At 43.5% G+C, this 60,082-nt stretch overlaps 2 protein-coding genes across 6 annotated transcripts; one reads left to right on the top strand and one right to left on the bottom strand.

The window, feature by feature from the left end:
- Positions 1-10,391: 10,391 nt before the first annotated feature.
- LOC115601043 (sperm-associated antigen 4 protein-like) lies at positions 10,392-23,203 on the bottom strand. Its single transcript, XM_030470566.1, has 11 exons — positions 23,113-23,203; positions 20,239-20,323; positions 19,717-19,798; positions 19,525-19,595; positions 19,115-19,176; positions 18,465-18,595; positions 18,204-18,273; positions 17,583-17,683; positions 16,843-17,010; positions 16,415-16,504; positions 10,392-15,946 (listed from the first exon to the last, which is right to left on the bottom strand). The coding sequence occupies exons 1-11, from the start codon at positions 23,201-23,203 to the stop codon at positions 15,785-15,787; spliced, it is 1,113 nt and encodes a 370-aa protein (XP_030326426.1). The 3' UTR covers positions 10,392-15,784.
- A 49-nt stretch (positions 23,204-23,252) lies between these two features.
- RCL1 (RNA terminal phosphate cyclase like 1) lies at positions 23,253-59,334 on the top strand. 5 transcript variants are annotated; one of them, XR_003995094.1, is made up of 12 exons: positions 23,254-23,426; positions 25,523-25,594; positions 26,485-26,660; positions 32,668-32,742; positions 33,827-33,951; positions 36,536-36,661; positions 39,448-39,604; positions 45,230-45,333; positions 50,751-51,020; positions 52,378-53,298; positions 54,116-54,238; positions 57,804-59,334. XR_003995094.1 is itself a non-coding variant. In XM_030512443.1 (9 exons), the coding sequence occupies exons 1-9, from the start codon at positions 23,291-23,293 to the stop codon at positions 50,899-50,901; spliced, it is 1,122 nt and encodes a 373-aa protein (XP_030368303.1). In that variant the 5' UTR covers positions 23,254-23,290; the 3' UTR covers positions 50,902-52,083. The 5 variants fall into 5 exon arrangements, 2 of the variants coding, with proteins under 2 accessions (XP_030368303.1, XP_030368304.1); XR_003995095.1 differs by lacking the exons at positions 52,378-53,298; positions 54,116-54,238; positions 57,804-59,334 and adding an exon at positions 46,471-46,694 and having other exon boundaries at positions 23,253-23,426; positions 50,751-50,826; XR_003995096.1 differs by lacking the exons at positions 52,378-53,298; positions 54,116-54,238; positions 57,804-59,334 and adding an exon at positions 46,467-46,694 and having other exon boundaries at positions 23,253-23,426; positions 50,751-50,826.
- Positions 59,335-60,082: the final 748 nt, after the last annotated feature.

Below are 60,082 nucleotides of genomic sequence, written 5' to 3'. Positions count from 1 at the left end.
TATGTTCTCCCACGTATACTGGGAATCTGAGATGTTACTTTCAGTAAGTAAAAACTCTGATTTGTCCCAGGAAGTGGTGCCTCTAGACAGTAGCAACAAAATTAGTTGCAAGACAGCTTCAGAATTTAGGCCTTTAATTTTCTGTCTATTCACTTTCTCATGTATCCCTTCTTACAACTTACTGAGTTTCTTTTGAGCTCTTTCGGTGAGCTAGAGGAAATAACTGCAATATAATGTTTCCTGAAAACTAGCGAAGATTAAGTTAGAGTTTACTTCTTTCTCTGTGGAGTTTCCATGGTTTGTGTATTTCTCTTAATGCTTTGAGTATCCTTCTTTTTTTTTTTCCCTCTACATGAAGTATTTCTTAGTATCTTCTGGGGAGAACTAGAATTGTCTGCAGCACTCTTATCACAAAAAAATGCCCTCCTACTGGTATAAAGCAATGTGATTGTAGCTGATATATGCCTTCCTGGAGTTTGCAATATTTTAAAGGAGTTGTGCAACCTTAGAAAAATCATGAAACAATTACGCTATATAACTTGTGAAGGCTAGAGACATATTTTCATGTTCTTCAGCAGTAGAACAATGTGTATTGAATTGTACCAAAGATCTCCACATACTTTTTGTTTCCTGTCTGTACAATGCTTGTGTTCTTTTCTGCTAGTGCTTTGTCCCTAAAAATATTTTTTAAAAAAGCATGCAAAAAATTCTTGTCTTTTTTCTTAATAATTTGTCTCTCTTTTTTTCACTTCATCAAATATAATTCCATGGATATGACCTTGAAAAAATGAAGTTGGTAACTTACAGCATCCATAGAAACTTAAACAAGCATTTTTAAAAGTACTTAGGCAGGTGAAATAGAGATGTTTTAAACATCCTGATGAGCAAGCTGGTTTTAATTTGATCTTCCTATTATAGTGTGACAGACATTGGCTTTGATCTTGGATGGAGAATCAAGCTGGCAGTTTCTGTATGGAGAGGTATATGTATGTGTATATATATATATTAAAAAAAAAAAAAAAAAGTAATAAAAGTGTCCCAATAAAATTAGAAAAATTAAAGATAGCCCAAGCCCATGGATCATTCTTGAAATGTTGAAGTTATTTTAAAAATTAACTCAGCTATGGAAAAAGACCAGAAGAACTATTACTTTGGGAGGCTAGCTGCTTGTACAGCCATGAAGCACAGCTGCCGAGCAAACAAAAAACACAGAATCATAGAATCATAGAATCTAAATTCTATTGAAACCATTTTTAGCTTTGTGTGATTTCAAGACACCTGGAATAACTATAAAATGAATAGGATGTATGTGTGAAAAAATGCCAATGAATTTAATATGTGCAGAGGATAGGAATACATTCTTTGTCTATATTGCTCACTGTTACAAAGTTCTCACAGTAGATCATGGATAAGATTGTATGCATGACAATATGGGGCGGGGGGTTGTGTTTATTTATTTATTTATTTAATGTTAGTGAAACATACAGAGGAATTAGTCTTGAAAGCTGAACATTTGCCTAGGAAGAAGTGACATGCATTTACATGGATAATCTTTTTCTGGAAGGCTAAGCTGATCCCAATTACTTTGTTGTTGGCCTGGGATCATATATAAATACATGAATAACTATTATATTGATGAGTTATTACTGCATGGTGACCTGATATGTATGTAGCCCTGTGTGTCAGCATTCATTTCCAATATGCAGAGCTGTCTTAACAGCATTTTAAGTAAATTACTTCGGAACATAGCAAGTAATGTCATAGGCTAGGAATGTTTTCAGCTTTTTGAGGCATTTGAGTGTTTCAGTGCTGGGAGAGGCAGTACACAGTACAGTGTGGTCCACAGTGTACCAAGAGAAGACTTTTGGCTTCATACTCCTTAAAAAAATTATCTTCAGAGATTGTAGTTGCGAGAAAAGCAATTGAGTTTTGCTTATTTAGTCTACAACTTTTTCTACCTAGGTCAGCCTATTATTATAACTTATATAAGCTTTGATGACAGTTGATTTGATCCACAGAAAACTAATGAAGTGCCTTTTCTTCATAGTTTATGGTGACCACAGGAAATTGGTGAAATTGTGGGTATTGCATTGTTTCAAATGCTTTGATAAAGCAACAGGATTTTGCGAAGATTTCAAAAAACAGGTGCCAATACACTTCCTAGAACGCAGGTAGAGTCATGGAGTTTGCTTTTTTTTCATTTGACGCCAGTCCACCAGGTGGGAAGTTTGCAACTGTTTTTGAATGCATTAAGCCAGGGAGCATATACAAACATTCAAAACACAGAGTAATCAATTCCTGCCCAAATATCTCATTTTAATGAGAAAATAATCCAGTAAAAAGCATAGTATTTCTAAGCACTGTGAACATTTCCAGTTGTCAACATTTGCCATTGGATTATGTTGTTGCATTGGCTTCTTTTACCATTAAAGTAACTGAATCATAGAATCACAAAATGGTTTGGGTTGGAAAGGACCTTAAAACTCATCTAATTGCAGCCTCCTGCCATGGGGAGGGACACCTTCCACTAGACCAGGTTGCTCCAAGCCCCATCCAACCTGGCCTTGAACACTGCCAGGGATGGGGCAGCCACAGCTTCTCTGGGCAACCTGTGCCAGCACCTCAGCACCCTCACAGGGAAGAATTTTTTTCCTAATATCTGATCTAAATCTCTCCTCTGTCAGTTTAAAGCCATTCCCTCTTGTCCTGTCACTACAGGCCCTTGTAAAAAGTCCCTCTCCAGCTTTCTTGTAGGCCCCCTTTAGGCACTGGAAGCTGCTCTAAGGTCTCCCCTGAGCCTTCTCTTCTTCAGGCAGAACAAACCCAACTCTCTCAGCCTGTCTTCACAGGAGAGGTGCTCCAGCCCCCTGATCATCTTCATGGCACTTCTCTAGACTTGCTCGAGGAGGTTCAAGTTCCTGAAAGTCTTTGGAATACAGTAAGTTGGGAGGTAAAATCTTTATGGTTTTCACTAAGCATGAGCCATTGAGCACAATGCTTTTATCTCTGAATTCCAGAATTAGGCTGTTAGCAAAGTCAACTTGCTTTGGTTCTACTCTTTATAGCTATATAGGAAGGCTGAAATAAGAGGCAGAAGTGAAAAGTGTGATTCTAGATGGAGTTCAGTGAAGAGCCAGATGAGGCCCAAGGTAATGCACAAAGCTATGTCTTACGTATGTAAGAATACTTTACTGTAGTAAGCACCCAAAATTGCAGGATTTTTCCCTAAAGCTTGGAGCCTGGGCCTCCTAACATCTGACCTCAAAGTTTGACTACCACATACACTAAGTAATATAGCTGGGTAAGAAAAAAAATATAAATCTGGTCCTGAGCCAACCTATAAAATAAATCAACAGGACCTTCAGGATCTTTCTGACAGATGCTCTGACTGTCCCCAGGGGCAGAGCTGATGGGCTTCTGGTTTCTGTTTTTTGGAGGGATACTGGTTTCATAGCAGTAATGGAGATCCTCTTCGTCTTTAGTCCGATGTAGGTTAGATTTCAGCTACCAGATCCCATACTGGTGTATGTAACAAATCTGACTGACTCTTTTAGTTTTAAAGGTATTTGTATTCCAGTAGCTGGTTCTGAATATACAGAAGGATCCTTGTTATCTACTTCCAGTAGGATTGACAGTAGCTGCTTTATCTTCTGTTTGCATAGGTTTTTCTACTGTCTTACCAAAGACACTTTAAACCTTATCAAATCAGTCATTCTTCTCTGTATGTTCCTCAACCGAGTTTTTTCAGAATTATGGAGTTATTGGTCAAAATACATTATAGGGAAAATAGTCTGCATTTGGCCTAAAAGCAACAAGGAGAGGAGGGTTCCCTTTTCCTTTTTTCCCCTTTCCTTTCCCTTTCCTTTTGCCTTCCCTTCCCTTTTCTTGGAAATCCTGTGGCAGATCAGTGGGATTTTTTAATTATGTTGGAGCCAATGGGATCACAGCTAGGAGGAAGATGGCAGATGGGATTTTTATTTGCTAGTTTATAGGTCTCTAATGCTGGGTATCTTTTTTCTACCAAAACTCAGTTTTGTTCCATCTCAATGAAACATTGGTGTTTTATCAGCTATTTTTCACTGAGAGATCAGAAGAACCCACCTGTGTCCAACTAGCATAAAAGAGTAATGATGAAAACATATTAGAATTCCTTGATAATGGTGCACATTATACTTTTAAAACCTGGGATCTGGAACAGTAGTTCTAGATCACTTCTATTTTTCTCCAAGTTGTGTTCCTGGTCCCAGTATGAATACTGTGAATATTGTCACAGATTTTGATGGAAGCTGGAAAAGACCGTGCCCATGTGATCATTAAAGAAATTCCTATCAGTGAAAAATGCTTTGAATTTTTTCTTAAGTAGCATAAACATTTCATACAACATTTGTACATTTGCCTGTCTGAAGACATTTTATGTTGTAAGAAGATGCTATAAGGAGTCCCAAGCAGAGTGGGAAGGTGGCATGATAATAGGTTTCACAGGTTGAGATTTAAATGGTAGCGATGTACTCTTTACAGAAGGTTGAAGGAAAGCCATGCTCTGACAGGCATTAAGGGCAGATATGTTTTACAAAGTCCAGCAGCTCTCATTTGCCTAGAAAGTATGATGACATAGCTGTGAATTGATCTACACAGCCAGCAGGTGTATAAATCCATGTGCATATTGTGATAATGGTTTTAAAAATGGTTCTTTCATTTTTCTTAATTATTCAGCCATTTAGGTGTCCATGAAAAGAGCTAGACCAACATGACTGCAAACCGTTTTCCTTCATAATTACACAAATATCAAGGGTGAATACGAACAACACGTATTTCACTACACACTGTCAGCTCACATAGTTCACTAACAGGGAGGTCCAGATGTGAGAAAGATAGGATATTTTGAGAAGATAAATACATCAGATGTCTGGAGTGGAGGCCGACCTTTTGATTTTTGCAATAGCTTGTCACCTGCTGACTCAGAAATGTACATGATTTAAGGCAAATCACTAACAGGAATTTGAACTGGACCTGATACGTGTTTCCAAGGTCCTTGGACCATGAATTGGGCACTATTGTTTGCAGATGTGATTTGCTATTTGCTGTTGCAAAGGAAGAAAGGTATTTAATACTGCTTTTTGGCACACCACTATCTACAAGACATCTCTACCCCAGAGCAAGAGTTACTTCACAATAGCACTGACAGCTGACCACCAGGGCCATGTGGGAAGGCTGGATCCTCACTGCAATGCAATCAGCTCTTAGAATCTTGAAAAACTGAGAGGTAAAAGTATGTTAAACAAATACCATTTTATTAGTAGAATGATAAATTTTTCCCAAAATGAAGGTGATGGTATTGCCTTGCCATGTTGGAGTAACATTGTTTTATCTCCATAGTGTGCAAAGTGCATATGTATTAATATATGGTGACAGTGAACAAAGGGCAAAATACAGGATAATATTCTACTGCTTCTCCAGCATTTCTGCAGAATGACTCACTATGTGATATGTCATACATGTAGCTACTCTAATACACATGTAATTATAAAATTACTGATTCTTGCAGACAGTTGCTCTTTACCACTCTTCAAAAATGGCATAAATGGAATTGAAAGGCTTTGTTCACCTACACGCCATTTGGAGACTTATTTCAATGAAGACATAAGGAAGCAGAACACTTTCTTGATAGGAGATAATAATAGCAAATAACAAAATTATTTTAAAGCACAAGTCTCTTGGCAACACATTGAAATGTATGTGTGGGTGAACACTAATTTGGAGAACGTTGAACAAGTTCGAAGAAATAGGTTAAGTTACATTCCCAAAGATCTGGGGGGTGAAGTGGAAAAAGGAATTCCAAACTATTGGCTATGCAACCCTCAAAAATGAATTACAGGCACATGACCTGACCTTTTGGCTTATTTCAAGAACTTGAAAATACTCAGTGTCCTTGACATCCTTTCTAGCTAGATCTAAACAATCATCGCATTGCCAATTTGTCACTAGGAGCTTTATCACAAAACTCAGAGTGTTAGCAGGTTGTGCCTAAGCCTCAGCTTTTTTAGTTGCCTGCCTAGGATTCTACACCAACAAAGTGTGAAGAAGTTGAAAAATATAATGGTAATGCAATGTAAATGCTTTGGAGGCAAGCAGAATTCATCTTTTGTAATTGATTTGGTTTTTTTTTAAATCTCATGATGTTTAAATCAGTCTCAATATTTTTCAGGGAATGACTCATGATTTTTTAACACTATTGGTTGGCAATCCTGTTCTTCACACATCTGGGGAATTGTAGTTCTTGACAGTCTAGTTCTTGATAGTCTAATTTTGTAGACTGTAAAGTCTTTGTGATAGGGACATCACTTCAGACTGTATATAATTATTGCTTTTTCTAATAGAGTCCTGCTCCACATCTGGGTCTTGGAACGCTTGCAGAACCTATATAATAGTAATAATAATAGTAATAATAATAGTAACCTACATAATAATCAGGGGAAGGCCATTTGCAGTGGCCTTTATGCCCCAAATGCCTTACCTATTCAGTATTATCAGCATAAGACATCGGAGGGGAGGATAGGAAACGCTAATTCCTGAAATGATTTTGCAGATATTGTTTGTCTTTAAAAGGGCTGATAAAATTATTTTCAGGCAGGCAGTATGGTGGAAAATGTGCAACTTACATTGCTGTTTGGATAGACGAGTACTGACTAATGGCAGAGGTCAGGAAATCAGAACATGAAAATGTATAGGAGAAAAAAATTGAGGTCGGTAGAAGAAAAATTATGTGGATTTCATCCAGAAGTACTGAGATTCTAGCTTGTGCTAGGAAAATCATCTTGCAATTCAACACACATATTTAGTTTTGTCATCTGGGAGTGTATATACCTGTAATGGCCCAATTGCAACTGACAGAAGATTAGGAGATTTGAAAAAATACATGTAATTAGGTTCTGACTATTAACTTCTGCACCATACTCAGTAGTATGCTTGATGCTGGGGTTACTATGGATCTTCAAAATGTAAGATAAGCATAGGTGGAATGTAAGACGTTGCATTGTTGTTGAGTCCTACTTGTTTACATTTTTCAGAAAGACTGTGAAACAAAGAATGTCTAGAAGGATTAGTGAAACAGTGAAAAATTTTGAAATGTTACCTGGCAGTTAGGATCACATAGGAATTAGAAGCAGCCATCACATCTAATAGGGCTACATGACTGGAAAACAAAGAGGCTGTTTTTCTTTTCTTTTGTTACAAGGGCAAATATATAGGGGGGATCCAAAGCAGACTTTTTTCCTTTGACATTTCCTCATTAAAAATATTTTTCTGACCCTATGTTATCTGATGACTGATATTCACATATATTACACTTTCACTCCATACCATGGGGCTCCAGGGTATGGCTGTGACTGTGGAAGTGCCAGGGAACCACGCATGGCAGAAAGAAGGGAGGTGGACAAGAAGCAGCAGCAGATCAGCTTTACTGCCTTAAGAAAAGACCTCTTCCCTCCTCTGAAGAATTCTGAAACATAAGAGGGGTCCTTTCCATCCACCTTTCCATAATTATGAAGGACACTAATGGAAGATAAGCCTGACCCTTACAGCTTTCATCCTGTGTATCCATTCTCCATGCTTTTAAACTTCTTTCGAGAAAGGCAGAATTTCTTCAAGAGCTGGGGGACCAAGCTGACAAAGGATGTATCGCCTTAGGAAGAACAGGGTGACCACTATGTGTTAGCATGTCTCCACAAACTTAGTGAGCTTACAAATTACAGTCCACACTGAAATGCAGTGAGATGAACTCCAGCAGCTGTAGCTGTAAGGAAATAGCTGATATTTTAAAATTTCCCATGGTTTGGAGGCAATATTATTTTGAGACTTGAAGTTTAGCCATTGGGCTTTAGTTCAGCCACACTGGAAGTCATAGGCCAGATTTTTATGGTTGTAGGAATGCCTTAAATGGCAAAGCATTTGTCTCAGTGCACTAGCTACAGAAAGAGTCTGCTGGGAACAAGGAGGGGAAATGAATGAAGCAATGCAGAGGAGCTAGGTGAATGCTCAGTCAGTGTGGTAAGTAAATATTACACACAGCTGTTAGTTTACAAAAGACTATATTTCCGTGCCAGTTATTCAAGCAGTTTGTACAGTGGTACGGTCAGTGTTTCAGTATATCATGGGAGAGATATTGTTGATAGTAGTTGACAGCACATGTGGGACTTACGTCATTCTTAGTGTCTTCTTTCCTACCTTGTAACTATTTCAATCCTGTTTATGCCTTTAAGTACTTCAGTTCTTAGGCCTGTGAATTGAGGATGATGATGCTTGCTTCTCACCAGAGGTCCATCTAACACTGGTAAGGGAACACTACAGTACAGGAGGTAAGGATTTCTAGTTTACTAGTTGAAGTAGCCAAAGGAGAACTCTTGAGGCTTTGCCATAGGGCTTTATTCTGCTTGGTAATTAGCTTCTAAGAAGTCCTTTAGCTAGAGACCCATAAACTACAAAGTAGGAAATAGAAAGCAAAACATAATAAATTGCCTTTTTATTTTTTTTTAACTAGATGATCTTTAAGATCCCGTCCAACCCTAACCATTCTATGATTCTATGAAATTACGAGGTTTTTAACACCATGTTGTCATGAAAATGCTGCTGGGCCCAAAGCATCTGACTTTTGCAGCCAGAGACTTGAAGCCACCAGCACCAAGCAGGACTTCAACCTGTGCTTTTAGCAAGCTTTGTAATTAAGTTTATCCATGCCAGTTTAAGCATATTTTCACAGTTCTAGCAGAACTGTCCTGTGAGAACAAACAAATCTTTCTGAAAACAGTCTTTAGAGAGGTAAAGTTCTTCTGAGAAGTAGCAGTGGAAACTCTTTGTCATCCAAGAGGACATCAAGTCCCTCCATACATCAGGACTTAACTGCAGCACAGCAGATTTGCATGGTAAGGTTTTCAACTGACTGAAATACAAAAGTATTTTAACAAGAGAGCTGCTTATTTTGTCCTCTGCTAGCAAAAGGACTGCATGAAAGTGACCCCACACTGCTGCTCAGGTCAGCGCAGCTAGTTCAGAAGCCTGCAGAAAGCAGCCCCTTCCCAGGGCAGCAAGTATTCAAGAAGTTCTTTGCAGATTTTCCTTTTGTGTATATAAATTTCTGTATGTGTGTGTGCAGCATAGATACATACATACACACACACATACACATACATACACAGAAATTTCTACACACAGAGCTCAGCCCCCCTTTCCTCAGCCAAATGTGTGAGGAGACCTTTGTGCCAGCATGCCCCCCTACTTTTGTCCTCTTCTCACCTGCTAAAGAACGAAGGAGGACATGGGACCAAGTGTGTAGTAGAACATTATCTTTTGAGCTAATAGATTCAATTACAGTTTTGCTTCAGAATTTTCACAGAGGTGTCTCCAGCTCTCCAGGTTCTCTGGATCTGGTGACCACATGAAGATATGACCATGACAGTAGTCTTTCATACTCTCATGCAATCAACCAGCAGGATGGAGTAAAACATGTTTGTTGTCAAAACAGGATTCATATTGCAGGAATCATGCTGTACAGTCCTCACAACATAAGCTGATATTGGAGAACTTTTCATCTAAAGTGTCTGTGGGGTTGCATCAGTCTAAATAAATCCTGATTAACCTTAAATGCTGTTCTTTTCATACTGACACCAGCTGTTTTCATGACAATAAAAGTACATTCTGCACTGCAAATGAAAATTTAATGTCAGGGTGTCCTGGTTTCAGCTGTAACAGTTATTTTTCTTCTTAGTAGCTGGTGCAGTGCTGTGTTTTGGATTTAGCTGGAGAACAATGGTGATAACACACCAATGTTTTAGTTGTTGCTAAGTAATGCTTACCCCAGTCAAGAACTTTTCAGTCTCTTGTGCTCTGCCAGTCTCTTGTGCTCTGCACAAGAACCTGGGAGGAAGCAGAGACAGGACACCTGACCCAAACTAGCCAAAGGGGTATTTGATACCACAGCACGTCATGCCCAGCATATAAACTGGGGGGAGTTACCCGGAAGGCCCAGATCGCTGCTCGGGTCGGGCTGGGTATTAGTCAGCAAGTGGTGAGCAATTGTATTGTGCATCACTTGTGTTTTCTGACTTTTCATTTTTCTTTTTTTTGTTGTTGTTGTTTCCTATTTTTATTATCAGTGTTGTTATTGTTGGTATTCTTTCTATTATCACTATATTTTACTTTATTTTAGTTATTAAACTCTTCTTATCTCAGCCATGGGTTTCACATTCTTTGATTCTCCTCCTCATCCTGCCTGAGAAGGTGGGGGGTAAGCAAGTGACTGTGTGATACTGAGTTACCAGCTGGGTTTAAACTACAACACAGGGATAGAGCCTGCTGTAGCACTGCATTGCGTACTCTCAAATTTTAGGCAGGTCAACAATAGGATCTTGAAATAAAGTTTATTGTCAGCTCTACTGTGACACCATCCCAAGGACAAGCCAATGAATCATGTGCATAAGTTTGTTTGGAAGAGGCTGTATGTTGAAAATAACCATTTAACAATTTCTTACTTTGTAGTGAATGAATATGTGGATAATTCAGGGATGATAATCCTTTCTCTGTCTTGTTATGTCACCTTTACAGGAACGTAACTAGGAAATTCTGGTACATATGGGGAGATGTTTGTTAAGTAAAATGACTTTCAGTGGTGAGTTAGTCACTCAGTTTTCAGATCCTGTAGCACTACAAATTATCACAATTTGCAAGAAACAGCAAAGAATTCAACCTGAAAATCTTAGAACATGGGATTTCTGAGTGTACATGCTGAGAGAAAAAATGAATACACTGGACTAAAAGAACCAGTTAAGTTCTGAAGATCTATATGCCAGTATTACTAGTGAAATTATCCTAAACTGTCATAGTTTTTTTTTTTTTTTTGGTTGCCTAGGTTTTTCTGAGTTTGAAAAATAAAATATTAAATATTCAGTAGAGACCATTTTTCTTTTGCAAGAGGGCTTGCAATTCATTGTTTAAAGTGTTTTTCCAATTACTATTATATGTCACTTTAGGAGTGAGTTTGATTCTTGAAGTTTGTTATTTCAGTTTTTCTGAATTCTGAAGAGAAGGAACTGAACATTAAACTAAGGGAATTGAGGCAAACCAATGCATTCCTGTGAATCAAACAAGAAGAGGGGCACCAGGACTTGGGAGTGCACAGTCTGCATGTGTTATCCAAGAAACAGGAAGATTTATCTATGGCAGCTTGTCTGCAATTACATTGAACTCTTTTCTTCTCCATCTCTGCTACAGGACAGACTGTGTTATTCCTTCAGTACATGTAGCAAATGAGATAAACATTTTGTGTGGGAGTAAGTTAACATAAAAAGATAGGCAATGGGATCTTCTCTGGTGGAACGTGATAAGCTCTGTCTTGAGCCAGAGGAAAATTGCAAGTTCCTACAAATGTTTGCCATAATTTATAGCTGTAAATAGGGAAGATAATCTATGGATGATACCATTACAAGTAAAGTCAGTTTGGAACACATGGTCCTAATTTTCTTGGGGAAATCACATCTGGATCACAAGGGATCATCATGGCATAAACTTAACAGAGTTAGAAGACTTGTTGTGAAGAGATCTTTTCTAGACTTGCTTATTATAACTCTGCAGAAATTCTCCCATAAGCTAATTAGAAAAACCACAGCCTTCTTCAACTTACATACAAAAAGGCCTTGACAAATGACATGGCATTTACATGTAAAGCATGACATTTCTCTTCTTTGACGTTTAATATTTTCTGGTAGTGAAATGAGGAAATGCTTTGGTTGGCCTACTGTAGCAAATGTCAAATCTAAAAATATGCCAGGATCACTATTTTTCTCACTATTTTTCTTGTTGGTTGTAATTAAACACAGAATTTTTGTCTGAAGATGCCTTCTGGGTAATACCAGTAGAGCTGGCGTTATGGAAAGTCCTTAGCTGGGTTGTCTGCTTACTACCTTATCAGTAAATGTTTTATGAGTTTTGCAGGTCTGCTGCAGACTGACAAGTCAATTTCAGAGTTGTGGCTGTGTACGGCTATCAGTATGGTGCCTGTAAGTTGGCAGCCCTTTTGTTTTTCTAGTCTGTGGATTCAGCTGGCCTTCTGCCCTTGCACATGTCAAGATCTCAATGCCTTTTTCACATTTGCCCCTTTCATGCATCTAACAGGCTGCAGCAAAGCAATGTGATCCCTAATGAGATGGCAATTCAAGCTGATAAGGAATTTGCCAAGGAAGAGAAAACTAAAGAAATACAAATCTTAAACGAGAAGATTAGTAGACAGAAAAATATTTCACTGTGGTCCACCCACTGCAGGCAAACTGGTATTACTTTTTCCTTTGTTGTTTTCTTAGTGAGAATATATATGCACACTTAATAAAGTCAATTACTTGGAATTTTTATAATTTATTATTACAAGATGTATATCAATAGATATTAATATTCATTTTGTTCTGGTTTATTTTTTTAGATTTTATTTGGGTGTGCTTAGCAGCCAATCCTATTAATCTAATTTCCCGTTTTATCACAGAATTTATTTCATTGCAGTCAGTGGGATTACTGAAATTGTACTAGAGAAACTTCTATGTATATGTATTAGGCCCAGTATTTTTTTTATGGTTGAAATTACAATTGAAATTTAAACCTACCCAACAAAAGACTACAGCAAGAAAATCTCTTTATTTTTTCCTGCCCTAATTAATTACATAGCATTGTTTTGTTTGTATAATTTGTTTTGCTGAAATTGTAGTATAATAAACATCATCATAAAAATAACTCATAAAATTATTCCAATCCTTTTGTGCAAGAATAAGTTTTATATTATCATTTTTGTTAGGAGCTGTCATGTTAAAATAAGGTGACTGCTTCTGATTGCTTATATTACTCCATATCATTTAATAGACTCGTTATTGCTGAATGGGACTCTAAAAACTTAATTCCTTGGAACTGTATATAGTTGGAACATAGGGACTCAAGTAGAAATAGTTCAAAATTACTTAGGTTCTGTGTTTTCAGCAGTAGACTGGCTCATTTTGTTGTCATGCTATGCCTGCCTTTCACTTGATCATCATCAGCGCTTTGAAAACTAGCCTTCAATATCTCCAACTGGATGCTGCACGTCACTTCTTGCTTCAAAAATTCTAGCCTGATCTTTGTGTCTTGACTCCTTCCTGAGAGCAGAAAGGATGATCTTTAATGCTGTATTTTCCTCATTTTATCTGATTATGCATATCCATTGTGCTTTCATTTGTTGCATTTATTTGCATTTCTGGTAGGTTTTCAGCATGCTTTGCTTTGTGTACTTGAATCTGCAGGCTAAGCATGATGGATTTGCCTGTCTTTCTCTTTGTACCTAGTGAAAGTGTCCTTGTATCTTCAAGTACTTGTTTCACCTCACTGCCTTGCAACAGAGCTTACACAAGCAATCACAATACTAATGCTGTTCTAAGAGATAATTGCAGACGCATTCTACTTTTATAAAGTAAGAAAGAAGTATTTTCTTCTAATGTCTTTGAGATAAGGGAGTCCTACTCTTAATTTTGCCATGGACCTTTTGAAGTCTCTGACTTCAGCAAGCTGGATTGTGCTCTACTGTTCCTATTATTATACTGTTCCTATTATATAGAAGCCTTTAGTGCCTATAATGTAAAATTCGTTATTCAGGGAGACTCAAGAAGGATCTCTGCTGCTCCTCTGTATTATAAACCCGTCTACATTTATTTAATATGATATTGGGCAGATTGCATTTGGCAAAGTAGGAGCCTTTCAGAGAAACTGAATTACATAAGAGCTTATTTTCACAGAACAATGGTTTCTTGACTCTTTTTATTAATTTTTGATCCATGTTATTTGAGAAAGAGAGAGAATCTGATTGTGAATTATCTGTGCATTCAGTTACAAATTACTTAAAAATGCCACCTGATTTTGGTAGAAGACCTGGTATCATTTGTACCTGCTCCAGACTTGAAAGAGGAGGACAAATAAGAGAGAATACTGTTGTGACTAATGAGGCAGTCATGCTGCTGTTATCAGATATATGAACTGTCAGCCTTCTTACAAGACCTTGGCAATCACGCTGTCATTAACTGCAAAGTCATTACTGTATCTGTAATCTGTACATATTTCAATTGTGCTCATTGCAAACTCTTCTATATACCATTCATAAGAAACATATATCTGTATTTTTCCCATATGGGAATGTTGCCAGATTTCAAAAATAGGTCTTTTTGTAGAAGTACACAGTGCACACTTAAGAAGAAACAATGCTTTTTGCCTTATCCATGTTTTCCTGCCTACATTCCTCCACGCAGTGAAAAGACATCAGGTTCAGTCCAAGCTGTTTATTTGCCAAGTGCAAGTAATCTTATGCTGCCTTAAACTACACTTTCTCTTGAAGCTCTGTTCAGAGAGAGCGATAGTGAAGGTGTGCTCAGTGAGTAAGGTGAGTGAATGTGCTCAGAGTAAGGTGGAGGTTGTGAGCAGGTAGGCAGTCATTGCTCTACAAATTTCTCTGGAATTCTAAGCAGCTTCCCTGAAAAGAAGGCTGATGCTGTGCATGTGTGCAAACAGGATAAGTGAGCACAGCCTCGCAAAAGCAGTGAAAAGCATTTTTGTTGTTGTTCTCAGTCTACTCACTAACTCCCTCCTGTGGCTTACCCAAAACACTCGACATCTGTATTTTTGTATTGGTATGTCTGTTGAGACCCAAGTAGATAAGAAAAATGGTATTACCAGCTCCATTTTCACTAACTGGTTATATTTATTTGCAAAAATATCTATGACTTGCTATTTTTTTGCTTAGAGAAATCATCAGATGCTCTCAAAACAGGTATGAAAGAGCTATAATTAAAGGTAGGTTATGGTTAACAGAGTTGTCTTTATTCAACGTATATTTTCTCTTGGGCACTGAATACAGAGCCACACTGTATTATATATAGCCACACTTTAACACAAATGTTAAAGCATCGGGACTTTGTTATTTCGTAGAGATGGTGGGAAGGAAAAGAGAAGGGAATAATCATTAAAGAAGCATTTGGCATGCTCTCTAATAATATAAATGAACTGGAATCTATGTTGTTTTCTGACGACATCCAATGCTTGTTGTGAAGAAAAGGAACTGTTCTTGACGATATTAGCAGCACTCTAAATTGCTTTGCTTATGCTTATATTATGAAACAAGTAGTAGTTATTCTTTTTTTACCTATCACAGAATCACAGAATCATTTAGGTTGGAAAAGACCTTTAAGATCGAGTCCAACCTTTAACTTAGGACTGCCAAGTCTACCACGAAACAATCTCACTAGTGCCACATTCACACATCTTATATACCTACAGGGATGGTGACTGAACCCTTCCCTGGGCAGCCTGTTCCAATGCTTGACAACTCTTTTGGTGAAGACTTTTTTCCTAATACTCAATTTAAACCTCCCCTGGTGCAACTTGAGGCCATTTCTTCTTGTCCTATCGCTTGTAACTTGGGAGAAGAGACTGACACCCACCTCTCTAGAACCTCCTTTCAGGTCAATGTAGAAAGTGATAAAGATCTCCCCAAGCCTTGTTTTCTCCAGCCTAAACCCAGCTCCCTCAGCCGTAAGACTTGTGTTCCCCAGACCCTTTACCAGGTTCATTGCCCTTCTCTGGACCTGCTCCGGCACCTCAGCCTGCAAAAGGCAGAAAGAAGTTGGCTGCTTTGAGAGGGACACTGAAATGACATTGCTCTGCACCACATAAATCAGATTACTCTGATTGTGGAGGAACAGATCCCTCTGGTCTGTTCCTCCGTTTTCCTCTTTTAATTCTTATTAAGGGGAGTCTCCACGTCTGTCTTGTTGATGGCATTTGTCCCCACCATCTTCCCATGCACCTGCACTCGATAAATGCAGGTGTGTCTTGGGTTTCCCCAGTTGCTCTGTATGCCAAGTTTCAAAACCCGAAAGGCTCTGGGGATGCCATTCTGCAAAGAAACCACAGCAAAAAGCAGCATCACTCCTGGGATTCAAAGAGTGAGAGCAGGCTCCACGTGTCTTCCTCCTCCAGCCAGACCCCTGCTCTGGGACCAGCTCCTACCCTGGCTGAGGCAGCAGCTTCTCCCTCCTTCCCTTCTCCCAGCCAGGAGGCAAAGGACCCCTGTTCCCCTGCACGGCAAACACCCAGCCTCATGGAGAGAGCGTGGTGGGCAGCTGTGGGGACCTGGGGCTCGCGTGTGCCGGGAAGCAGGACCACGGGAAAGCCCTGCTACTGGGGCAAGGAGCTGAGCATGCTCCTTGCCACCGCCTGCCCTGCAGGGGCAGACAGGCAGCTCTGGGCACCACAAGGTTCAGGCCCCTGTCCTGGCAGGGACTGTCCACAATCCCCCTGCAAGTGACTTGCTGGCAAACTGGTGTTTGTGCCCTGGCCTCTTGTCCACACGCACCCACTGTACCTGCAGAGGGAAGCTCTGAGTCGGCTCTTTCTGCACGCTGTAGATGAACGACCCCAGCAGAGTTTCGTCCTGGCCTTCCTCATCCAGTCCCTTGGAGATAAAAGCACAGGAGAGCAGGTCAGGCTCAAGGTGACCATGAGCAAATGCTTATGCCAGATCCAGGCCCATGATCTGTACCCCACTCCTGCGGCTCTGGCGCAGTCTGGCACAGAGGGAGACCCATGGGGCTGAGTCTCCTCCTCGTGTGCTGCTCAGGGCCCTGGAGGTGCTGGGCCAAAATGTGCTGAGCAAGTCTGTGAAATGTCCCCTCGGGGAAGGGCAGTGGTTGGGAGCACACACACGTCTCCGCACATGCACAGAGAGCAGCAAGTCCTGGTTACAGCTTCACCCCTGGTCAGGTCCCAGCCCCGAGCCCAGCACAGACTTACAGAGACAGTGAAATTTTGGGGCGCGCTCCTGACAGTCCCCAGTGGAGTGGCTATCTTTGACGAGTGCTGTAAGGTGATGGCCGTTGGTTGTACTTCTGTGGGCAATCGGATTAGCACCTCGCTCCGAGACTGTTGCAAAGGCCAGCAGGATCCTGGGGAAGCATCCGGCTGAAAGCAGAGGGCAAGAGCAGTGAAGGTGAGGGCTTCGCTCCCCTGCTTGCAGAAGCACAGGCAGCCCTGTGCCTGGGGCTGTGCTTGTGCTGGAAATGCACGGTGTGCTGGGAAGCAGGCAGAAGCACCCGACCGTTTTCCCAGCCCAGGAAAGAGGAAAAGGTCCAGCAAGCGGGAAAAGTCTGATACCCTGCACCAGAGCCAGGGCTTTCCAGAAACCTCTCGTGTGGGCCAGCAGGTCTGCAGCCTCCTCCCACCCTCCACTGCCCCATCAGGAGTGGGACAATCAGAGCTGTGGCTGTGAAGTGGGGACCCGAAGGAGGAGCCCTTGCAGCCAGCAGCGACCAGCCACGGTGGTCAGGAAGCTCAGCTCAGCTCAGCCCCTTTCTGAGGGTAACTGCTTTTTTCCTAGGGAGCCAAGCCCTGTGTGAGACCCCGGCTGTCAGGCACCAGATCCTTGCTCTGGCCCTGGGCACGACCCCTGGCCTGAGGGGAGACAGCCCAGGGCTTAGCTTCAACTTGATCCAGAAAGGCAAGAGAAGCAGCACTGGTGGTTTCTGCTACTGTACCTGCACAAAGGTATCCTCAACGGGTGGAGCACACAGGAAGCAAAACACCCGTCTGAACCATGCAGAGGTGCTGGATGATCTCTGCAGGTCGATGGCAGTCCCTGAGGGCAGAAGAGAGCAGGTGACTGCAAGAGGCCCCAGGCGCAGAGGACCTGGTGGCTGCAGGCGACTGCTAAGCCATGCAGCGCTGGATGCTTGGAGGTGGCCCAGGAAACGCAGGGGATCCCTGTGCCCAGTGATGGCATCTCTCTCCCAGCCACACAAAGAGAAGACCTGTGGGTGCTGGGGGACAGTGAGCCCCCATGGGAAGGACAGCAGACCCAAGGCAAGGACCCACTGCATGGACAGCCGAGAATGATGCAGCCGTATGCTTTTGTTCCCCCGGAGAGCAACATGGAGTGGGAGAGGGCAGAAATGCTGTCAGGGGCATGGCCGGGGCACCAGTGAGGACTCTGGCAGCAGGGCTGGGGCGAGCTCAAGGGAGCCACACTGCTACAGTCATGCTTGTAGGCCCTGTGATTTCGCCTCAAAGAGCAGCGTCTGCAGCACAGCCTGCTTTCAGGAACACCAGGCACGAGCCCAGCACAACAGGAACTGCCTGGACCCAAGGGCTGTCCATACCTGCACTTTTGAGAGCCCAGTCAGACACCTCCATGGGGTCAGACATTGCCTCTCTCATTTGCTGAACTTCCTGGGGAAGACACCAAGGAACAGGGAAACAACCAAGTCAGAGCTGGCCATGAAAAGGGGCTCTACAGCAGAGAAGCTCAACCTGCAGACCCTGGCAAGGGAGGGATGGGCAGGAAAAGGCCATCAGCTGGCCTAGGAAGGGCCTGGTGCAGGTCCCTCCTTGTCCCAGCCCCCTTTCCAGTGCGGGATCACCTTCTTTATAGCGCCGATTTCTGCAGCCAGGCGTGCCACGTCACCCCTCAGCTGCTGCATCTCTCCAGCTTGTCCTTTCCACAGGTCAGGTGTGTTCCTGCAATGCCCAGCAATGCCCAGAGCCTCCAAGCCTGGGAGTAGCACAGACAGCAACACTTGAGCCCCTTTTCCAAGCCCAGGAGTAGCACAGACAGCGATGCTTGAGCCCCTTTTCCAAGCCCAGGAGTAGCACAGACAGTGATGCTCAAGCCCCTTTTCATTCCCTGGTTTGCAAGTGCTTCCTTCCCCCTCCAGGTTTAGCACAAGGCCCAGACAGGAGCAGAAGACACGAGCCCTGGGCACTGTGCAAGTGAGTGCAAGTAGCACGGGCTTATCTGCTGCTACCTGACCAAACACGCTGCCGGGCTGGAGAGAGGAGAGAGCTCTTACCGCTGGGATCTCAGCTCAGCTGCAGGCTGCCCCTGGAAGGGAAAGGCTCTCGTTGGAGTCCTGCAGCAGCCGGGGCTTCCCCAGGCTGGCAGCTCTAGGAAGGCACAGCAGAAGCTGCTGCCACCGCTTTGGGTCGCTGCCTGGCGCCGGAGGACCGGGTGATTCACCCACCCACCCATCGCCAGCCATGCTCCTTGGCAGGACTTTCCTGTCCCACTGACCTGTGGCGCATTCTTTCCACACAGCCCCCACGTGAGCAGCGAGGTCCCGCACCAGGCACCAGCTGTAACATCACCGAGAGAGAATCATTTTCCTGCGGTTTCTAAGGACCTCTGTAGTCACACGGTCTCCTACCACACCAGGGTGGCAAGAGGTTGGCCGAGGACACGGCAAAGGGGTGCAGAGAGTGGAGGTAGCTCCAAGCAGGGATTCTTGTCCTGGGTCTCGGGGTGTTCCACAGCCCTGGTTCCAGGCTTTGCACCCCACAGCTACGCCCCATTTCATCTGCATGCAGCGAGCATCTCGTGACCTCCCAGATCCACAAAGGTGAGATGTTGGATGGGCCCCATGGGCCTTCAGCACCTTCTCCCTCACACCTCAGTGCCTCCACTGGCAGCGGGTTAATACTAACCGAGAGCAGTGAGGCTCATCAAGCAGAAGATCATGAAGAGCCTCTCTCTTCTCAGGGCCTTCATCTCTTTCCTGAAATAGAGTGAGTCCTGGGGTTAGCAGTGCTCAAGGCAGAGACCTGCCCAGGCGAATTTCTCTTACAAGCTGAACAGCACCCCTTAGCTCCATGTCCACACAAGACACTTGTACTCACAGCATCGAGATTCCTGTGCTGAGGTGTCTCTGAAGGAAGATCACGGCCATTGCCACTCTGCAAGCAACGCTGAAGACCAGCCCTGGGTAAAGAAATGGGAGAAAAGCCTGAGGACGCTTCTTGAGAAGCCCTGTCTGGGGTTTGGCAGACCCCTGCAAGGAGGTGGGTGCTGGTCCTGCACACTCCCTTCCTGTGGGGCAGGGATAGGGCAGGGTTATGCCCTGGAGGGGGTTGCTTGTTTCTCCCTGGGGGCCAGGCAGGATCCCCTTGCAGGCAGGGCACTGACAGCAAGGCTGGGGAAGGACTGCGGACGAGGCTTTGGCCCCTCCACCTCTACCACACGGGGCTGCCCTGTGGTTATTACTGTAGCCCACAGACACAGTGGCCAGCTCCATCATGGTCACATCGACAAAGTGGTCCCAGGCCTCTTTCGGGGCAGGATGACGCTGACTCTTCAGGGCTGTCAGTCCTGGCTGAGCCAGGCAGGTTTGGTGCAACCATGGGATGAACGGCAGCGCTGACCTTATGCTCGGTGTCTGCAGCACTGCAGCCGCAGCATGCTGGCTCTTTGCAGCTGGTCTCCTGGTGCTCCTGAGAAGGGGGGCACCTATGGCAGGGAAGAGGCAGGATGCTGTTTGGCACTGCCTGCTTACCATGGGAGCCAAGGCCCTGGCCAGAAGACAGGCCTGTGGGCAGAGGGGAGCAGCTGCCCTCCTCCAAAGCCTCCTCTTCCTCCCAGGGCTTCTGCAGCTCCACAGCCAGAGCCCTCCAGCAGGACCATGGGGTTTGGCCCCAGGGGGCCGAGGGGCTTTCAGCTGAGCCCCTTCCCCATTCACAGCAGGTTTCCCAGGCCCTGGGACTGCTGCGCTGCCCACAGCGTTCGCTGCCTCCTCCATCATGTCCCCCCAGCCCCTGCTTTAGGCTCTGGGGGCCTGACCCTCCAGCTGATGGTCCCAGGGGGAACAAACCCTCGTACCTGTTCTTGAGGACCTGAGCGGGCCCAGCTGCACATCTTTCCCTGCTGCTGCTGGCTGTCCTCGCGAGGGCAGTGCCCTGCGCTCCTGGAGGAGCCTTTCTCCTCCTCATCTTGGGGCCAAACGAAGCTCCCCTGCAAGCCTGCGTGTCCTCCTCCCGATGCAGGAGTGTTGCCTGCCCGGGAGAGGCCACCTGGGCAAGAGCCCCAAACCGACTGCCAGGAGAAGAATGCCGGGCACGGGCACGCAGCCACCAGGACACAGCAAACTCCTACCGGGTGGGAGGTGGTGGCACAAGTGCTGTAGGAGCCATCTTGGCTTCAGAGGTTCCTGGCTCCACACGGTGTGCGGCCGTGGCTGTGACATCACAGGTGAGCCAGGGGCAGGGAGACAGCCCACTGCCCCCTTAGTGCTCTGCGTTGCGCTTGTGACTGGCCAGTGCTGAAAATACACCAGCATTCCTCTGGTGCTGACCTGCGCCTGCAGAGCCCAAGCCTCGCTCTGTTTCCCTCTGTGTGTCCCCTGTTGAGCAGGCTGTGTGCAGGGGCAAGAGGTTGTCCACAGGAGGGACAGCCCAGCCCAGCCAAACAGACTTGGCTCCATTCCATTTGAGGTCATGCTTTGAAATAAAGCCTCAGCCTTTGGCCAACCCTGCCAGCTGAGGGTCCCCATGGGGAAGCAAAGGGGTGCTGGCTCTGGGTGACACCAGGCTGGGGCTGGGGCTGCGGCTGCATGGGGAGTTGGCTTGCTCTGTCCCTCTGTCTCCACATTGTCATGGGGAGCTCCGGTCACCAAAGTGGCCCCAGGAATGTGCCAAGGGGCTGCTGCCTGCCACCATCCTCAGCGAGATGCATGAGCACCCAGGACACCGCAATGACTCCATATGGGCAGACCCATGCACCCCAGTGGCTCCTCTGGGACGAGCCACACAATTCCTGTAAATCCATGCGTCTCAAATTTAGGAATAGGCATGGATTTCATGGATGGACCGCTCGGTGGATAAGGAATTGGCTGGATGGCTGCACACAGAGAGTTGTGGTCAACGGCTCCATGTCCAACTGGAGATGGGTAATGATGGTGTCCCTCAGGGGTTAGTGTCGGGACCGATCCTGTTCAACATCTTTGTCAGCGACATGGACAGTGGGACTGATGCGCCATCAGCAAGTTTGCCGATGACACCAAGCTGTGTGGTGCAGTTGACACACTGGAGGGAAGGGATGCCATCCAGAGGGATCTGGACAGGCTGGAGAGATGGGCCTGTGCAAAATTCATGAAGTTAAACAAAGTGAAGTGTAAGGTCCTGCATGTGGGTCGTGGCAATCCCAGGCACAACTTTAGGCTGGGCAGAGGCTGTATTGAGAGCAGCCCTGAGGAGAAGGACTTGGGGGTGTTGGTTGATGAGAAGCTCAACATGACCCCGCAGTGAGTGCTTTGGCCCAGAAACCAACCGCATGCTGGGCTGCATCCAAAGGAGCATGACCAGCAGGTCAAAGGAGGTGATCCTGCCCCTCTGCTCTGCTGTCATGAGACCCCACCTGCAGTACTGCATCCAGCTCTGGGGCCCCCAACACAAGAGGTACGTGGACCTGACCAAGTGAGTCCAGAGGCGGCCATGAAGATGATTAAAGGGCTGGAGCCCCTCTGCTGTGAAGACAGGCTGAGAGAGCTGGGCTTGTTCGGCCTGGAGAAGGCTCAGGGAGACCTTAGAGCAGCCTTCCGTGCCTAAAGGAGGCGTACTAGAAATCTGGAGAGGGACTTTTTACAGGAGCCTCTAGCGACAGGACAAGAGAGAACAGCTTTAAACTGAAAGAGGGGAGATTTAGATTAGATATAAGGAAGAAGTTCTTCCCTGTGAGGGTGCGGAGGCGCTGGCACAGGTTGCCCAGAGCAGCTGTGGCTGCCCCATCCCTGGCAGTGTTCAAGGCCAGGTTGGACGGGGCTTGGAGCAACCTGGTCTAGTGGAAAGTGTCTTTGCCTGTGTCAGGGGCGTTGGAACAAGATGATCTTTAATGTCCTTTCCGACCCAAACCATTCCACAACTCTACGAATTGACACTAACACCTCCACTATAATCCACGTTTTCCTGCAAATACAGACTGGAAGCTTCCCTCAGTCTCTCTCTAAGGGACACGAGGCTGCGCCGCTGTCACGAAGGCTGCCAAACCGGCTGGCCCCAAGGCTGGCGATCCCGCCCATTCCCGAAAAGGGTGTCTGAAGGAACCCCCTCCTAGAGACCAACCCGCCGACGAGCGGGCGGCGCCCGGTGCGTCCGCCCCGTCCCGCTCCGCGGTGCAGCGACCGCGCCGCCAGACCGGCTCCGGGTACTGACATCGGAGCTTTCAAACGTTTTGATTTTCGGTTAAAGCTACGCAGGAACGGGGCGCAGGGGCAATGGCTGCCGCCCGGCTATCACCACACTCACCTCTCCACGCACGGCCCGCTCGCTGCCGGGTAACTTCGCCCCTTTCGGCCGCCGCCGCCGCGCCTGGCCCCGGCCCCGCCCCGCGCCTCATCCAGAGCCGGCCCCTGGCGGCCGTCACGGCGCCCTCTGACCGCAGCGCCTGCTACGTGCTTCCTGCGCGCCGCCGCGTGCGTGCGGCATGGCGGGCGAGGCGCAGTGCCTCAGCTACGCGGGCTGCAACTTCCTGCGGCAGCGCCTGGTGCTGGCCACGCTCAGCGGGCGGCCCATGAAGATCCGCAAGATCCGCGCCAGGGAGGAGGACCCCGGCCTCCGCGGTGAGCGGGGGCTCCGGCGGGCGCCAGGGGAGAGCCCGCGGGACGGCTGCGGGCGGCCCCGGCCCCTCACCGGCGGGGAGCACGGAGGCGGCGGAGGTGCCGGTGTCTGCCCCGGGCGGCCTGCGCACCCGCTGCGGGCCGCGAGGCGCCGGCGCCGTGTCGGACTGGGCTGTTCTCGCGGGTAGCGGGGCTGCGGGCGGGGGGAGGCGCGGGGCGGCGGAAGAGGCCGAGGTGAGGAGGGGGCGGCCCCGCCGTGTGTCGGGGGAAGGCTGGTGCGCGGCGGAGGCACAGACCTGGCGGCGGCGGCCCCGCGGCCGCGTCTTCACCCGGGGCCTCGCGTCTCCTGCGGCTTGCTGCGAGCCCCGGCGCTGTGCAGCTGGGCTCTTGTCCTGGATTCAGCTACAGCAGTCATTTTTCTCCGTCTTAGTAGCTGGTGCAGTGCTGTGTTTTTTAACTCTCAGCCTGGGAACAACGCTGATAACACCGATGTTTTTAGTTGTTGCTAAGTGATGTTTACTCAGACCAAGGACTTTCTCAGTCTCATGCTTTGCCAGGGAGGAGGGGAAGCCGGGAGGAAACAGAGACAGGACACCTGACCCAAACTAGCCAAAGGGGTATTCCATACCATGGCACATCATGCCCAGTATATAAACCAGGGGGGGTTACCCGGAAGGCCCAGATCACTGCTCGGGTCGGGCTGGGTATCGGTCGGCAGGTGGTGAGCAATTGTATCCTCTCCCCTTGTTATTTCACTAATCATTATTATCATTGGTGGTAGCAGTAGTGGTTTTGTATTATACCTTAGTTGTGGGACTGCTCTTATCTCAACCTGTGGGAGTTACATTCTTCCGATTCTCCTCCCCATCCCTCCGGGAGCAGGGAGAGGAAGAAGGGGGGGAGTGAGCGAGCGGCTACGTGGTTCTGAGTTACCGGCTGGGCTCAAACCACGACAGCTCTTCACTCGAAAGGTGCGGGCTCTGCTGGCTCGTTGGCTGCCATTCTCTGCTGCATGCCCAGTGTCATGCTCCCCGTCTCTCCGGGAGAGCCCAAGTTCCCACAGTTTCAGTGGATCTGGTTTTATGCTTCGATTTTTATGTGGGGTTTGCTCAAATAGCAGTGAAGGTGAAAGAAGTGAAGTCCCCTTAGTTCTCATTTTTGAAAGTTGCTGACACTGTGGACCTCTTTGAGGGGAAACCTTGTGTAGGGAGTACCCTCTTCTTTCCCACACAGGAGCTTTGGCACCCCAGAGCAGATGTGCTCATTAAACTGAAGTAAGGAGACAGTAGAACAGACATTGAGGAGGAAACATTATTGTGGTGCTCAGTTATTTTCTGGGCAAGGTATAAAATCAAGAACAGGAGTACTTCCACTACTCTGCCTCCTGAGGAGGCTTCAGTTTATAGACAGAAATTCCTCTGCAAAACTGTCGAAACATTCCTGTGTACTTTCCTTAACATCTACATGACCCAAAGTATTTATTATTACCATGGGATGTTTGGTGGTGGTAAAATACGTTGGTTTTGCCATGTGGTTTTTTTTAAAAAGGTGTTTGAATTGCCTTTTTCAAGTACGGATTAAAATGTAAACCGTAACAGAAGAATAATAACAGGCCCTGACCTGTGTTGGTGATTCAACATGCAGTTCTCTCCGCTTTTCGTGACTGTAATGTCTGCAGTGAAAACTCTTCTACAGGTTTGTTCTCCAAGGGGGAGAGATCTATTCACAAGGATGAGAAATGTGTATTCACGAGGATGCACATCAACAAACTGTAGTTTCTGCAGGTAGCTCTGTGGTCAGAACCGTCAGCTTGTGTCACTCGCTGCGTGCTGGGTAGAGGAGTGTCACACCTAGGGGCATCCCAGTTGATCTGAGATGCCTATAAGCATGGAGGCTCAAATTAACATATCTGATGTTATAGCTAATTGCCTTTTCTCATGTGGTAGAATTATACCACAGCAAGTTGAAGAGTGAGGGTAGCCTTACTGTCACAAAAGGCAGGAAAGGGAAAATGTACAAGTGTGGTGTTGATGTTTCTTGGTTTTTTCCAGGAATAAATTCAAGGCACTTTAAAATTCTGTCTTTGTTCTACTCCTTAGATTTTGAAGCCAGTTTTATTCGCCTGATTGACAAAGTGACCAATGGTTCTCGGATTGAAATAAACCAAACAGGTGAGATCTGTTGTCTTTTCTTCCGCTGTTCTGGTCTTCTGGGCTCTTATCAGTTGCTGCAGTGAAATCAAAGTTTCAGCTTGACAAACGTAGGTGTTCAGATGTCATTGACTGAAAAGATCAGAAATAACCAAGCTGAGAAGTTGTGTAGTGATTGATTGCATCCAAGAAGACCAGCGCTCGGCCATAATGCAGAGTTAAGGAAACTGTATTGACTACGAACAAAAATTAGTATTTTATTTGGTATGCAGGATTTTCTAGTGGGGGAAGGTCTCTCTGAACCAGAATGGATTTTTGTAGAAGGCAACATTCGATTTCTACAAAGGTAAACTTTGAAGCAAGACTGTTTGTCTAGTCGTGCTCAGAAAAGGGGTTGGTTTGTGTGAGAAGCATCCCACAGAAAAGCTCATCTGGTTCTTGTCCTTTTTTGGTTTGGTGGGCCTTTGGTTGGTTGGTTGGTTGGTGGTTTTTGGGTTTTGGTTTTGGTTTTTTTTTGTTGTAAGGATTTTAAGGATTGTGGTTGGTCAGTAAAGCAGATAACTACCACCAGGTATGCTGAGACCATGATGACCTGTTGGTCTGGTGAAGATTTAGCTGCTGTGGAGGATAACACCTGCTTGTATCAGCATTCTGGGGATTGCTAAGAGACCCTTGAGTTTTGGGGAGAAAGGGAAAGAAGACATGACGTGTGAGACAGCCAGACACACACACATTGGTCTGTTTATTAACTGCAGACAGAAATAGCCTACTGGAAGTGCTACCATCTGTCATAAGTTCTTCAGTCTTAAATTTGTTTGTATACATCATTGCAAATTGTCTTTATGCTGTAGTAATGGCAAGCATAAATGATGGTGCTGTCATTTGGTTTGCTCTCCTGGCATCTTCCCCAGGTACTACCTTGTACTATCAGCCTGGTCTTCTGTATGGCGGCTCATTGGAACATGACTGCAGCCCCACTCGTGGTATTGGCTACTATTTGGAAAGTCTGCTCTGCCTGGCACCTTTCATGAAGCATCCGTTGAAGATTGTCCTGAGGGGAGTAACAAATGACCAAGTAGATCCTTCGGTATGTAATAAAATTTAAGTACCAGAGGAGGACTTCTTCCTTAAAAAATATATTAGGGAGAAATATCTAAAATATGATGCATTTTTATCATCCCTCACACACAGAACTTTCCAGTGTTACTACATCTGCCAGCAAACTCTCTGAATCAAACAAGCATCTGCTAAATTGTTCCCTTTCTGCATCACCTCCACACTGCAGTTTGTAATCCACCTTTTGACTTGTAGTTCTGTACTCTTCTGTCGTCTCCCCTGGAAGGTCCCTTTAAATGCGATGTGAGGCCATGCTACTCATTTGCTTTTCCTTTTCTGTTAGAAATTAGATGGGTTGTTTCTCCTACCTCACACGTTTATTTACTGTAAAAAGAGGAAATAGTCTTTAAGATTTGAGTGTGACAAGGAAGGAACCTTTCTCTTCTGTTGGATGCTGGACACGGTTGTGCCGTGCTGCCATGAAGCCTTCTTTCTGTTAGAAACAGATATCACATAACAATTACGAAATTACAGTAGCAAAAATATGTAATAACTTTGATTCTTTAGAAAGACACTAGAAGGTGTGGTAGATCAGATTACTTGGAAATTGCCTTGAGTTCTTTTACTGCTGATTTACAGTCCTTTGTTTTAATAGTATTGTTAAAAAATGAGCTATGGTTAAGATGGGATTAAAACACTGAACTAATGTTTAGTGGTTATGCTACCCCTCAAAAAAAACCCCTTGAACACAATGGCTTTTGGAGAACAGCATTGCTGTTTACCTTTTGAATGGTTGTCAGAGACCTCCTGTTCTCCTCTGAGTAGATTAAGGAAACATTATCATTTGAAAACTTAACCAGTCTAAATGAATACAATTACTGTGAGCTGTAATTGCAGATATTTAATGAGCCTCTGAGTACTGCTGGTATTTATGGCTTTTCTACTGTCTACTCTTGTCATTTAAAAAACTTGTTCCCTCATCTGTGGCTCTGTGAGAGACCCACATGGGCCAAAGGATGACCGAAGTGGGTTATACAGAGCACTGTCAAAAAGAAAAAAGGGAAAAGGGGGGGAAAAATAAAATGGGAAGCATGCTTTCTTAACCTCTCAGTCACCATGATGAAAAGTCATGTTAACTTAAATGTTAAGCAGTAAGAACCAAATATGTCTCTTTTGGTTGACTGCATCTTTTTAATCACAATGGAGAACTTCTTGAAGAATTTGCAGATCAAGAGCAGTCCAGTTTTGATACTGCTTTCAAGTAAGTTTGGACACTCCTCTAAGCAACTGATCTTGATTTGCCAATTACCCACATGGGCCAATAGAGTTTAAACAATTTTATCTGAAGTGGGTGCAAGAATTTGGGTCAGTAAGTTTCTGCTTGAAGGGGGCTTGACCGGCCAAAGTTCAGACACAGGTGGGTGTTTGCATACATCAGCTGAATCACAGTACCTGACACTTAAGTGTAAATAAAATGCAGATGTGCATGCGTGACCAGCAGTTCAAAGGAGTGATCCTGCCCCTCTACTCTGCTCTCGTGAAACTCCGCTTGAGTTCTGGTGTCCTGAACATAAGAAGGACATGGAGCTGTTGGAGCAAGTCCAGAGGAGGGCCATGAGGATGATAAGGGAGCTGGAGCACTTCCTATATGAAGACAGGCTGAGAAAGTTGGGGCTGTTCAGCCTGGAGAAGAGAAGCTGCATGGAGACCTCATCGCAGCCTTCCAGTATCTGAAGGGGGCCTACGAGGATTTTTGGAGAGGGACTCTTCATTAGGGACTGCAGTGATAGGACAAGAGGTAATGGGTTTAAACTGAAACGGGAGATTTAGGTTAGATCTCTTTTTAATTAGAGGAAGAAGCTCTTTACTGTGAGGGTGATGAGGCACTGGAACAGGTTGCCCAGAGAAGTGGTAAATGCCCCATCCCTGGCAGTGTTCAAGGCCAGGTTGGACGGAGCCTCGGGCAACATGGTCTAGTGTGAGGCATCCCTGCCTATGGCAGGGGGTTGGAACTAGATGATCTTAAGGTTCTTTCCAACCCTGAACATTCTATGATTCTATGCTAAGGAGTTGTATCTTAACTTCATTGTGCTTTAGAAGCACAGCTGTCATTACTGTGGCTCGGCTCATGTGTGGTAACTTTGTAAGTGGCAATAGCTGAATAACAATTCCTAAAATGGGTTTAAGCCTTGTTTATGTCTATTGCCTGAGTAAACATTAAACTCGGTGAGTATCAATAAACTACTTTAAGGAATTTTACCAGATGTTTTGTATAGCATATGGCTCTGCAGGTTGCTGAAACTAAAAGCAACCTGTTTAAGTGCTACCGTAAGTATTTTTATGCTCGTGTAAATGGTAACTTGGTTTTAAATTGATTTGAGCTTTTGTTTTTTAGTAGGCAGAAGGTGTTTAGAAACTGGTGAACACTTAACTACCTTTGCTTGCCCAAAAAGGGATACTTAAATTTGCCTGTGCATTTGTGTACAGGAAGTGTACAGTAAGTGCGTCTGTACACTTCCTGGCTTTCCAAGGAAAAAGCAAACCAATAAAAAGATATTGTGGGTAGTTTGAAATGGGAAAGGAATTTTCCCTGCTGCTTTTCATGTAAAGAGCATCTTCATCTCAACTTGGTAGATAAAACTGGCAAGGCACCCGCTCTTCTGCTTTGGAGAACTTCTATTGTTTTTATTTGTAAAAGGGATATAAGGTTTTGTAAATGTCTTTCTTTTGCAAACAGATGAACTCCGTAGGATGTATCATTGCATGAGTGTATTCATCATCTGTCATCTCCAGATAAATGTACAAATTCACATATATGTGTATGAAAAATATGTGTATATACAGACCCATATACATATAGACGGCTCTACAGCTCCCCCTTCTGTGCTTGGAAGGAGAAGGCAGTCCTGCCCATCCTCCTTCCACATCTGATTTCAGCCATCTGCTGAAATGCACAGTATGCACAGTCCTGCGTGCTTCAGTACCCGGACGCTTTTCAGAGCCTTCCCTAAGCCAGCTCAACTAACTAGCAAAAAGGTAGAGAGCTGTAAGCCTGCATCTTCTCGAGGAGGCAGTCACAAAGTAAGTAGCAGGAATATGTGTGCAGCCAGAGAAGTGGGACCTTTCCCTCATGGTAGCAGTGAGCAGACAGGCTGACCTCTGCTGGGCTTTCTGAAATCTACTCTCAGCTTTTACACAGCCTCAAAAATATTTGTTGGATGGGATTGCTGTGTTGTGGGTTTGAGGTTGCTCTTTGGCAGAGACCCCTTGCCAGGAGGACATGGCAAAGGGAACATGGCAGATATCCTGGTGTGGGGAGAGTGAAAACGGTCAAGCTGAGAGGAAGAGCATTTCTGAAGATTGGCTTGTGGAGGGGAAGTCTTCAGCTCAGTTCAGTGAGGCACAGGTCAGGCTGAGTTCCTAGAGTATAAATAGAGTGTGTGTTTCTGTTTGTTTATATATGTTAATAGCCCTCCAGTGGGGTGCAATGGAAAGCTCTGGCAGCTGGCACCATTCTGAAAGAGTACTGTGGCCACTGAAATAGAAGGTAATGTGCACTTGCTCAGGTTGGACCTTGGTGATAGCAGTGTGTGAGTGATACATCCTCACACGTGTGTATGAGTGAGTGAGAGGAGTACTGCTTTGTCTCACGCTTGTCAGTAGGAGACGTGATTTTTGAATATCAGCCTGAACTGTTCACTGGCAGCCTATGTCTGTGTTATGTTCTTCCGTGTGACTGCTGATGAGACCTAACCATGGAGAGCTTGTGGGACCAGCCATGTGGGACTGGAGTATAGAGTTGAGGCAGTTTCCAGTTTCTCCATATAGAATGTATGTGCGGGTGCGTTTGTGAAGTGCCTTTTTGCAGGGAATGGAGGTGGAATGCAAATGGTAGCTCTTAGTTAACTTTCCTTCTCTAAATATTGTTATCCTGACAGATAACATAGTGCTGCAGTAACTTGGCGTTACAATAATTGTTCTTAATGTTTGGGTTTGCGAATGTTGATGTCTTTATACAGCTACTCCATGGGACTTTCAACTGAAATTGCTTTTATGCTGTCATTTTTTATTTTTTTTTTTCTTTTTTAACTCATTGTAGATATCTTTGAAAGGAGAAAGGTTTATATTTGTATTAACAGTAGTTTGTGAACAAGCAATGTCTATGGGACTTAGCAGGTGGTTGGTATTTGTGGTGAGGCCTTTGGTTGTTTAATGTGTTTGCTTTGGTACAACTTGGTGTTGCATAGTCCACTCTGGAAATGGAGTAACTGCCCTTCAAGGGGAGCTGAAGCATGGTTTTATGGCCGAATGTAGGAAATACGGTTCTGGTCTCAGTTCTGCTATTGCCTTGTGACTTCCAGTGAAGTACTTCTCCTGCCTGACCTCCCACTCGTCTGCTACGCAGAACAGCCATCTCCACTTCTTAAATACTTCTCTATTTAGGCCGCAGGTTTGGAATAGAGACAGTCTCTTATTTTGTGTCCGTCTGATACCTCGTAAGTATCATCCCTGGAGTTTGTCTGAGGCCTGAAAACTATGACAAGTCTTGAAATTTTTGGAGACAGATAAAGCAGACTCAAAATTGATCCAGCTTCCTAATGCTAATGTAACATGTCTTTCCCAGAGATACAGACTTCAGTCCAAAGAATTGTAAAAGCAGAAATGGAGGAGGGAAAGGGAGTTCCTAGCTGACGCAGTGAAGCTTTTCTTTTTTACTAGTGTATTTTGTTTCATAAGAAAGAGGGAGAAATATTGTGTAAATTTAATGTGAACCAGATCAGCTTGTGGGAACTTCTGCCAGTGATATTCATGTGTGTCTATCTGTGTGCACAGCATTTTAGCAAAGTTTTTTGCTCTAAAAGTCTAATTTGTGTGATTAATGAATACTACTGAGAAGCCGAATTAAGGTAGCCTGGCTGTAAAAAGAATAAAATACATAAATATAACGAAAAAATTAATAAGTGATATGGGGGGGGTTTATGTAGATATTGATACTATCATTAAAAATACTGCCAAATGCCTCTCTGTAAGAAAGGAAGTGTGTTGGCCAGCAGGGTTTCAAGAATGACAACTGCAGCATATGCTTGTAGCTACTCAGGTAGTTCTAACAGGTTGTTCACAGCTTTGTAGGTGAGGTATGTGCTACTCTGTCAGCAGCTTGCAAAGAGAGAGTGAAACTCAGATTGTGGGTTCTGGCTGAAGGCATGGGAAGAAGGCTGAGGTTTTTTTCCTGCCTTCTCAACTGCTGTCTTCCTTCACCCAAATTTAGTTTCTCTTGGGTCATGCTGTCCTGGTCCCGTCTCTCCCAAGATGCTTGTCTTCGGTAACTCCCTATGCTGTTGCACCGCTAAATCATTTTTGTCACTTTTGGCAATGCTACTAAAGTTTCAGCAGAGACAAGATGATGGCTGTCAGTGTTGTCTTAACCCAGCAATTAGGAAGAGCAATTGCAAGGAAAATATTGCTTAGACCTGAATCTGGTGAGCATTTGGCTCAAAGGGAGTGCATGGATGTGTCACCCACTTCAGATTCTTCTAAGTATTTCAAGGGAAGTTAACTAGAAGCTTTGTTTCTCATAAACAGGCAAAAAGAAGTTCTTGACAGAAGGATGACGTTTTTCCTGCTAAATCAAGGGCCTGCTCCAAAGTGCAAAGGTTCTTGCAATCATTTATTTAGCAGTAAGAATATTTTAGCAATGACAGCAGAATATAATTCTTTTCAATAAGTATGTTCAGAGAAACAAATTAGCTGTTTTAGCTGAACCATAATAGAAGTAAAAATCAGGCTGAAGAACAAATCCAGAATAGGAAATTCCATCTACCAGTAATTTATTCTAGCAGGTTTTTTGGGTAATGGGGTACTGTGGAAGTCTCAGAGTAGCCAGAGCTCTCTGTGCTGCATTCTCGTGTCTTCCCATAAAATGCCAATATGGAGAAGTCTTGTCTTTGTTGGACAACTTGTAATGCAGTGATTTTTAAACTACTGACTTTTGTTAACTTTCAGTAAAGAGTCCACTTTCTGATTTCTGTGTTGTATAGGTTGATGTCCTTAAGGCAACAGCTTTACCCCTACTGAAGAAGTTTGGAATTGATGGTGAAAGTCTGGAAATCAAGGTGAGATAATTTGTTCCTTTCTTTTCTAGCACATGTTAAAAATCATAGTTTTGCACTGCTTCACAGGGCCATATGCTTGCTGCTGGTATCTGTCCCTCGTTGTAGTTACACACATTTCTAAAGTTGCATCTAGTTCTTGTCATATTTTAGAAGGCATACCAGCCACAGAGTGATTGAAGATGTGGCAGAAGAGATGCAAAGACTATGGGTAGAAAGGGTAAGGAGAAAGCATTGACTTTTTCTTAGTCTCAGATCTCTGCAGGCTAAGAAACATTCTTGGTTCTTCATAAGCCAAATAAATCTGAATGTAGAATATATTTATTTTGTTTTAGTTTAAGTTGGAGAAAGAAACTATAGCCTTTCAAAGTTAAGAACACTCACGTGAGATGTGTGAAGGCTCTAGCTGCACTACTAGTCTTCGCATTACTAGTCTCTGCTGAGCCCCCACCCCAGGTGCCTCCCCCAACCCTGCCCATGGCCCAGGACCCCTTGTTATCACCCTGGAACTGTCAGCCCCTGCTCCAGTGACCCTGCAGCAGGGCCACTCTCCAGCTCCTCACTGCCCTGCCTGGCCATAAGCTCCCTGGCTCAGACCCACCCACAAACCCATGTCCCATCCCCATTCCTGTGGACACTGGCTGGGGCAGTGGGACAGAGTTGGGCTGGCCAGGCCTGTTTGTGGGAATGAGTTCATTCTGATCCCCCATACACATATTAAGCATCAAACACTTGTAGACTGTCTTCAGTGGTGAAGTACAGATTTTCTATTATGAGACCAGACTGAAGCCAAGGTTGCCTTCCTGGTAAAGGTGTTGGTTTTTTATTTGGTTGGTTTTGTTTTCCATGGAGAAGCCATGCCCTACTGTACTTGAGAGAGGAGGAAAAAAGAAAACAATTTTTGCTTACAGGTTTGGTGCAAAATCCGTTTCTGCCTTTAGGATGTCTTTTACTTGCCTGTGTTCACATAATACTCCTGCTGATAATATTTTATTATATGTGAAATAAAAGCTGTCATTTTTGAGTATATAAGTACATTCTTTGTGCTCTTTACTAACCTGTTTTTTAACTCTGTTGTTCTTTCTAGATCAACCAGAGAGGAATGCCTCCCAAAGGGGGTGGAGAAATAGTGTTTGCTTGTCCAGTGAGAAGGGTCTTGCAGCCTGTTCAGCTTACAGACCCAGGCAAAATCAAGCGCATCAGAGGAACTGCGTATCCTTTTTTGTTTACTTGCTTTTCTTCTTTTAAATGAGTTTGCCTTAAAAACATAAGTGTCGCAACTTGAAATCACAGAAGTACACTCATGTTGCCGAGTGTGTATCCAGATAATGCAGGGTGACACTGCACAGAGTGATCGATCACACAACTACATTTCAGGTGTCTCAAAACTGCTGTCTTCAGAACACTGCTGTTCAAAAAGCATCAACAGACAAATAAATAAATTTAAAACTGAACAGCACTATTTCAAATCTTTTCAATAGCAAGAAAAAGTTAAAACACTTCCCATTACATAGCAGCAAAATAGGATTCTTGTGTGTAAATGCAGTAGTTTTCTTATGCATTGAACATCTTAGCTGTTAATGAATCTAGCAGAATGTTATATGGGAGCTTAAATCTTAGTTCAGTTTATACCTCACTGCACACATGTGAGCTGAGCTTTTTGTTGTGTTATGAAAAGCTTGCTAGCTCTTCACTTTCAGTAGTGCCATTAAATCTGGAAATGGAGGAGGTTCTACTTCACAAAGATAAGAGCACAAAATATTGTTGTGGCATACTGACTTTTGCAAACAGATGTGCACATCTAGTTAGTATTTTGGGTTTGGTGCTTTTTCTTTATTTTTCTCTTGTGGTTTTTATATGGTATCCATCATGAATGTGCTGTGATGACCCAAAAGGAAAGCAGGAATGGGGGCAAGTTTCCTGCCAGAGGTGCAGACTTGCAGCCTATTCCTCCTTTTTCTTTATGGCATACCACCATAATTGTGTGTGAGAACAGGACACTTTGACCTTTGTGTCCAACTGCAGCATTTGGCTGCATTTGGCAATTTTACTGGGTATATGTGCTGTAGAATAAAAAGGAGGCAGCTCCTCGTGATTTCGGTGGTGTTTGTCATGGTCTTTCCAGGAAGAAAGTAATTTCCTTATGCCTTTATCTATCTCTGTAGCAAGTATACTATCCTCAGCTTCTGTGTGAAGGGAGAAGCAATGATCATGGCTTTAGTGCCATCAGGGAAGTTTAGGTTAGAGATAAGAAGTTCTTTACAGTGAGGGTGGTGAGGCACTGGAATGGGTTGCCCAAGGAAGTTGTGAATGCTCCATCCCTGGCGGTGTTCAAGGCCAGGCTGGACGGAGCCTTGGGTGACACGGTTTAGTGCGAGGTGTCCCTGCCCATGGCAGGGGGGTTGGAACTAGATGATCTTAAGATCCTTTCCAGCCCTAACTATTCTATGATTCTATGTTAATACAAAGCAACACAGCATCATTCTGGCCAGTATTACTGGATTTGGTTTATGTGTGTGAACTACAGGTTTTTGAATTTGCTCTTCCCTTTAGATTTTCCTGAGCTCTTTCTCAGGGATAATGGTTTGCCTTTAAGCCTGGTGAGAAGCAGTCTCATTTTAGTTCAGCCATTATGTGGTCTTTAAGCCAGTAGAAAACAAAACATCTGATAAGATAAATGCTTAGGTCTTTTCTGTGTGCATTTTTGTTTCTTCATGATTCAGCTGAGCAAATCTTCCTCACAGCTGGGGAGCTTGTGTTGCAGCAACCTTTTGTAGTCATCCAAAATACTGAATGTACCAACTGTGCAGAACAATCGGTTTTCTGATTATTATTTATGCTTATTTTGCCCTTAAGATTTTATTATTTTGCCCTTAAGATCTTCAGTCCTCTTGTTTACCTGCTCCACAAGAAAATGTAATAGAAATTTGTAGAACAGGAAATTCCCTTCTGCTCGCTGGGAGGTTTGAGAGTGTGTCTCTCTGCATTGCTATGTGCTTATACGTGCAGGTGGGTGGTTAAATGTGCAGAGCATGAGTTTGCATTTTAGTTGAGGTGGAACATGGAGCACTATGTGCTTTGTTTGAAGATCTTTTGGGAATATCACTGAAGCAGCACCCGAGTGAAAGGGCACAAAGGCAGTTCATCTGTGCATACTGTGCAGATGTGGGTTGAGGTGAGCAGGAAGGTGGTAATTTCTTCTTTCCTGGAACCATTACCTTCAGATGCTGAGTGACTAGAGCACCAGTGAACTTGATAGCCTCACAGCACTGCAACATAGTTAGAAGAAAGATTATGTTTTTTGCTTTTTTAAATTACTTTTTTCTGTTGTTAAAACACTGAATTTCATCTACCCCATTTGTCCCTGATAGCAGCAAGAAGTCCTGTCTTTCTACTTCTAATTCAGAGAAACTTCTCCCATCACCATCTTTTAAATAGTATATGAAGAGCAGAGGACACGGGACCTTTTCCATCATAAGAAAGCATGGGATGACATAACAGCAGTTTAAAATTACTTAACGGCGTTTTAAGAATAGATTTTTACTACTCATAATAAACTGTTCTGCACATGTTCTGTGTGCCTCATTTCAAGGTGTATCAGTGAAAAGACTGTAGAAACCACTTATCCATGTGTGCTTCTCCTAAGCACAGGAAGATGGACCAGGATTTAGGAATGGATGCATAGAACAAACCACAGTTTCTGACAGAATGCATTGGGACCTCTTGGCCACTTTTGTGAGTCTCTGGTTTGAATTTCTTGTGTGACCACAATGAATTCCTTAGCTTGAAAATGTAGATACTCTGTCAGAGTGTCACCACAGATGGCAAACAGAATAGTGGAATCTGCAAGGAGCATCCTGAATAAATTCCTTCCTGACATTTATATCTACACGGATCATATGAAAGGGGTCAGCTCTGGAAAGTAAGTAGTCAGTATTCACAGGGAACAGAAATGTAATTCTGTGTTGGTTCATCTGCTAGGGTATTTTGATCTGTGCTTTTATTGGGTTGTAGACCATGGTCTTCTATTTTGCTGACCTGAAATAGATATTCCTCACAGGGAAGAAATTGAGTGATTCACTAGATACTTTTGTTTTACTCTTGGTACAGGGATAGAAGTTGTGTGTTTTCTTAAACAAGGAATGTAGTATGTCATCATTACTGCCACTAAAGGTGACTTGAGCTCTCTGCAGTTCTAAACCTGTTGCTTTGAAGTGAGGTTAAGATCAGAGGTATGTTGTGAAAACCAGCATTCAAGCTTGACTATGCATATCCTGATGGACGTGGTAGTACTAAGGATGGGATGAAACTATTCTAAAAGTGTTTCAGCTGTTTAATTTGTCTTCTGCTTTAGCATTACGTAAATAGCTGAAGGAGTGTCCTTCCACCAGCGAGGACTGGAAATTTGAGACATTATTTTACTGTACTTAAACATATTTTGTTTGCCATCAGAACACAGAAGTGATGGATGTGATTCAGACAGTTCTGCTGATGTCTGTCAGCTTGGTGTCGTCTTGTCACTTTTCATTGAGGTTGAAGGAGTTCTGCTTAACTAGTTTGCTTGTCTTCTGTCTGTATGCTCAAATCCAAGCATGCACATTTTCTTTCACTGTTTCTGCTTTTTGAAATATTACCTTAAAACTTGTTAGGTTTGCAAATCTGAAAATTGTTTATTCACTTTTAAGTATTTTTCCTCTTTTCCAATCCTTCATCATATTTAATATCCCAGGTTAGTAAGTCTTGTGGTTTTAGACTGTTAACAGTCATCAGAATAGCAAAAACTCTTCTGGGAGCTGTGTGGTTTTGGGGTCTATAAAGTGGAAAAGTCAGATGAATTATGGCAGCAGACTTACATTTGCTACCTGCACGAGTAGCCCATGCAGAGGAATAAATAATAGCATGGGAAGAGGAACTGAATCTCTCTCTACCTTGCAGGTGCATATGGCTTTCTGATGCTGCTGTGCTGTCACATTCAGCATAAGTATGGCACCAGTGTGGTTGCAATATACCTGATACTAACAATGTGCCACTTTGGCAAAGCCTAAGTTTATTATCTGGTTCCCAGTGCTTGTGTGTGAGTCTTAGAGCAAGACAAGGAAGGAAAGTAATATGCCTCGTTGTTTCCAGTGCTGCCTCTGGTGATGTGTAAGACCAGCAAAGATTAGTTCAGCCCATCTGTGCACAGCCCAAACCAAGACCTGATTTCAGAATATAAAGCATGAAACTACATCCCTTCCATGGTGCCAAAAGCCTCAGGAAATAGATTATTTGAGCATCTTCTGCCACCTATAATGTATCTGTAAAAAAAAACCCCAGAACTTCCTAGTTCTGTTTTAATCAGTTGCAGCAAAAGGTTTGTCTGTGCAGATGCTTCCTAATACTGTCTGAACATACATGAGGCACTGAAAGATTTTAATTCTTGTCTAGGAAGAGTGCCACATGCTACCAAACACTAACAAAATCTGCCAGGGGTAGTTAGTTATTAAAGGACACTTGTCCAAAAAAAGCCACCCACCTTTGACGTTCTTTTCTTGCTCTCCAGATCCCTTTCAGAGGAAGGAAAGGGGAAGAGAAACATCTTTAACATAGCTTCTGTGTTGCTCAGCAAGTGCAGGCAGTTGTATCAGTGCTTCCCACCCATTATTTCTTTTGTTCCCACCCTGCCGATATGCCTCTGAGGAACTGTTGTTTTTCTGGCACTGGGAGAATTTGTGTGTAGTGATGGTGGTGGTTTGGTTTTGTGGGTTGTTGATGTTGATGACATTCCTCACAGTTTTGAATCAGTGGGACTATTTTAATTAAAAAGTTTGCATGGGGGAGGCAGCAGGAATCCAAAACTGGGAAATCCTGTATGTTGAGTGAAGTTAAGTTAGCCATATTTTGAACGGCTAGCTATTGGTGCTCTTCCAGAGCCTATAAATAAGAGGATCATGTGACTCCTTTTCCTTCCTTAAAACCTTTTGATTTCTCAGCAAGCTGTGCTCAACCCTCTGTGATTTTTTCCTGTAGCAGAAGTTTGTCTTAACTCTCATGGTACCATTTGGAAGATCTTAAGTTTTAAGGAAAATAGGGGATTTTTGTTTCTTTCATTAAATCGTATGTTCAGAATTCTTACACGGTTGTAATAATTTGGATGGTATTGAACTGAAAGTGAATGTAAGTTGTTTGAAATACAAGGAACGTGGATCAAACTTTTTTTTTAATTATTCTCCTGCTTGCCACCATGGCTGTGGTCTAATACTGCTAAATATGGAAGCTTCCAGGGAAAGGGCTTGGTCCCTTAACAAACTTTTGGTTTTGAATGTCGCAGAGAAGGAACCCCAGATACCTTTGAAATGTTCATCAAACATGAATTAAATAAATGTGGAAGATCAGTATCTTATTTATTTTTTTTAGTAGAGGAACGTATTTCTGAGGTTTGGATGGTTTATTCTTTTGTCGTCGTTGTTTGTGCCAGGAATAACCAGCACAGTGGGTTTGGGGCAAATGGTACAGGGTTAGACTTTTAAATACTGTCATTAATGTTTGTTGTGTTGTTCCCAGGGTGAATCGAATGTATAGAACAGGAAATTTGTCAGAAAGTCCAGTTTCACAGTATTGTCCTCTGAGAGGAGCTGTTTGTGACTTGAGGAGGAGATTGACTAGGAGTAGTTCTTGGCTTCTTACTCGATTTTTTTTCCTTAAATGTACTTTTTCCTTTTCTTTCAGATCACCAGGTTTTGGCCTGTGCCTTACAGCAGAAACCGTCAATGGCACTGTTCTCAGTGCTGAGTTAGCCTCAAACCCTCAGGGCCAGGGAGCAGCTGTGCTTCCCGAGGAACTTGGCCAGAACTGTGCTAAACTGCTACTTGAGGAGGTCTACAGGGTAAGCGGCCAATATGTTTTGTGTGTATAGCTGCAGGGGAAGAAGGCGATGACATATTGGTAAAGGAAGAGGTGGTTTGGGAGCATCCTCATATGGGTTCAAATCCAAACAGAAAAATTATCTGATCCTGCCAGTGTCATCTTCATCCAAATAAGGAGTAGTTTTGAATGGTTCGTTAATGCTGCAGTGCTTTGCTGGGCCATGTTATTTCCTATGGCCAGGAGATGTTGCTATGAATCATAGTAGTGGCAAATTTTTCTTTTGTTGCTGTCTGTCAGCAATAAAATTAACCTGGCCACACATGGGCTGGGCTTTTGATTAGTTGGGGGTTTTTTTTGGTTTTTTTGTTTTGGTTTTTTTGTTTGTTTTGTTTTTTTTTTTTTTAATTAAAAAGTAGCAGGGGTAATAAAGGCAGTGCTCTTAAACTAGTAATGGAATAAACTGGAGTGGAATAGTGGGAGAATATCTGAGGAAGAAGGGGAGGGGGAAGCAGCTAGCCTCAGTGCTGGCTTCTTTATGGTGACGATGGCAAAGCCAAATGTGCCAAGATATGTTGGTTGTATGAGGAATTGGCTGAATGCTTTATTGGAAAGGAGCTAGTTCAGTGTTTGTGTAGGAATCTTAAGTGCATCACAGTCCACAATCTGGGGTATAATTTGTTTGTTTTATTATTCTGTTTTTTTTTTCATTTGTGGTGAGAGTTATAGTGGATGAACAACTTTCAGTTTTACAAATGATTTGTCAATTAGCATCATGGTGAGTTCCTAGTTTAATAACCTGCTTTTGTTACGTATCTCCACAACCATTAAAATAAGTAGCTGTTAGTATTGACAAAGTGCATTTGGCCTTTGGGAGACAGTCATCTAGAAATTCTAATTACTGTTTAAATAAAAAGTAATTGCTCTGAACTGGAATAACCTGATAAGGCTTTGCCAAGTATTAAAAAAGCCACTAATGAGATTCTGTGTTTGATGATGTAGTAAATTATAAAAATACCCTTTAACTTCATAAATAAGGTCCACGCCAATAGTAGGTTGTTCATCTCTGCCCATGTTATCTTTTCCTTTCTCTGCTGCAAGCCCTTCATCAGCCTGAATTACTGACTTGCCCACTTGTTCCAGTCTTTGTGGAGCATTTGGTCTTTGTTTGTTCAGGGCACCATCTTGCTAGAGGACTTTCGCATTGTAGCCCAGGGTTCTTCTCTCATAGAAGCGCCACAACTATTCTTCCTGGGTACAGTCCAGACACCTTGCAAATCTCTTGGAAAACATGTTCAGGTAGTCAGGTGTTTGGAGGCATCAAAAATCCAATTTCCACATCATTTTATCAGGAGCAATAGGTTTGGGTTTTTTTCCTTTGAAAACCATCTGGCACTTGACATACTGAAATTAGTGAGGGAATTTGTCTAGATACTGTACTTCCTTCAGAGTCAGAGAACTTGCAAAATTAAGGGGCTGGAAAGGTCTGAACTAGGTAAATTTTCTGCTTTTGTGCACTGTAGCCATTTGAATGCAATTAGTCAAATTCTGCGAAGCATCGGGATAGTGAGGATCTTGGGACAACAGGAAAAAAGCATTTGAGAAGGAAGCAGGGTCAGGCAAGTCTTTGGATGATAAAGTGATGGGCCATGAGGTTTCAGTGTCTTTGAAGACCAGATTCTGAGTGAGTGGGGTTGTTAGCTGTGGCCTGCTATGGTACTGCTGGTGCTCCTGGAAGGGTTTTTTATGTGTGGAACACGTCAGTCCCAAGAGTGACTGACAAGTGCTGAGCAGCGTATGGACTGCTTGTGGTCCTCCACGGCAGCAGCTCATGGTGGAAAAGTTCATTTGTTAGCATTTTTTATTGCTGTGCTGCTTATCCACTGGAGTGCTCAATCCTCATTCACTATTAATAAATTTCCCGCTCCCTCTGTCATAGGCAATATGGTGGATTTTGTTCTGTATTTTCTAGAATGCACTCTTGAATTTATGTATGACACACACGCTCACACAGCACTAGCTAGCGAGGAATTTGGAAAGATGAGCTTTCTCATCGTCTGTCTCTCCCTTTGTTTGTTTTTCTGAGCTTAGGTCAGGTTGATCTAGTGTTGACCCAAGAGAGGATGTAAAACATGTTGCAAAGCATGCAATGTTTGTTTAATTTGAAGATACTTTTTTTTTTTAGTGTTTCTTTGCCTAGATAAAATGTTCACTGAAACAGTAAAAATTTGGGAAAGCTGTGCATAGAGGAGGAATAAGTTGCTCTGAACAGACAGTCTTTAAGTCCCACTCTATACCAGCTGCACACTGGACAGGATTCTAGGGAGAATTTTTCTCCCTATGTTTAGATTGTCTCTTTACGAGATTGTTTCTCCATCTGTGTCTTTTTTTGTGTCTCTGCTTGGCTCCCTTTGCCAGGGGGCAAAGGAGCCGGGGAGTGTTGACCAGAAAAGGACATCCTGGGAGCATTGAAGATAATTCTCTGTAGAAGAGCTTTAGCTGTCTGGGCCACCCACAAAGCTGTTGGAGTTCATTACTGTTTAAAGGGGCCCAGGGACATCTCTTGAAGTGCTTGCTTAATGGTTGCTATTATGCGAACTTTACCACCTAGAAAATCTTAAGGATTTGAGTCTTGTTATGTTAGATGCTAAATGGTCCCTTTTTTGCTAAGCTTTCAAAAAGAAGTGAAAGAGGTCATCTGATTCTTGGAATCAGTGGAGCTTTTTTATGTACCTTTATTAATGGAAAGATGTCAGAGTAAATTCACTAATAATAAGCAGTACGGTGCTAATTATGGTGCCCCTGAAAGAGACGGCATTGAGTGGCTGGCTCAAAAGCATTTCCTTTACAAATCCACATGCAGTTCTTACTTTAGCTTAATTGTAGAAGGCCAGTAAGTGTTTTCCTCTTGTCTTTGAAAGGCACTGGTTATAGAAGCTTTATATAGAAGGTGATTTGCAGAATGGAAAGGCCTGGAAGAACTGGAAAAGGATTGAATGTTTATGTTGCTTATGATAATGAAAAATAGGAGAGGGTGCAAAACGTATTTAAGGCTGAGTTTTTTAATGAAGAAAGGTCATGAGTTTTATTGAACTAGAGCTAAAATGAGTGAAGCATTTCACCAAAGGCTTAATTTTCAAGACGGCCTTACTTCAGTGTGACATGGTTCTGCGCCATTCTTCTGGAATTAAAAAAAAAAAAAAAAAAAAAATGCAAGTATGTACCGCACAGGCAAGGGAGGAAAATGTGTGTATGCCATTATATAAGCAAGACTAAATTAAAGCTGGGGTCAAGCTCAGGAGAATCCTCCTTGAAACAGTGTTGTCCAGTACCTATTGCTATGGTATTTGTCAGCTGTGGTATTTCTATAAGTATTTCGAAGTAAACAGGATTTTAAGTGATCTGTGTCTCTAATTGTCACATTCAGCTGGATGTGGCTTTGTCCACAGAAACAATAGTGGAGAAACTGCCATAAACTGAATTAAAGTAGATTAGAAGGTGCATTTTATGTTGGTAATGAGTGCCAGCTATTTTGGAACCAATGTCAGTAGTTTAGCTCTGACTTTGTCCATACCATTTTTCTTGGGAGAGTTGTTTTTGATTTTGGACTCTTGAGTAAGTGGCAGGTGGATTGAGAGAAAAAAGTTTGCCTTCTTGGGAGCAGCATGTCCCACATTTGTCATGAGTTACTGTTCTGTGATCATTAGATTACAAGCAGATCACTTAATTTCCCTGTCTGGCAACTGCCTATGTGGAATGGGCGTAACAGCACGCTCCTAATGCACAACAATAGCAGGGATGACTGACTCACTGCAGCAAGAGAGCTTATGTAAGTAGCTCGGACGTGATGGGTATATTATGTTTTGCTATATTGTTTAGGACATGGTTGTCTCCATGCTGTCCGAACCTTTTGTAGAAATCTGGACATAAAAATAGATGTTCTATGTCTTCAACTTTAGAAAAACAAAAACAAGCTCAGAAAATGTCAAGTTTTCATCCAAGTTATAAAAAGCATTTTGAATTATTAACCAAACTGCAAATACAGGAAGTTTTGTGCCAGGAATACTTACCAAACTCTCATATGCTTCTTGTGTATGTTTCAGATTGGCAAATACAGCTGGTGAGAGCTGTGGCTCTAGATTGCACCAGCAAATTCTGCAGGTACTCTGTCCAAAGCACCAGTCATGAAGCAGTCCCAGAGAGGACATTAGGTTGAGTGCATGAGTTTCACTTTCGTGTGGCAGGCTCACACAGCTAAAAGGCCAAGGGCTGCTGCAAGAGCGGAGCATGTTGCTAGGAGTTGGGTCATGATAGTGAATGTAATGAAGATGTTTCCTTCATTGTGATGTATTGTTTGTTGCATCAAGTACAGAGGGTTGTGGGCTTGGTTTGGTTTTGGGGTGGTTTTTGGGGGTTTCTTTTTCAGAAGAATGGAGATGAGACTTGTCACCCTGAAACAAGGCCATCTCAAAAGTTAAATTTTCAGTATCTCTCATTGGAAAGGTCCTCCTGTCTGCCCTCTCACTGAGTAAATGTACTGTGGTTGTGACATCATTGTGTTTTCTTAAGCTATGTAGTCCAAAACTTCTTTTGCCCTGCCCTTGACATTTTAGATGGTATTGTCTCTTAAAATTACGCCAGATTACTCCTTTTCCACAAAGGTAACAGCCATTTTACCTCATTAGAGAATTTAGTTTTAAAAGGATGAATCTCTAGTTTGCTCTCTCCGGAGAGCCTATTCAGAGGGCTTAGCATTAGGCCTGATCCAGTGGGAAACTGCACAGATTTCATGTGGCTGTGGATCAAGATGAGTATGAGGACAGTCCAAACTAATATTATGTCAGATAATTTTCTTTATTTTCAATGTGTTTGCATAGTAATAATTGCTAAATTCTCTCTACAGCAGTTTTGACTGAAAGTGTCCCATTTAATTTACATTCAAGCTTTGTAAACAAAGAAAACCTTCCAATTCTAATTTACATATGCATCGTAATTAACACCTTCCACATACAAAACAATTTACCATACACATATGACTTACTACAGTCAAATATGTACAAGAGTGTTTAGTTCTACATTATTTTATGCATGGCTCTTCCATAGCAGGAAAAGAAAAAACTCATTTTAAATATGGAGGGGAAAATGTTTTACAAATGTAAAACCGGAGAAGATAGCAGCAAGGGCTTAGGTGGATATGTGTGAAACAGCTTTTAATTTGCTGGTTTGCACCTGCAAACACTGAACTATTTGTCCAAATGTAACTTGATAGTTACAAAAGTGCTGCATTTCATGGTATATTCAAATGCACGTGAGCTATTACTAAACTAATACCTATTTTCAATTTACTGCAAAGAAATTCTTCAGTGCTTACATTCTATGATGTTAGAAGAGAACAGGCTGGGAGAGATGGGAGGGATCTTTAATATGACCTTTTTATTTGGTTCTGGTTTAGTTCTGTTTCTTTCCCAGCCTGCCATGTGAAATTAATTTGTCATTGTTGCAAAATCTAGATTTTTATCTTTTTGGCCCTTGAAAATTTGGGGCGGTAATATAGCCTTTTAAGTATATCTTTCTTCTTCATTACTCTCCTCCCATCCCAATTTCTGGTTTGTACAGAGATTAATTATTAAAACATTCTGGTTTGCAGGGAGGCTGTGTAGATTCAACAAATCAGAGCCTTGCTCTCCTCCTCATGACCCTTGGACAACGAGATGTTTCCAAAGTCCTGTTAGGACCTCTGTCTCCATACACGTAAGTTGTTTTATTCTGTTTAATTACCCAGTCTTGTTTAATTCACTAATTTTATTGCACAGCTATGTTTTTTTTTTTATCTGTAAGACAGCCTGTGGCTATGAGTAGAACAGCTTGTATCCATCTTCAAATGAGACAGGTGGTGTAAGGTACCTAGTATTTATTTCTACGCATCAGAAGATGATTCCCTTACCGTTCTGTATTATTCCTAGTTCTGAGAACTGCAGAAATGGGGTTTATTGTAGGTTCTTCATCTTAGATTGTACATATGTATCGGTTTGCTTTTTGTTGCCTAGCATACACTACCACGTTTTCCTAGTGATCTCTGTGTAGCTGTGGCATTAAACGGCATGTTTCAAATGGCTAGCCAAACACTGAAGCTGTGATTGTCTTTAGGAGATGGCTTAAGAATTCAGTTCATGGAGCTCTGTGCAACCCCAGAGCTTTAGCCCTGTCAGGCAGCAGACTTCTCTCTGGTGCTTCAGTCTCAGTTTTTATTAAAGCTGTCCACAGGTGGTAGTGGTTCAGAGGATAGAAAAAGACTAAATTTCTTACGTTGCTAGTTGCAGCACACAGATTAGGGGAAGGGTATCTAGTATTAAAAAAAACCATTTATCAGACTGACAAGTGACTAGATCACAGTTATTCATAGAGACTGAGCAGTTTTCCTTTAATTAGATGGAGGGAGGATTGTTTATCTGACAATGGCATCAAATAATAAGACTATGAACTGTCCTTTTTCGGTTATCATGGTACCGGTGCTGTATACGTGAAAGGTACAGTACTGTGATAACTGAAGAATGGTGGTGCCATCACATGAGAGCTAGAAATTGCCTAACTGCTGTTCTCACCCCTGATATCTTGGAAACAACATTCACCAGATTTTGAGGGTAAGACAGGGAAGCCTCCCATTGCATAAGGGTAAAGTAATCCTCTGTAAAGTAAGTATCCATGTGAAAGGCTTACAAAGAGTAGATTTCAGTGTTTGAAGTGTAAGTGCACAGTTAAGCATGCATCCAGGGTTTTTTTGCCTTTTTTGTGTGTGTGTTTGATGCTATGAAAATCATGCAAGTGCACTAGTTTACTTTGTAAGCAGACTGATTTCAAATGGATTGGTTGTCACTTCTTCCAAGGTAGGAGTGTGCAGCAGGGATGAATGTCAGGAGCAGCCATCATGAAGGATCGTGTGTCACGTGAGATCATATAATCTGTGATTCTGTGAGAATCCGTGACTCATCAGTTCTATGAAGATCTACTCAGAGATCACGCAGCTCATTCTGCCGCACCCTCGTGAGAAGCTGCTCATAAAGGGCTAGGAAATGTGACTTCTGAGCAAGTCACTGCGTGCACAGGCTTTTAAAGTAAATTGCAGTACTGTCATGTTCCATTTCATTGTCCCTTCTTTTCTTTCTTGGGGCTGTGACATCTCTCCATTTAACACTTTCATCCAGCAGAATCTGAAGCTCTTTATAAGCCATGTAACACTCAATTGGCTTCCCTGTCTAGCACAGTGTAGTATGAATGTGACAGTTCAACAAGTGGATGAGAGGACTGCTTGGGGACATGGTGCTTTGGAATAAGACCATCAGAATAATGAAACATCCCAGATTTGCATGTTTCCGTGAGAGACATCCTTTTCCCCTGCTAATGGCATGGGAGTGTGGGAGGCGGGCAGCACCATGTGCAGGGCTGTCCTGTATGGTGCTCGGCACACAGAAAGACTGCTTGGCCTGTGGCCACCTGTATGTTAGATGGCATGTTCAGGCACAGACAAGGCAGAATGGAACGCTTTTCCTTAAACTTATGGACTGCTACATGAGCCACACTGTATACAACCATAGAATAGTTTGTGTTGGAAGGGACCTTCAAAGGTCACCTAGTCCAACGCCCTGCAATGAGCAGGAATGTCTTCATCTAGATCAGGTTGCCCAGAACCACATCCAGCCTGGCCTTGAATGTCTCCAGGGATGGCGCATCCACCACCTCTCTGGGCAACCTGTGCCAGTGTTTCACCACCCTCACTGTGAAGATTTATTGTGTGTTAGACCTCCTCTTGCCTCACGCTCCAGATTTCACAGAAGTAACCGCCTGTCTGTCAAGTTGAGCTTAAAAATCAAATGCAGGGTGCTAGCAGTGTTGCCACCTCACAGTCTGGCAGGACTGCGTGTAGGTGAGCTGGCATGAGCCGGGGTACCTGAAGGAGAGCAGCCGGAAAGCCCGAGTGCCCTGGCCCTTGGTTGCATTAGGGTTTAGGGGCTTCAAGCAGAGGGGACAGGCACAGCCCCTGAGGTGGGGGCTGTCTCGGGCAGGGCGCCTCTGCCCGGCCGGGCCGCTGCTTCTGGCTGTTCCCCGGGCATCATCCGGGCGGGGGGTGCAGGTCCTGCCACCACCCAGCGCCGGCCTCCCTTCTCCCCTTCCCTCTCCTCCCTCCTTCTTTCCCTTCTCTCCCTTCGCTCCTTCCCTCCCTCCTTCGCTCTCTCCCTTTTCCCCCTTCCCCCCTGCCGCCTCCTTCCCCCCCCCTTCACTCTTCTCCCGCCTTCCTTTTTCCCTCTTCCCTCTCTCCGTTCTCTTTCTCTCCCGCCTCCTTCCTCCTCCCCTCCCCTCTCTCCCCCTTCCTCTCCCCTCCCTGGGTTGCACCCGCCGGACCGGGACCGGGACCGGGACCGGGACCGGGACCGGGACCGGGGCCGCGGCCTGCACGCAGCGCCCCCTGGCGGCTCGCGCGTCCGACCGCAGGCCGCGCCCCGCAGCTGCGCGTCAAGCCGAGCTTTCCCCCCCCGCCTCCGCCGGGCGCGGTCGGTCCCGGCGGGGCGCTGTGGAGCCGTGCCGGAGCCGCCGGCGCTGCCAGCCGTGCCCTGCGCGGCTCTTGGGGTAGTCGAACCAAGGAGGCATTGCAGGTGCACGGATCTGCAAGTCGGTCGCCTTGCCCTGGCAGCGAGCTAAGATGTATGAGGTGGTTGTGTACCTGTTGGTGTTCCAGCAGGCTTCTGGGAAATACAGCACTTGGGTAAACAGATGGTTTACCCTTTTGTGATTATTGGTAATCCAGTGGGGGTTTATTTGAAGCACTGGCCCTGAGGAAGACCTCCAGTGTGGCTCATGTAGCTCTCCATGGGCCTAAGGAAAAGTGTCCCATTCTGCCTTGTTCATAACTGAACATACAGTCTGACTTTCCAGCAAAATAAAACTTCTCTATGCCTCTCACCCCCTCCCTCAGTCCTTCAGTCCGTACATGCACGTTTGGTGGAGGTTCCACTCCTGTTTGAAGTGCCAGCCTTCCCATACACGACCCATATCAGCCTCAAGCTAATACAAACCTGCGTTCTGCTGCACTTCCTGTGTCACATACCCCTGCCTTCCTCTGGTTTTCTCCTGTTTCCAGGGGTCTTACCACTTGTGCTTCTACTGCTGCAAAACAGCTGGCCTCTTGCTGCTCCCAGGTTTCCCCCCAGCATTCCTACGTGGCCTCCCCTTTGCTCCCACTCCTGTGAGCCTTTCCCTGTACCAGGAGCTGTGGCAAAGCCCTATTGCTTTATCTCACTCTGCTTTTACTCAAAATGGAGAAGAGGTAAAGGAGCACAGTAGTCCACATTTGTGCAAAGAGAGGTATGGACTGAACGGAGCCCACCAACATGGTGCAGTTTGCTGATCAGTGGCTCTGAGCGTCCAGCTCCACACTGCCTCTGGCATTTATACAGTTTATTCTGTGCCCTCCTTGCAGTTCAGCACACCACTCCTGCTGTTTTGGGCTTGGCTGCTTTCTTGTCACACTGCCAGAGCTCTGGGAAGGGACCCAGCTAAGGAGGAGGCTAGTATAGAGCTTGTTGCCTGTCAGCTTCACTGAAGTGTTTGTGCCAACATATGCCCATTTGCCTATTATAGCAGCAACCAGAAACCTTGCATGTGGGGAGGCGTGGAAGAAAACGTGCTTTTCGGTTCTTTCTTTCAACTGTTAATCCATTTGAGAAATGAGAGAGCTGGTGTCTGTACTGAAGCCAGTTACCAGCCCGGGACGGTGAGGTAGAAAGGTGTACGTAGCATGGGTAGCCATGTGCCCGCAGTCACCCCGCAGAGGTATTCAGCTGGCTGCCCCTAGAGATAACTCTCAGGTCTTGCTAAGTACAGGCCACTGTAGTAACAGGAGCCTCTTTGCTGGGTCCTCCTATTTCCCTCCTTACCCCATGCATGTACTCAAGCACAGGAGCAGCAGCATGCCCAAACAAAGTGCATAAGGCAGTTCTTGTTCCTGCAGCTTTTGTTGTTCATAGCTTCTGTGAACAGGAGCTGCCAGGAAGCTTTCAGAGGCCTCATTATGTTGCAGTGGGGACAGTCCTATACCTTGCCTTCCAGCTTCCCATTTTGTGGTTACTTTCCCTTGCTTTGGTGTAATGATGTATGATTAGTTTGTGATTATGCTCTCAGCCTGCAGAGCAGAGGCTTTTTCCAGATTGCCAGCCAAACAAATGTGTGGGCTGGATTCCCTTTCTTTAAAGGTTAAACTTAACCTAAGAAGGGCACATACCAATTGCTGGAGGAGATTAAACCTTAGTTCAAGACTGCAGACATGCTTGTGGCCATGACTGGAAGAGACTAGCCTTCTGCCATGAGCAATTACCTATTTTATATTTGTAGGCTTTTGGTGTAATTGCTTGTTCCCTGTTTTCGGGAAGACAGTAGGAATGTTTTCTTGGCTGTTTTTGTTCCTGTTTTTATACTTTTCAGTAGCTTTTCCTGTCACTCGCCCTCCAGTCACTGTGTGTTTAGGAGCAAGCACTGTGTCTGTTTAGTCTCTTTTGCCTCTTATTCTAAAGTGATTAAAGGAAAATTACTTCCCCCCGCCCCGCCCCCCCCGAAAATGAGGGGAGAAAACAGGAAGAATTCTGAGTCAGAATGTGATTCTAATGTAATGTTTAACTAAGAAGTGGACATGCTAGTAACACAAATCAAAGACACGCTTTAGGACCCAATGTCTCTCTTCTTAAAGTATGCACCCAAGGCCAGCCTTTTGGTTTTCCCTCTTTATCTTTTATTTCTGCTTTTTGGGTGGGGCGGGAGGGGGGGAGTTGCACAGGTTGGTATTAGGTTCATATGGCCCTGATGGGAAGTCAGCATCATTAGTAAGTGACCTTGCCTGGCCACATGTTTTCCTTTCTTTCTTCCTCACCATTTTGTCTTGCTATGTTACTAGGCATTCCTTCTGTCTCTGCTCATACAGAGTGCAGTGGTTTCAGCAGGGGTCAGTAGCCACTTCTGCAACACAAGCGAGAACAATGTTTGGAGCCTGTAGGCTTGTTTCTCTGTACTAAACAACATTTTCTGTTCTATTCATTGTACTCAGTGCTGTCATCAGTGTTAGTATGTATTGCTAATGGGTTTTCTGTTTTGTTTCTTAAACTCTGTTGTTTTCTCTCCCTCAGAATTGAATTTCTGCGACACTTGAGAAGCTTCTTTCAGATCATGTTTAAAATTGAAACAAAGGCCCCTGAGGAAGAGCACATGGGTGGGGAGAAAGTCTTAATGACGTGTGTTGGCATTGGATTTTCCAACCTTAGCAAAACTATAAGATAAGAAACATCTGCAGACTTGGTGAAATGGGGTGACAGAAAATGCTGTGAAGATCTGATAAAACCTGCCTTTCCCTGTGCTTATCCTGGCACAGGGAAACCAGTGATGATTCCAGTGCAGAGGTACCCAAGCTTGCTGCATGTAAACGGTAAAGCTGACTTTAGACTATTTAGACCTGTGCTGTTTATATATGCAATGCCAGTATTCTGTGCTGCATGGAATGGCTGGCTGGAGTCTCAGCTGGCTTGGGACTTTTTGCACTGTATTCCACTGAATGGGACATAAGTGCCTCTAACATCCCTGTGCCCTCAAGTCTTAACGCAGAGGTGCTCTAGTTCTGTGTATCTACAGACTTCACTCTTAGCTTTTTCTGAAAGGTTTAGATAGAGAGGGAAAACAAGATTGACCAAAACAAGCTTTGCAGTGCAAAACAAATGATCACAAAAACCCAGTATATTCTTGAGGTAATTGCAGAGACAGTATTGGCATGGAAATAGAAGTAAAGGTGTGACAATTACTTTTTGTTTATACATTGCATGTATATAGAATTTGTCAAATACTTCACCCCTGCTTACACTGGCTAAATTATGTCCCTACCTGTGGCAGGGTAGGGTTGGAACTAGATGATCTTTAAGGTCCCTTACAACCCAAACCATTCTGTGATAAATTACAGTTTCACAGGAAGAAAAAAAAACACCTGTCTTCGTTTTCTTTCATGTTAGAATTCTGCAGAAGAGACTACAGCCTATACTGACTTGCTAAGTTAGTACAGGCTGTGCCTATACTGTGTCGTCTGCAAAGACAGGCATGGGAGGAGAACCCTTGATGGTGTTTGACTTGCTGCATGTATTCTTTTTAGGTTTGTTTGGCATGCCACACACTGCAGTTCATAACTAGTTGTCAAAGGTAGCAAAAAAAGCTGGAGGCTCTGAGGGACAAAAACACATTTGGTTGTGCCATCATATTTTGTGCAGCTGCTCTGTTATGAAACAGGGTATTGGATTGACAGGTGCAAAAAGTTTCTACTGGGGTATAAATATTTACCCAAGAAAGACTTCTGGTAGATTCCAGGCAAACCTGCTGAATTTAATGCTGAACTCCTGACACAAGGAGAGAAATTTATACTTGATTTTGAACTACCCTTAATGTGTCTGGAGTAAAATAAAGCCATGTTGAAACCTGGTATATGTATGTAATAGAGCAAATATTGGTGACTGTGTTATAACGGTCTTACAAACTTTATCTGATGCCACTGTAAAGTGGGCATTACCTCTGTAATATGAAAAATGTATACTGGACCCAAAAGGACTTTGACAAAAACTTAGGTATTTGATTAGTGTTTTATTAACTATTGCAGGCTGTGTGAGTCATTTTTGTACTGTACTTTGTTCTTGTTGCAATCTGTCTAAACATGTTTTGGAAAATAAAGTATTTTTTTCCTAAATAAGGTTTTATTTCCCTTTAAAACAAAACAAACAGCAGCAAAACAAAACCACAACCACCAAACCTCAAGACCTTTTCTCCAGCACTATACGATGGAACTTCAAAAGATAAATGACTATTTTGAATTGACACATCAAAAGAACAGCTTTGGGAGTTGCCAGGGTGGGAGGAAGGGAGAGGGTGCGGACCTTGTAATTTTCTATCTTTCCAAAATTTCATTTGCAGCTAAGGAAACAGTAAATAAAACACTAGATTGAAATAAGAGTAAACAGTAGAGTGAAATAAAAGTTGTTGTTTGGTTTTTTTTTTTAATTTTAAGCTACATTAGGAAAAAATATGTGGGGAATAAGAGTTTACCTTTATCCCCTCTGTCACCTTTGCAATGAAAAAACCTAGAAACTCTCCAAATTAAAATTACCCTAATTACAGGGAGCCACTGATCCAAAAGGTGAAATGTACAATCTGACATTAATAGCCACTAGAATAAAGATATAAAACTTACACTAATTAAAGATACAAGATTGTAGCACAGGTCATATTTCCAAAATTGGCAAGTAAAATAAGTAAAAATTTGAAAGTGTTGGCACAACTTCAAAAATCAAAAGCTTTATTATCTTTAAACTTTTAAAGCTCTTAGCTTTGAAGCTGTGACAGCTTTTCCAAATGTTCGAGTTGCACCAAACATAGAAACAGCAATGTGTTGCCCAGGTAGCAGATTCTTTAGCAATAGAGTAAGTAGGTCATAAAATTACCTGTGTTTAACTAAACCTCAGTGTTAAAGTTGCACTGCTAACCCTTAGCGCTGCTGCAAATTGTATAGCTCTACAGCACAATGCTTGCTGCAACTCAGAATTACTTGTTGCTTTACAGAGAAAAAGATACATACATGAAAGAAATACATTTTCCCAGAACAGCCAGTCTCTGCAGAAACAGGAACAATTCCAGAGGAGGTTTTAGGTAAGAGCTTTCTTAAAATTGTTAGCCCTTCACATTCTGGGAACAGTACTTACTAGGAGGAAATCCTACAGATAAAAGCTGTTTGTTTATTGGCAGAACAGTTAACATCTGTTTCGGTGGACTGGTCCCACAGACAGTAAAATAATTCAGTTGTAGAGCTGGACAGAGGAAATTAATTTCTGGTGAGGACAATTTATACTCTTTCTAGCCACAGACTTTATGGTAAGGATGCTAGTTACTAGGAGATGCATCTTTCATGTCAATTTATCATGGCAGATTTAATACTCAGATGACTTGAATTTTTACTGATTAGGTGTACTTGAATAATCCTGTACTCTTTGAGCTATCCATCAGCAATTTAGTTAATCCTTTAGGTGAACAACTCTGATAATACCCTTCTGCTGTGATTGAAAACTTTTCTACTTATAGAAAGCTTTAAGGCTGGACCATAAGGTGGTACAAGTGCGGGAGGGGGCTAAGTAATGTGTATTTTGTAATGTGTATTTTGTAATGTGCATTTTAATTACAATAATTTTAAAATATTGAGAGAGGATGAAGAACACACAGAAAAATGGTTGGGGAGGGGAGGAGAACTAATCAGAACACCTTACTAAATGGAGAATCTCTTCCTTTAAACTTGCCTAACCGGAAAGGCTGCTGCAGTGGTGATGTGAAAAGTATTTGCAAAGTGTGCCTTTAGCATGCACCCACTTCCACTTCTGAAATATCTATTGTCAAATTCTTTTCCATTTCTAAGCTGTGATAGTAACTTGACTGCACCTTCTATGGTCAGAAAATTCATGTTAACTTGCTGTAGGACAGGTTCTGGAGTAGTAGAGATTATGCTGAAGGTGAAATTGATTCAGTCCAAGCCAGCGCACTTTACTGAAGGCATATGAATAGAAACCAGTGCAATAACTGTCTGGGAAGCACACAAGAGGTAAGTTACGAAGGCCAAAACAGTAAGTACATGGCTGTCTTGGGTAATGTTTTCAAAATAGTGATTATGTTACTGCCAGAGCATAGATATTCTCTCTTCTCTTCTCCTTCCCCACAGGTAATACTATGAGTCAAACGGAGTTTGTTTCAAGCCGCCGAGGCATAATTCTGCTGTTTTGCAGGCTCTCACATTCACTTCCCCATTTTTCAATTATACTCTTGAGACAGCAGCAGAAGGAAAAGTACCAGCTTTCAGGAGGCATAATTTTGCCTATGAATTTCTTTCTCATGTTTTTGACACTGTATGGCCATCGTACAAAATATGCTTCTATTTTGTACGTCTGATGAAAGCATTTCTATTTAGTCTACATCCTAGGGGATGCCAAGGAGACAAGCAACTGTGTGACAGCAACTCTAAAAGCAAAAAGGTGAAAGGGACATCTTTTGCAGTTACTGCTTAGTTCTTGGTAAGCTCTGTCTTAGAAGATCATTCTTGCTGGGATACGTACAGTTTTCCTTGTGTCTGATCTAGAAGCAGCACTGACAAGCTCTGAAAAACACCTATTGCCTGTTGTCAGGGGGAGGGGTAAAAAGAGAAAAGTCCTGCAAGGAAGAGAGTGTGGGGGTTGAACTCTGAGGTGACACCATTGTGTGTGTAATGATAGCATGTCATGCACTGTGTCAGTGTGTCACAATGTCCAAATAGCACTTGTGCTAGGTAAAGTTGTGACACTGTTATAGGACAGATTTGTTAGTATGATATGTTAGTATCTGTAGCAGTAGATGTTAGGTTCAAGTGCTAATCTCTCTCCTGAACCAGTAAGATTATTATATATACACAACAAAAAGAGTGCGCAGACCTATATTCCCTGCATAATACAGGGTATAGAAACAACTGTGTTTGTGGAGGTAGCAATGAGGAGATCCATGGAGAAAATAGTATTTATTTTCATTATTATTTATTATTAATGGACCTGCTCCAGTGAGTCCAGAGGAGGCCATGAAGATGATTAAAGGGCTGGAGCACCTCTCCTGTGAAGACAGGCTGAGAGACCTGGGCTTGTTTGGCTTGGAGAAGAGAAGGCTCCAAGGAGACCTTAGAGCAGCTTCCAGTGCCGAAAGGGGCCTACAAGAAAGCTGGAGAGGGACATTTACAAGGGCCTGTAGTGACAGGACAAGGGGGAATGGCTTTAAACCGAAAGAGAGGAGATTTAGATTAGATATTAGGAAAAACAGTCTCCCCTGTGAGGGTGGTGAGGCACTGGCACAGGTTGCCCAGAGAAGCTGTGGCTGTCCCATCTCTGGCAGTGCTCGAGGCCAGGTTGGATGGGGCTTTTAGCAACCTGGTCTGTAGAAGGTGTCCATGGCACTGGATTGGAACTAGATGACCTTTGAGGTCCCTTCCAATACAAACATGATTCTATTACATGATTGATTATAAACTGTTATTGATCAGGACATAGCCACAAGAAAACAATAGCCAAAAGCAACTCTTTACATTGGGGTGAATGGTGACTGGGAGCCCCCGAAAGTGAAGTGGCCAGGAGCCTGCCACTACTGGCAATCCCTCTGCACATCTGGGCAGCTGTTGGGGGGGGCCTTTGTGCACAGCAGGAGTAGACTGGTGTCTCTGTACATTGCCCTCATGCTGTATGTCTGCCAGACTGTCTGCCCTCACCCCATTCTCCTCTGTATCAGTTTGGCCACAATTCCCTGGCAGCCTCCACTGTGCTGTTCACATAATGAACACCAGTAGTCCTTTAACAGTGAGCCCATGGTGAAGAGCTGTTGGAGACTGATCTGTGTGAGGTACCCGGTGCTTAACTGAGGGTGAGCTAGTAGGATTAAGGGCTTGATTCCAGTGATCATCACTACATGTTAGTGACATATCCCATTATACAAAATCTGATAGGCACAGTAGGGCACCCGTGTTTGCAGGCTGCATCGAAAGTCACACTGTTTAAGAACAAATGTTTTTCTTCTCTTGCTTCTGACCTGCAACCATTCTGCTCCTTGACAGTTACTTATGCCTTTTCCAATCCTAAACTGTCTCCATGGATAAGAAAAAACTTGCTTTAGCCAGTGATGAATGTAGATATATTCTGCAAGATAAGACTGCGGTTCTAAATGGTCATCCCTCAGCACCGTCAGCACAGCCGATTCTCTTCCATGTGTCTGAAAATGTAGTTTTGATTAGATATAAAATACTATGCATCTCTAAGCTGGGTCTAGGTCAAAATATGCATGAGGTTTGTTTGTTTGTTCATTTGTTTGTTTGTTTGTTTTAACAAACCAAGGGGAGGGGGGAGTGGAAACCAAAACAAACTTATGGCTTGTTTGTGTGTCAGCGTTCAGAAGGTGTTTGATTCAGTAAGGCTTCCTGAGAGATCTGTTTAACTATGTATTTATAAACACATCTACAGATTTTTACATTCCAAGCACTGAATGTAAAAATCTGCTTCATAATTCATGCCTCAAGTATTATCCACTATTTTCACCTTGGCTTTGTGGCTCAAATAATGTATGTAATATACTTTCAAAGAAAATATCCACAACAAATCAAAGCTAAATAAGTCAGCCTAGAAAATGTTATTCCTGTTGCTTTTTGAAATGTGTCAGTTTGTTAATAAAAAAATACTGTTTCCTCATCCTTCACTATCAATGTCAGTAGCAAGTTTTCCCTTGAAACAGTGTCGAGATCTTGCTGTAGTCTTTTCTAAGTAATGACATATGGATTCAAAGTGAAGAAGAGCTGATCTGAAAAGATCTGGCTTTTTCCATGGTATGTAGAACATAATTAGCCATCTTAAAAGAACAGGCTATTACAGGATGCACAGGCTCCTTAACAGCTTCTTACTCAACAAGAGGCTGACGGGGCAGGGGGGGACTAATTTAAAGCTACACCATCTGGGGCAGGCCCTGCCACAGGAAGAACATAGCAGCTGACTAAATAGTTCTTAATTTTCAGTTTCGAAGTACAAATAAAGAATGAACATCTGTTTCAGCTTGCAGAGTTAACTAGGCATTTTAAGCAGATTTTTTTTAAGGTGTGAAATTTACAGTAAGAAGTGTTCAGGAAAAGAGGGTGTTACTGATAGCCAAGGAGAAGAATATTACAAAATCCTATGACCATTCTTTTCCCTCCCCAGCCCCACAGATTCATACAGAAAAGACCAATTTGGTCAGAAATTGCTGAGTAGCTGTGGAGACTTTGTAAGGAAAATACAGGAAATTATCAAAATCCTCACTCGCCTGAATGAAACATGGAGTAAAAATTTAACCATGCTTACTTATGTTCATGGCATGTTCTTCACTCACCCAGCTTTCTAAGAACAAGCTGCTATGAGAGAACTTGACTGAAACTTCTGTTTTCACACCTTTTCAGGTTTCAGTAAGATCTCCCATTCATTTCCTTTGCCTTACATTTTCTCCAGGCAACAACAGTGCTATTGATGAACTATTTGAGTGTTTTCACCAAGTAATAGACGTGTAAATATGAAAAGGTGCATTGTTTTCATTCACGTAATGAAATCCTTGGCTTTATGGATTTTTATCCTCTGTTCCAGTCTGTATTTTGGAGAACTACCTCTGTGGCAGTGGTTCAGAAGAATGAAGTGACTCATTTGTTTCCCACAGGGAGCTGGACTAGAAAATACGAAGATCCACAGATTCTCAGGTCTGTGCAAACATTTCCCTCACCTTGTCAGGGCTATAAGCATGTTGTGGCTCTACATTTATGCTCTTTTTCCGTTGTTGTTGTTTTGTTTAGTTTGCTATGGGATTTGTCTGGGTTATTTTGTCTACATTAGATTCCTGTAAAGACTAAACCCTGCCATTTTTACTTCAGAAAGATTTCTTTCGTGGTACATTGCTTTCTCTGCTGTTCTCCCCTCTTCCTGTTGGCTCCGTGGCCTTCCCTCCATTGTACAAGCTGGAAGAGCACACCCCAGCATGCTGCTGTGGGGTTCTAGTTGCGGGATCATTTCCCTTCTCTGTTCCCTGGTGTGTACATGGATTCTTCTGCAGGCTGTCTCCTTGGCCACTCACCCAGACAACTTCCCTCTCTTCTGTCCAGCAGTTATTGATCTGCCCCACTGCAGGGACTTTCATCCAGGGCTTATAAAATGGAAAAGCAAATAGAGTTCTTTTAACTAAACGTGCCCTAGCAGTCCCTGCTGTGGAAACAAAGCACTGTCCTCCTCTCTTCCATCTCAGAGGTCTCCTTGAAGGCTTGCCATCTTGAAGTCAGAGAGTTTAGGACCAAGAGCCATTGCTAATTACAGAGAGTGTGACCTCCTGGATATTAGTACATTCCTCCTTCAAGAGAAATAACGATTTTCAGAGAGGCCTCCAGTCTCCACCAGGAAAACTGAGACATGGTATTTCCATTACACGGTCTTCTGAATTTGTTCTAGCATTTAATCGTTTGCTGCTTAAAAGCAAGTGCTTGCTTTACTTGCTCAGCTTTCAGCTTCTCGTTCTTACAAGTGCTAGACAGCCCTGTGAGATCCAATATGTTTCCACCCCATGAGTAATACATGAAAGACCTCAAAGGAAAAAGATTGCTGCTTTGGGATCAGAAAGCCTTACCTGACACACAGGGGAAAAGTAATGACGTAGCTGAATTCTCTGAGTTTTAAAGTGCAGCAAAGAAAACAAACTATTTACTAACACTCAAAATCAAAGTTTTTGCTGACTGGCATTGAAACGTATGTGCTCCCTTAAAACAAAAAGCATATCATCCTACTAAATGCACAATTCTTATGAACTCCTGGGGCTATGGGTTACACAAGAGCAGACCTTGACATACAGCTCCACTGTTACGAAGCTGAAAAACTATTTTCTTTTAAGACCCCCTGTTAGGGAAGCAGACCTAGTGCTGTGTTTACTTAGCAATATTGTGGGGTTTTCTCTCGTTAAGCTTCCACTGGTGAAAGCCCTGACTATGCTTCATTATATAAAGTGTCTACCACTGCTAGTGCAATGACTATTTCCAACACAAAGACAGCATTGGCTTAAGAGAAGGAGTTCTGGGGACTAGGTACTACTTCTTAGCTCTTTGCTTTCCAAAGAAGCAGGGTGGGAAATAGAAATTAAAAAAAAAAGAAAAAAAAAAAGGTAGGAAAAAACCTCAGAGAGATACAAAAGCACACAATGGAAGAAACAAACGTAACTGTGCTAATGTTTCAATTATCTCCTTATATTTAAAAATATTTTAAAATACTGTTCTTCAGCCCACTTACATCTTATAGTGAGTAAAAATAAAATAATCACAAGCCTTTCCAGAATATTTTTGCAGCACTAGCTCATACAACAAACCAAGAAATGCAGATGCTAATTTCAGTAGCTGCATCTCACCCACCGTTCTCATGGCAAGCCATTCCTACTGGTGTTACTGCAGCTGCTAGCCAAATATTGAACTTGCCAAATATTGGCAAGCTGTGTGTGTGGCAGATTATGTTAGTTTCCCTTTCGACGGGAAGCAGAAAAGTGGTGGTTCCAAGTAAAAGCCACCTCCATTGCAATCTTTTCAGCTTGCTTCCTCTGCCATTTACTGAACAGTGGTAGCACATCCGTAGATTAGTAGACTATTTCCTGATGTTGCCTGTCGCAGCATCTCTTCTACACAAAATGTCCCATTTTCACAATTTCTGCTGGCTAAAAATACCTCAAGCTGATTTGCTGGTAGCTCTAGGCTTTCTACCTATGGCTGACACAACTGTGCAGTGCCAGTTGAGAAGACATTCAAAACCAGGAGGGATGGACTCACACGGCTCACCTTAAAGGACTGGGTTTGCCCCCTTGGTCTAGCTGTGTCAAAGGTGGCCCCAGGGCTGCACGGCAT

The sequence above is a fragment of the Strigops habroptila genome, chromosome Z (assembly GCF_004027225.2).
Source record: "Strigops habroptila isolate Jane chromosome Z, bStrHab1.2.pri, whole genome shotgun sequence".
In the NCBI taxonomy this organism is placed as follows: Eukaryota; Metazoa; Chordata; class Aves; order Psittaciformes; family Psittacidae; genus Strigops; species Strigops habroptila.
This window is presented reverse-complemented; position numbering and strand designations above follow the sequence as displayed.

Excerpts from the sequence above, each read along its gene's own strand:
- LOC115601043 (XM_030470566.1), bottom strand. The coding sequence starts at position 23,203 with ATGAGGCGCGGGGCGGGGCCGGGGCCAGGCGCGGCGGCGGCGGCCGAA. Across the intron at positions 18,596-19,114 it reads GTGGAAAGAATGCGCCACAG|GCTTGGAGGCTCTGGGCATT; the intron begins GTCAGTGGGACA and ends TGCTACTCCCAG. Across the intron at positions 18,274-18,464 it reads AAATCGGCGCTATAAAGAAG|GAAGTTCAGCAAATGAGAGA; the intron begins GTGATCCCGCAC and ends TGTCTTCCCCAG.
- RCL1 (XM_030512443.1), top strand. The coding sequence starts at position 23,291 with ATGGCGGGCGAGGCGCAGTGCCTCAGCTACGCGGGCTGCAACTTCCTG. Across the intron at positions 25,595-26,484 it reads GATTGAAATAAACCAAACAG|GTACTACCTTGTACTATCAG; the intron begins GTGAGATCTGTT and ends CATCTTCCCCAG. Across the intron at positions 32,743-33,826 it reads GTGAAAGTCTGGAAATCAAG|ATCAACCAGAGAGGAATGCC; the intron begins GTGAGATAATTT and ends TGTTCTTTCTAG.